Source organism: Procambarus clarkii, chromosome 6 (genome assembly GCF_040958095.1).
Source record: "Procambarus clarkii isolate CNS0578487 chromosome 6, FALCON_Pclarkii_2.0, whole genome shotgun sequence".
NCBI lineage: Eukaryota > Metazoa > Arthropoda > Malacostraca > Decapoda > Cambaridae > Procambarus > Procambarus clarkii.
This window is the reverse complement of record NC_091155.1, coordinates 33042102-33114190: the sequence shown is the minus strand read 5'-3', so window position 1 is coordinate 33114190 and position 72089 is coordinate 33042102. Positions and strand designations below refer to the sequence as shown.

General features: G+C 45.9%; 1 protein-coding gene across 2 annotated transcripts; it reads right to left on the bottom strand.

Annotated features, from left to right (window-relative positions):
- Positions 1–11978: 11978 nt before the first annotated feature.
- On the bottom strand, positions 11979–68982 carry RfC4 (replication factor C subunit RfC4). 2 transcript variants are annotated; one of them, XM_045735944.2, is made up of 8 exons: positions 68848–68982; positions 49269–49380; positions 38019–38227; positions 35560–35716; positions 28191–28358; positions 22743–22823; positions 15570–15683; positions 11979–12743 (listed from the first exon to the last, which is right to left on the bottom strand). In XM_045735944.2, exons 1-8 carry the CDS (start codon positions 68937–68939, stop codon positions 12633–12635), a joined length of 1044 nt encoding a protein of 347 aa, XP_045591900.1. In that variant the 5' UTR covers positions 68940–68982; the 3' UTR covers positions 11979–12632. The 2 variants fall into 2 exon arrangements, with proteins under 2 accessions (XP_045591900.1, XP_045591902.1); XM_045735946.2 differs by lacking the exon at positions 49269–49380 and having other exon boundaries at positions 12533–12743; positions 68848–68976.
- Positions 68983–72089: the final 3107 nt, after the last annotated feature.

Sequence of the window (72089 nt, the reverse complement as noted above, 5' to 3'; positions counted from 1 at the left end):
ACTCCTAAGCACAGTGCACCGGTGCTCACACCACCTGGCGATGCCAACAATTTGAATAAATTAATATCAGCACTAGATTTACAGCACATTCCACAGTTAGAGAGGAAAAGGGTGCGGGAAGTTTTGCGGATGTTCCCCAAATTATTTGCAACGGACGACGATCAGATTGGGTTGTTAGACAGAATTGAGCACACCATTCCAACAGGTGATCACGAGCCCGTGTACACGAGACAGTGGAGGCTCCCGGAACAGACTAAGAAAACTATCAGAGAAGAGTGTCAGATGTTAAGACAGGGAGTTATAGAACCAAGCACTTCACCATGGTTGTCTCCGGTGGTGCTGGTGCGCAAACCGGATGGTAGTTACCGGTTTTGTGTCGACTATCGGAAAGTTAATGAAATTACAAAGGGGGATGTGTACCCCTTACCTCGGATTCAGGAAATTATATATCAGTTTGCGGCAGCCAAGTATTTCTCCACTCTGGATGCTAAGTCAGCATACTGGGCTATTCCGGTTGCAGTTAGGGACCGTGAGAAAACAGCATTCTCTGATGGGGTTCATCAGTTTCAGTTTAAGCACATGCCTTTTGGGCTCAAGACAGCCCCTTCATCATTTCAGAGGGCTAGTAACTACATCCTCAGCCCTGTGCTAGGTAGGCATTCATTAGCATACCTAGATGACGTGGTTATCTACTCCAGGTCGTTTGATGAGCACCTGAGGGACTTGACCGAGACACTTTCATTGTTAGACAAGGCAGGGTTCAAATTAAATATCAACAAGTGCACCCTGGCACCTCAGAAATTCAAATTTCTGGGGTTCCAGGTGAGCACAGATGGCATCCGCCCTGACCCAGACTCATGCCGCGCCATTGCTGAGATGCCCAGGCCTTGGTCAGCAAGGGATGTGCGCCGGTTTCTGGGAGCAGCCGGATACTTCCGCCGCCATATTGAGGGATTTGCTAGTATAACAGCTCCTTTAACTGACCTTGTAAAGAAGAATGCTAAATTTATGTGGACCTTTGAACACGACGAGGCTTATACTAAACTCAAAAGTCAATTAATTACCGCCCCAGTATTAGCTGTGCCTGACATGTTGTACCTTATACCTCCCAGTATAAGGAGTAGGAGGTGCATACAGACGCTAGTGGTATTGCCATAGGAGGGTGCTTAATGCAGCGTGATTCAGAGAACCATCCTCACCCTGTGGCGTATTTCAGTAGAAAAGTGAAGGGACCTGAGGTTAGATACTCAGCAACAGACAAGGAAGCGCTTGCTGTGGTTGAAAGTGTTCGTTATTTTGAGCCTTACCTATTCCAACGTCATTTTGTTATTTTCACAGATCACAGAGCCCTCACATGTACATTTAAAAAGAAAACAGTGTCCCCGGATGTCCCACAGTTGGTCTCATGAGTTGTCAGCTCACTCGTTTCAGATCCTTTATAAGCCTGGTCCATCTCACGTTGTGCCAGACACGTTGAGTAGGAACATCGCATCTGTTAACGTAAATGTCAACATTGAAACTATTGCAAGTGATAAAATGAGAGAATTTCAAATGGGAGAACAGCGATGGAAGGAAATAATTGAATATTTGGAGGGTGGTAAATGCCCTATGAAGAAAGGTAACTTTCCCCTGCAGCATTTTGACCTGCAGAAGGGTGTCCTATATTATGTTAACGACATGAAAGATCGTGCGGTTTACCAGTTAGTCATCCCCGACGTGTTAAGATCATCAGCCGTGAAACTTGCACATGCATCTAAGATCGCTGGTCATCTTTGTGTCTTTAAGACCTATATGAGAGCTAAAACTTTATTCTATTTTCCTAGGATGTTATCTTATATCACTAAGTCCGAATTGTCAAAGAAGAAAAGGCACCCCTAAGGTACAGGCACCACTACAGGAGTTCCCTGACATTTTTGAGCCTTTAGATCGAGTGGGCGCCGACTTGATTGATTTACATAGTAGTCATTCTGGTAATCGCTACGTGTTGGTACTAGTGGACCATCTGTCCCAGTTCACTACCTTGGTTGCTCTTCCCCGTAAGGACGCGCAGACTGTTGCAGACGCTTTCTTAAGTAAATTTGTCACTGTGTTTGGACCGTCTAAAGTATTAGTATCTGACAGAGGTCAAGAGTTCGTTGGTAACACTTTTAAAGAAGTTTGTAAAATTTTAGAAACAACAACAGCCCTCACGACTGCTTACCATCCGCAAGCAAACGGTATGACTGAAAGAACCAATCGTACAATTAAGGATATGCTAGCAATTCTTGCAGAGAAAGATGCTGCCACCCGGGATGAACAACTCCCCTATGTTCAACTAGCCTTGAACACTGCCATTCATCAGTCAATTAACACAACCACTGCTGCTTTTCACAGGGCGCTCATGTAACTTCCCATCAGGTCTGCTTAACAGACACGAGGTTGTGTACAGTGAGGATTATCCTTCAGAAATCCTCTAAAATGAGAAATGCTTGGAGGATTGCTGCTGAGGCTTCTAAGACAGCGAGGAGCCGGTATGCGCACTATTATGATAAGAAGGTTCAACCGTTGACACTTCGAGAGGGAAGCTTGGTTATGAGGTTAAATGAAAAGGCGCCTGCCAATCAAAGTAGGAAGCTAGCACCTAGATGGCTTGGACTATATAGAGTAATTAAGAAGCTTGGACCAGTTAATTTTCTGATCAGGGGAATTTTTGATGACCAGAGTGACACAACTATTCATGTCAACAAATTAAAGTGTTACGTTGCCAGGGAGGAACTGGAACTGCCTTCAGCGATTCCCATTCCTGACCCTTCTGAGTTGACTGACCCAGCTGGGCTTGTCCAGGATGGGGAGGAGGACCTTCTGTCAACTCTCATTGGTACCCAGGGTCAGCCTTGTCACCCTATGTTAACGAGGTCACGGGCGAGGCAGGGAGAGTTTCAGTAAGCTGTCTTGTCCCTTGGTAGTATTTATCAGCGTTTTTAAACTGGCAATTGTTTTGAGATTTTGTCATGGAATGTATTCAGAGAATATGCCTTACCTACCCTTGGGCTGTGCCCTGTCACCAAAGCCCAGGGGAGAGTCCTTGCTTCCGCCAGTCGGAGTGTTATTCTGTCTTCCCCAGGTCTGCTTGTCCACACCGCTCTGTCCCCGGTACCAGCTACTCGTGAACAAACATTGAGGCCAGAGGGGTCACCCCTCTAGCACAGTGGAGAGGGGGTTACGTTACACCCCACCCCCTCCCAACGCTCCCAGTAACCCCACCACTCGGTTACCTGGGACGGTGATAATGACACCATTCACCCAGCTTACACCTCCCACCAAACGAGGTTGTCCGAGCCAGAGTTCCTGCCAGCAGAGCACAGCTGTCCAGATGTCAACGTACCATGGTGGGCCCCAGTCTTGCAGTTCATCATCGGAAGCACCCACCTGCCTGCTGCGACACATCGTGCAGGCACACTGGAAGTGGAGGCGCGAGGTCAACAAGCGGGTAGGCCAGCAGCAGTCACCTACCAGTTCCCCCTCGTCCTTGGGGATGCCATATCACTGAATCCACCAAGATGCACAACGAGGCGGTCACATTCCAACGGCACCTCCCTACTGAGTGTGCCTGACTCGCCAATAGGGTGCACGTTTCGCACCATCGGCCCAAGGTCAGGCACATTAGAGCATGCGCGATAAGGCGTACCGGCTCAGTAGAATGTGACACAAGCAACACCTGTATAGTGATGGGTCCCAGGAGCTGAAGTAGGGATCCACCTGGCCTGCCGCCACGCCACCCACGCCCTAACACCTGCACCTGCTTACTTCTGTTGCAAGACATCGTTGACGTCACACTCTCTGCCCTGCTGTCACAACTCCTGTTATGTAGTTGCTGTCACTCATCATCGACCGTCGGCTTCAAGCAACTGGATGTGAGATGTGCTTGTATACATCTCTCCCGACACCGTTCACCTGTGACCGGCCAAGTCCCCGGCCGATGTCACTCGCCGCTGCTCTTCACACCACCGCCTTCGAGCAGTTTGATAGCTTGATGAGGAGTCTGTCACCAGTAGACTCGCTCTGTCACCAGACGTACCCCAGAGCTGTTGCAAGATGATCTCAGGGTATATGCAGGCATCATCGACGGGCAGACGCTGGACCAACATCAGGTCTCCAACATCGTCACCAACATCAGGTCTTCTACATCACGTCTCCAAAAGGCCACCACACGAGAGTATAACGGATGCACGATAGAAAACGCGTATATCAACACGAACATTGATGTGTCAAGATTTACGAATGATGGTTCAGAGAAATGACTATTATTAACGGTGTCAAATAGTTTTGTCTAATCGGGTTAAAAGTGTACCATTTATGAGGATGTAAAGTAACTAGACCTAGAAAAAGTGGTCCTAGACAGTGTTCTTAGCTGGATGACTTGGGGTCTCTAGCACAAACTTTATCCTGAAATTTCTTATTATTTTATTTCATATGTGTGTCTATGTGATAAGTCTGCCCTGGTGGTGAGTGTCCAGGTTCCCTGTTTGGTACCAGAGTATGGGTACATACTTTTTTTAATATTTGCATGCCTTTATGTTTCAATAAAATGTTGTAATGTTAATTTAAGTAATGTTTCTGTTATGGTAAGAGGTAGTCTTACTATCAGTGTGTGTGTGCAGGGTGCATGGAGATTGACCCGGGCACTATTGTCTTGTGCGGTATGTGGATTGGCCCACAAGTGTTCTGTAAACGTACGGTTCTGTTGCAGAGTTTTCATGTCTATTATTGTATTTTTACCATGTTTTATAACTTGTATAACTCATAGGTTAGGCTGTGGGTTATGAGGTACCCAGCAGATGTTTGGGGTATGCCCCACCTAGGTATAATGTTACTTGTTGTATTTAATTAGTTAGATTTAAATGTTTGAGTAGGAATATTCTATATATTTTTTCTTGTTGTTGATCATTTTATTTTGTATGTTTTGTTCTTCAGACCTTCTGAGGAAGACTTGCTAGCCTGCCTAGTGTGCAGGCAGGTTGTCATTGTTTCATAGTAGTCTTTATTGCCATATATTGTACCTCAGGGTTGTATTATGTAGCCTTGTGTCATTACTTGTATTTTGACATTATATTATTTTTAGTTACTTGTAATTTTCCTGTTCCATTAGGATTTTTTTTTTTTGTCATGCTAGTTTTAAGGCGATTTTTGTTTGGCCTTCCAGCCTTCTGAGGGAGCCTTGCTGGACTGCCCACTTCCAGCCTTCTGAGGGAGCCTTGCTGGACTGCCCACTTCCAGCCTTCTGAGGGAGCCTTGCTGGACTGCCCACTTCCAGCCTTCTGAGGGAGCCTTGCTGGACTGCCCACTTCCAGCCTTCTGAGGGAGCCTTGCTGGACTGCCTTGGTGCAGTCGGGATTAGTTTTTTTTAATTGATATACTTTATTGTCATATTATGATATCGGAATTGTATCATGTGTGAGGGTATCATTGCTGGTATTTTTGCCAGGATTTTTTTTTGTACTTTTGTTTCTTTCATTGTACATTTGTGTTGTTCTTACTGATGTGTACCTGTACAATGTACTTTGCATCGTGTTAATTTAGTTTGCTTACTTTTATCAATATTTCACTGGCAATTTTTTCTTTTTTTTTTTAGGGTTTAGTTATGGTATTTTGGATGAGTTAGGATAAGACAAAATTGGGCTTAATTATCATACACCCGATTTTGTCTTAACTTCGGGGAAAGGGAGCTGTAACACCCATGACCCCCCCCCCCTTTAGAGTTCACACTCAGGGAAGCCTTCTCCAAGAGGTCAGCCCAGATGACCTCTGGATTATCTTTTATGTTGATTAAAAAATTCCTGGGTTAGTCTTAGTCAGCATAGTTTCAAGTATGTAATATTTCATGATACTCTTGTCAAACATTGCAATGGAATTAGACTCCAGATTCTTATGTGTAAACATCCATGGATCTCCCCCTTTTGGCCAGGTCAGAGGTCAGTCACACACGTAATTAATAACTCCTCTCTTGAGCAGTGTATGGTGAATGTCAAACAAGTTTAATGAAATATTTTTAAGTGTTTGTGCACGTGTGGCCGACTTCTTACATTCTTGGTGTAGGTAGCAACAGCAGATCTCCCCCCTGTGGGGGTTGTATATAGAGGTCCTGTAGAGACTTAGTGGGAACAGAGTGCGGGACACCGGGATCGAGAGCGGGTCTGTGAAGAACATCTCAGCCAGGGAGAGACAGAGGTCTTAAGGTAATGTGTGTTATCTCTGAGGTTTTGTTCCATGTCGAAATTTCTTAACTTTTTGCCAGTGTTAGAGTAGGATTTATAAGTGGTGATTAGCATAATTTTGTTCTCAATAAACTCGTGTTAAATTTCCCGTCTGTGTCAATTGTTGAATCCTCTTAGCAATTTGGATATAGTGGCTGACAACCGTCCCATAATTAATGACAGTCATACAAAGTACTCTCCAAGTCAAGAAATGTTTCTTGCCTCGTTGCTTGATATAGTCTCAATGGTCAAGGCAGATGGTGGCAGCGTATTTAATCCTGTGTAGCATTTCCTTGTTTTGCAGTGTATCTTTTGGTTCCGGTGTAACCATCATATGTCAGCTCACATTACCGTGTTCAATAACAGTGTTACCAAGTGCACCGATAGGAAGTACTACTCAGGATAAGTAGTGTTTACATTATTAGTTTAGTATCCATTATAGTGGTGTTACATATTAGAGCGGTGTTACAACAACTCTTTAAGAGTACGCAGTTTGTTACCAGTAACAGAAGACCAACAAGCCTGCCAACGGGTAAGGATGGAGGAATGAATAACTGGGTAAAAGTCGAAATAGGGAATACCTTTACCAGAGATGGGACAAGAGCGGGCAGCTTCCCTAGCGGCAGCATCCTCACACTCATTTAAAGAGACACCAATATGGCTGGGAACCCAGCAAAACTCAACTGATTTAAATTTATAGTGAATCAGAAACAGTCAATGCTGTATCTCAACAACCACTGGATGAACCGGATTAAAGGACCCGAGAGCCATGAGGGCACTACGAGACTCAACAACAACTACAAAGGAAGATTGATAACGAGAAAGCAGGAGACGAAGAGCATAGAGAACAGCATAAAGTTCCGCTGTGAAGATGCTAGTCTCCGGAGGTAAGTGACACATATAAGTGCTGTCAGGAAAACCAACAGAGTAGCCTACACTGTCCGCAGACTTGGACCCATCGGTGAAGATGGAAACGAAGCGGAAGTGTGAAGAAAAGTGCTTACAAAAAAGGCGTTTTAGAACCGTAGGAGAGGTAAAAGCTTTAGTGATGCGGGTTAAGGACATACAAAACTGCAGAAGGGGGACTCTAAATGGGAGCAAAGAAGAAACAACACGAGGAGAAATATTAGAAATACAAACTGAAAGAGAATCCTGTAAGCGGGATAACCAGACAGAAAGAGGGAGGTTGTGAAGAGGAACAGGAACCACAGGAGGGGTTAAAGCACGACAGAGGCAAGAGGAAGGATGTTGCAGTGACCGCGCAACATAGTGAAGACAGTAGCGATCACGGTAGTCCTGGAGAGATAGGAAGCCAGTGTCAACATACAAGCCGAGGACAGGAGTCGAACGAAAGGCACCAGAACTGAGGCGCAACCCAGTATGGTGCAAAGCATCAAGACGGTGAAGAGTAGAAGGAGAAGCAGACGAGTAAGCAGGGCAACCATGATTGAGCTTAGACAAGACGAGAGAGGAATGTAAAGCGAGGAGTGCGCGCCTATCCGCTCCTCAAGAAGTATGGGAGAACACCTGAAGGAGGGTTAGGGCCTTAGAGCATTCAACAGAGATAAGAGATATGGGGCGACCAAGACAAACAAGTGTCAAAAATTAACCCCAAAAGCTTAGCGGAATCCTTGTACACAATGGGGTGACTATAAAACGACAAAGAAGGACGAAGAACGACACACTTCCGAGTAAAAGTCATAGCACAAGTCTTAGACGTAGAGAACCTGAAGCCATGATCGGTGGCCCAAGACAACATGGCATCAATCGCAAGTTGAAGCCACCATTGAAGGAGAGACGAATCACCACCCCGACAGCAAAAGGTAAGATCGTCGACATAGAGGAGAAGACGCCAGAAGGAAGAGAGGAAAGAAGACCAATGAGGGCAACCAGAAAAAAAGAGTAGTGCTCAGAACACTACCTTAGGGGACACCCTCGCATTGCTGAAAAGAGGCAGAGAGAGTGGTACCAAGCCTCACTCGAAAGGAACGACAAGAGAGGAAGCTTTGGAGAAAGAGAAGGAGCTTACCACGAAGGCCAAAAGAATGAAGTTGGGACAGAATATGCCAAGTGGTGTTGTAAGGCTTTTCCAGGTCAAAAAGGACGGCAACAACGGAGGTCTTCGCAGTAAAAGCAGTACGAATATAGACCTCCAAGTTCACCAGGACATCTGTTGTGCTGCAGCACTTGCGGAAACCAAATTGAGAAGGGGAGAGGTGGTGACAGTGTTCCAAGAACCACATCAGACGAACGTTAACCATACATTCAAAAGAGTTTGCAGACACAACTCCCGAGGGCAATAGTCCCCCACACCAAGCCTCCTTCCGGCAGCAATGGGCCAGATAGGGAGGGGGGGATTACAAACAAGAACCTAGTTCTCAACCCCATTTGTCTCCTACATACACATTAGCCACAATTAGTGTATTCTCGGTAAAACATCATTACAGGTATCTTTTGCAAATGTATCTTAGTTCAATGTAATATTGTGATTTGAAAAAAAAATTCTTTCTGGAGAAAGGCTTATCCAGAAAACCAGAGATATTGATTAGTATGGGTATTTAGGGTCATACACTCTATCAATGTTTATACAAACTCAAGGTCACTGAGAAATGTTTATTAAAGGTTTTTAACAAAACTACTATCTACACACTTATGATACAGACAAAATATTTCTTTGTAAATAATAATGTCAGTTCTAGTAGGGAACCTTGGCAGACCACTGAATATTCTTAATATGAAGTTCTACTTTTTCCATAGTTTAACTATCTAAACTATATTAAATTTTTCCCATAAGCAAATCTTTAAATTATTTATACATCTTGAAAATGTATTATAAATTACTGTACATCATTTGCCTATTTTATTTCATAACCACATGCAAATGCAAATGTATTTCATAACCACATGCAAATGTAATAAAAAAAACAGCGTTGAATGTAATTAAACGCCATTTTCTGGGTGAGACCCGGAGGCAACCCCCAAAAAATTCAGGCTGATATAGATATATCAGACTTTGGCATCGATCAATGTGAATGGAGTTCCAGGCCTACCAAGGACCACAAACCAGAACCTGGCCCCCTCAAAGGAGTGGGGGGGGGGGGGGGGTGGGGGGGAAGACAATAGACTATAGAAATGCACATGTGGTTATGGAGCATTCTATGTATGCCATCGACTGGATCAGGCACCCAGAAAGATAAAGTGTCCCAAAACAAACCCCTATTCTGGTTGAAACTACTACTGAAATTCAAATGAGTGGACAGAACTCCACAAATGAAAACGAGCATGACATCACCATGTGCCACACTGGCGTCTGTGCAGCTCCTCCCTCCCCGGGAGGGAGAAGGGAAAGCCCCTGACCCCTCATGTCAGCCACCCACGCCTCAGTTCTGAGGCTGGATGTAAAAATATGCGAAAAACTGCCGACCGGAGGGAGGGATGTAGGGGAGCCTCCGGGTCTCACCCAGAAAATGACGTTTTATTACATTCAATGCTGGTTATCCGAGGGAAGCCCCTTTGGCTCCCCGGAGCTAACTACCCAAAGACAAGGACAAAAAGGGACTTACCCAGGAAACAGTTGGCACTCGCTCCTTAACTCGAAGTTGAGACAACTGGCTGCAACCACCAACCCAAAACAACACAGGCCCGACGAGGCCAGGAGCCTGTTCGACCCATAAAAACCCCGCACCCGAATGTCAACACAAGACATGTTACCGAAGACGGCAGCAAGCGCAGCCAACTTATGAACGTCGTGGGCACGGGGATGGACTGCAGGCTGGCTGGACCGAATAACCCTGCGGACGACCTGAGACACCCGAACCCTGGAACAGGGAAGAAGGGAAACCGGGTCAACCCAAAGCGCATCCCCGATCACGGAAGCTGTGGCGCGCAAAAACCAGCAGAGAGCTGCAACTGGACACAATACATGATGCACCCCCGCCCTAACCAACCAAATATAAACAACCCAAGAGACCCCACAGGAAAGCACCCATCTCATTCTTCACCAGAAAAGAAGGAGATGGCTGCAAATGAACAAACCTTTCACCAGAACCAAAAGAGCAGAAACCCCTGCACCATAGGAAAGCATAAAGCTCCCCGACCCCCAGAGGCCAAAGCCAACAGGATAAGAACCTGGGAGAAATAATCCTGAACCAAGGGAGCCACTACAAACCAAGGGGAAGAGAGAAAAGAGAGCACCCTGTTCAATGACCAAGATGGCTCAGGCAGCACATGAGTAGGCCAGAGGTGAAACAACGCCCGAGACAGCTTGTGAAATGGCACAGAAGTAACATCAATGCCGAAAGCAAGCTGCAGCAGCTGCAGCAGCTCCACCAGCGCCACACGACACAAGGCGACAGTATTCTCCATAAGATGATGGTCCTGAAGCAACCACGAGAGAAAGGACAAGACAACCTTAACAGAAAGCGAAGTACACCGCTTCGCTTTCGAAAGCCGAAAGCAGGGGGAAACGGGCCAGAATGAACCTCAGCAGGGAAAGGATGAGGGGGCACGAACTGAACCAGAGTCGAGGCGACTACCACCCCCAAGTCCAGGTCCCTATAACCAAAATGGGGCAGCCTCGAGGCTTCCGGAGAAGCAACTAACCTAGCACGTTGCAGCAACCTAAACCTAGCATGCAATGCCTGAGCTGCCTGCACCCAAAGAGAATCATCAGTGAACTGGGTGAACTGAGTCACTAACAAGCAACAAAACTTGCAGGACTCTGGGTCAAAGGTGTCACCGACCCAACAGCCAGCATGACGGAGGCAAAAACGGAGAGCCACCCTGAGACAAGGGGTACAGAGCAATCCTCAAACTCACATAAAGCGAGAGGGAACCCAGGGGTCACATCCATCAGACCCACGCGCCAACGTGGGGATTCCCCGGGCCCCTTACACTGGTATCGCTAAGGGAAGCCCAGGCAGGGTACTGCTAACCGGCGCCAAAGTCTACCAAGAGATCCACTAAAAGCTGCACCCCGGGACGTGTCCACTCACAGGGACTTAGTGGAAGTACCATCAATAGACAATGGTAATAACCTAACACAAGGGGCAGACCCCAACCAGGCAGGATATAAAAACAAAAGAAAAAAAATGCAAGAGGACAACGTGCCCAGGTGGAACAGAGCTGGCCAATATGAGAGGTGATAACTAGCTTTGCAGTACTCCACACTGCCTACCAGTGCAAACTATCTCTTCTCATAGGCAAACAAGGGTGCAGAAAACACCCCAGCACACTAAGAGCAGTCGATCACCTAGCAGCAAAAAACCAAGCAGAGGTAGATCCCACTGTGACTTGTGGAAGGTGGCCCCAAGCCCCAAGGGCAGTACTTACAGGGCACCTAAGGAAGGTGACACTAGGCACACACTGCCCGAGTACCTGTGAGATTACTCCTGGCTCGTGCACCACCAGAAAAACTGCTCAACACCACAAGGCACAGAGCTGGAGGACAGAAATCGGGAGCCAGAGTTACACGACCGTTGCCAATCACATCAGCCACAGAATTGAAGTATGGGTAGCGTGCAAGAGGTCTGAAGCCTCCCCCCTCCCCCGGGAAGGGGGTAGCTGTGCAGATGGCACTTGGTGACATCATGCTTGTTTGCTTGTTTTCATTTGGAGAGTTCTGTCCACTCATTTGACTTTCAGTAGTAGTTTCAACCAGAAAAGGGGTTTGTTTTGGGATGCTTACCTTTCTGGGTGCCTGACCCGGACGATGGCAGACATAGAATGCTCCATAACCACATGTGCATTTCCATAGGCCATTGCTCCTCGTGCCTCTCTGAGGGGGCCAGGTTCTAGCTCGTGGTCCCTAGTAGGCCTCAAACTCCACTCGCACTGACTGATGCCAAAGTCTAATATATCCCTTTCAGCCTGGATAGTAGAAAGGGCTCCCCCCCCCCCCCCCAGAAAAACACATTAAATACTGAATTAAGAAATTTTAACACATTCTAAAAAGATATCCTAAAAGGTATTTTTAAATATAAGTTACCTGTACAATAACCTAACACAAGGGGCAGACCCCGACCAGGCAGGATATAAAAACACATAGTACAGTAAAACAAGTACAGTAGCCAGTTTCTCATATCCATGAGGTGAAAGGGCCAAGGCCAGGAGGGATGATCAATTATTTTATAGAGACAGGGAACATACGGTGCCTCTTGGCATCCCAGACTGCCTTCTACATGCACTAACATATTACCAGTACCAACACACCTCTCAAATTCCACAGTACTGGGAAGGCAAAGAAGGGCAGCATATAAGATTGCACTCTGAAATGCAGGCTATGAATCTTAAGACCTTAATCCTATTTTTACCAAAGTATAATACTTTATTCAAACTGCTACACACGAATGTAATCAACAGAATATCAACGAGGCAGATTTTATATTTTAGTAAAGTTCCTTATATTTTCAGAGGCTCGAGAGACTTTGAGCACAGTCTGGCCAAGAGCCCCGACAACTGAAGAAGTGAGGAGGTTCCCTGAACAATACGTAGATGGGTGTAACCTATTTCCTGTAACAAACAAATTATTGTATTAGGACAAAATTAATTCCTGTTTCAGCATTCCCATATAAGTGTTAATATAAAAATATATATACAGTACTGTATATATAAAAATTTACAGTACAGAACCTTATCTCACCTACCCGTCATCTATCTGAAATTCTGTATACAGTTTCCATCACGGCCATGGCACAGAGCATGTACCAGATAATTAAGAAAAAGCTGGTAAATTGACAAAACTTGCAAATTATCTGTCACTTTGAGCAGCTATTTCATCTGACACACACTATGCCCACATACGCCCAATGGCGACTGACATACTGTCTCCACTCGCTAATCCGGATTATATGGGAAGGACCCCCAGCTGGATTATCACGTTTTCCGGATTAACGTACTTTTCTCCTCTCTGATTCCAAAAGTAACAATTTCCAACTATTTTTACACCACAAACAGCATAATTTTAATTGCCTTGCCACATATAATTATAATATATTCAACTAGAAACCTCAACCTTATTGTTGTTCATCTTCTTAATTGATGCCACACATCTTGAAGTTAAGAACTCTTGACAATTTACGTAACCTAACACAACACTAAAATTAACACTTAAAATTACTGTACAATTCATTAGGCAAAGTTAGTTTTGACTGCCAGCTGCTGAGGTCTCACTGGTTGAAGGCCCTTGGGTTGCCGGTTACGCCTCACTGGTTGAAGGGCTTGGCTTGCCTGTGACGCCACACTAGTTGAAGGAGCTTGGCTTGCCTGTGACGCCTCACTGGTTGAAGGAGCTTGGCTTGCCTGTGACGCCTCGCTGGTTGAAGGAGCTTGGTTTGCCTGTGACACCTTACGACTTTGTGATCACGACGACAAGTAGCGAAACGGACTTAGTGAAGTTGTCTTACAACCAAGACAAATATTGTTTCGTAGAAAATTTGACTAATGCTATTATTAATTTCTATATATGTTTCCATATATGATGATCAAGAAGAATATACAGCAATAATTTACTGCTCAGTACCCAATAAGTTTGCATTTATTATTTCTTAGGATTTAATAATCTTTCAATATACTGATCATTTAATATTTCATGATCCTTTAGAATCTACATTCTAGTTAAGATTCTATTATTTTACTAACCCCATCAATGAACTGGTGACGAACCACACTGGTTCCTAGATATATATGAACTTCTAGAAATACCCCCCAATGTTGATATTTGAGGCTTTTAACTTTAATCAATTAATAATACAGTCCATTCATTCTCTTAAGTGATTGTTAAATAATTAAACATACATAGACACTGGTTCTATAGTGTCAATCTTATAATAACTTTTATTTGTTTTCCCTCTTTTCTCAAAAGTGGGTGGTCCTTCGACTTATATTAATTCTCATAATTAAATAATTCCATATTTGAGTGAAAGCCCCAGAAACCCAACATACCTAGTGGGTGGATGTAGCAGGTGGTGGCGGTGTCTCAAAGTTTGCAGTGTGACCTCGAAAGGTATAGTATCCTTGTGCCGTAATATCTAAACGATCAAACGTTTTAGATCTCGAGGAGTTGAACTGAAAGTTACACAGCAGAACTCTGGTCTGAAGGATTACTTAATAATGACCAGCTTTTAACCAGGGAGGTTAAAGGCAGGCCCCCGTTATATCATTCCCAAGGGTGCTTCCAACTTAACTTTCCTTATATCCGACTCATTTAGGTAAACATCAGATCAAACATGGCTGGTTTATCTTCTCCTCTCATTCTTGTCGGTCCCATGATGTGTTGGTTTAGAAAGTTTCTTGTTGTCACGTCCAGCAGCTTAGCTCTCCATGTATCTGGTCCTCCATATGAGTCTCCGTTCTCCCAATCTATTTTCCCTTAGTTTAAGTCTGCCATGATTGGTAGTCCGGATCTGTTACTCCTAGGGACAGAAGCTGCTCTCAGAAGCAGTGATATAATAGAGAGCTATTATATCACTGGTGGCCACGTTGTTTTTATCATATTCCTGTCTGGGGTCTTCTGTCATTTGATGGAGGGTTATATATGACTACTACTGTAAGCTTTTGTCCTCCAACTGCTATGGTACCTGTTATGTAGTCACTGAAACCTTCACAGCCCTGAATAACCATCTCCTCAAAACTCCAATCTTTTTTTATCAGCAGAGCTACACCACCACCACCTTCATTCTCTTTCCTCACTACATAGTAGTCCTGCGGAAGTATTGCATTTGTTATGGTTTTTGTCAGCTTTGTTTCTGTGAGTACTATTATTATGTCTGGGTTTTCTTCTAGTGGCCATTCTACAAGTTCACTTGTTTTATTTGTAATCCCATCTATGTTAGTGTACATTGCCTTGAAGCTCACCTTCTTCTATTCATTCTCATGTCCCCTTCTTGGTGAGCGCTCTGCTGAAGGAGGAAGTGTGCTACAGTGTGCAGCATGCTGTTGCCTTGTTGACAGCGAGAACAATCCTTGCACTACAGTGTGCAGTGTGTTGTTGCCAAGTTTACAGTGAGAACATTCTTTGCACTAGTGTGCAACATGCTGTTGCCAAGCTTACAGTGAGAGAACAATCATTGTGCTACAGTGTACAGCATGATGTTGCCATGTCAGCCATGTCTACAGTGAGAGAACAATCCTTATGCTACAGTGTGCAATGTGGTGCTGGCAAGTTTACAGTGAGAACAGTCCTTGTGCTACAGTGTGCAGCACGCTGTTGACACGTTTACAGTGAGAGAACAATCTTTGTGCTAATTTACACCAGTGGTGTGTATGTAACTTACAATTTGTTAATATATAGTCATATATTATTATGTATAACCAAGCTTTTTATTTTCTGATTCTTACCTTGATAAATTCTAACTTGAGAAATTCTGCCATGTTGGTGTTCTTGCAAACTCTGAAGATGTTGCTAATTATGTCCTCAGAAGCATAGCCCAATTTCCACAGATGAGCTAAAATCTAATAATAAGCACAGAATTATAACAATTGTATTAACCAAATTGAAGCTAATTAAATATTTCATCAATAAATTCCACAGAACACTGTATTCTTAATTCAACAGAAATGAAACAAGCATGTTTATTGAGAAGAATCTCTGTCAATCACAAGTTAAAAAAAAAAAAAAAAAAACATTGAATGTAACGAAATGCCATTTTCTGGGCGAGTCTCGGAGGCTACCCGGAGCTATCCAGGCTGATGTGGATATTCCTACCTTTGGCATCAGTCGATGTGGGTAGAGTTCTAGGCCTACCGGGGACCATGAGCCAGAACCTGGCCCCCCTCAGAGAATCACAAGGAGCAATGGTTCATAGAATGCACATGTGATTTTGGAGGATTCTATATCTGTCATCGGCTGGGACAGGCACTCAGAAAGAAAGGTAAGCACTGCAAAACAAACCTCCTAATCTGGTTTAAAACAATGAAAAAACACAAATGAGAGGACAGAACTCTCTAATTGAAAACGAGCAAACAAGCATGACGTCACATGAGCCACGCCGCATGTCTGCGCAGCTTCCCCCCCCCCATCTCCCAGGGAAAGGGGTGCCCCAGACCCCCCACACCAGCAATCCACCCTGCAGTTCTGAGGCTGGATATCAAAATATGCAAAAACTGGATATCAAAATACGGAGAGAGGGAGGGTCGAAGGGGAGCCTCCGGGACTCTCACAGAAAATAGCGTTTCATTACATTCAGTGCTGGTTTTCTCGAGGGAGCCCCTATGCCTCCCCGGAGCTAAATCACCAAAGACTATATAAAGAAGGGGACTTACCCGGGAGGTGGGCGGTGCTCCACACCTCAACTCAAAGTCAAGACCCAAAGCAACAGCCTGACTAGGCCCAGGAACGTTAACGAGGTAGCGTGCAGCCAGGACCTTGTTCGACCGCCAAAAACTCTGCGCCCGAATGTCAGCTCAGGACATGTTACCAAAGAAAGCAGCAAGACTAGCAAACTTACGAACGTCATGGGCACGGGGATAGACCGCAGGCTGGCTAGACTTAATAACCCTGCAACGACCTCAGAGACCCGTACCCACAAACAGGGAAGAAGGGAAACCAGATCAACCCAAAGCGCGTCCCCGGCCACAGAGGCTGTGGCGCGCAAATAATGGTGGAGAGCCGCAACCGGACACATGATGCACCCCCAACCTGACCCACTATGTAACAAATAACACAGATGAACAAGGAAGGCCCCAGGAAGAAGCACACAAGGGCCAAACAAAAAGCCACAACCAATCCCAACACGCATCCCTAGTTTTAAAACTGCAGCAAAATGTCACCTCAGAACATTCTGACACAGTGAAACATTTACCTCATAACATTCCCCTCCACCATTGTACCTCGTAACATGGTGGAGGTGATTGACTCAAGCATGAGTTGGACATGTACATATGAGTGGGACTGGATGGGTATAAACAGGAGCTGCCACATATGGGCCAACAGGCCCTCTGCAATCACCTTTGTTCTTATGTTCTGATATTCATATCCAAAAACGACGAACTAGCGCCTGACCAAAAGAGATGCCAGACCACATAAACTCACCTGCAGAGTGTAGGCACGAACATGTCATCACAACATAGCCGAGAAGATTCCAGGAGCACCGCCAGGGGAAGAAGGCCAGAGCCACACATGCAGGAGAAGAGTAGGGTAGAGGTGAATGAGGTGCCCCACACCCACATGCAGGGGAAAACAGTTGTCCTCCCCATAGTGGCAATTCAGAACACCCCCAGCATCTATGGGGCACGGACTGGAGAGATGAGAGGAGCGAGAGGTGAAGCACTTGAGAGAAAAAGGACGCGGAACATCAGCACTTATGTACACTGCCCATAACAAAAACTCCCACGGCGCATGCGCATGGCATATGAGGTCCGAACCGCACAATCCGCACGGCAGGAAGGTGCCAACCAGGAGTACAGTACAGTATTGAAAGAAAACTAGAGTGCGAAGCATGGAATAGGACCAACGAGCCCTAGAAAGGACTGGAGGTAAGCCACACCGGAAGACAACAGACGTTCCAATAATACGGGAAGAAGCGAAAACCTTCCCGAACCATCAAGAACTCATAGAAGCAAGCATAAATCACGAAGGATCATAAAGGAACAGTCACACCCCGAGACCAAAAGTCATGTAGAACCCCGAGAAGAGGGGAACATAACCCCGACATGACGTAGAAGTCCCATCCCAGTGAAGAAGGGTGAATAAACGGAGAAGAGTACCCACCGACAGGACGGAACCGACGGACTCAAGGGACAAGGAACCGAACCCGGTTCCTACCCAAAGGACAGCGTACCCAGGCGGAACAGAGCCGGCCGCTATGATTGGTGAAAACTGGCTGCGCAGTATCCCGCGCCCCTACCAGGCAGGGACCAATGCTCAACTACTCGTACGTAGAGGGGAAAAAGGAAAACCCCACTCCCTGTAACTGCAAGCCCCGCTCAGAGGGTAGAAAACCCCGGCGGGGTTCAACGGGGCCCGAGGCCCCACAAGTCAGCCTCTCTCCAGCCACGGGAACCCACACGGCATGCTCTGGGGCCGAGCCGTCCCCCCAAAGCCCCAGCCTCACAAGAAAAAGCCATGGCAGCCGGAAAAATACTAAGGAAGGGAGCCCACTGGCAGACTCGTACAACACGGCTGGAGGAACAGGCTCAAATGCCTCCGTCACTACCCCGGAAGGGGAATTCCCGAGACCGCCCCAGTCTCAAGATCATCGAGGTCCGCCCCGACCCCGAACCCATAAACAGGGAGGATCCAGATGCAGGGAGGAAGGGGGGGGACCAGACTAGATCACAACATGGGGGAAAGACAAGGGGGCGCAGAAGGAAACAAAACCAAAGCAACAATCACACCACCCAAAACGGGGCAGCCTCGGGGCTTCTGGGGAGCAAACAACCTAGTGCGTTGCCACCACCTGAACTCAACGTGCAACGCTCGTGCTGCCTGCACCCGCATAGTCAACAAAAGACTGGATAACAGAGTCACAAACAAGCAACAAAACTCGCAGGACTCCAGGCCGAAGGTGCCACCGACCCCACAGGCAGCAGAAAATAGTGAGAGTCGCCCTGAGACAAGGGGACAGAGCAACCCATGAACTCGCACAAAGCGAGAGGGAGACTCCAGGGTCACATCCATCGGACCCCACGCACCCCTGTGGGGATTCCCAGCATCCTGAGACGGAACTCATGCTCAGGGAAGCCCAGGCAGGGTACTGCTAACCGGTGCCCAAGTCTACCAAACAACTAAGAACTGAACCCCCGGGACGTGTACACTCACGGAGACCTAGCAGGGGAAACCACCGGAAGAAGAAAGAGTACTCAGTACACAGGGGGCATGAACCAAGGCAGATTCCCCCACCCCCACACCAGGCAAGCAAACAAAATGAAAAAGAAAACCCTGCAAGAGGACAGCGTACCCAGGCGGAACAGAGCCGGCCGCTATGGTTGGTGAAAACTGGCTGCACAGTATCCCGCACCCCTAACAGTGCAAACTGCCCCCTACCCGAAGGTGAACAAGGGAGACAGAACACCGTAGCACACAAAGGGCAGTCGAAAACCAAGCAGTAAATGGCCTAGCAGAGGCAGAACCCAAGGAACTTGTGGAAGGTGGCCCCCAAGCCCCAAGGGCAGTACTTACTGGGCACATAAGGAAGGAAACCCTAGGAGCATGCAGCCCGAGTACTGGAAAATCACTCCTGGCTTACACACCACCTAGAAGACAGTCACCAGACACAAGGCACAGTGCTGAAACAACTACTGGAGCCAGAGCACACGACAATTGCCTATAGATTCAGCCTCAGAAGTGAGAGGTGGATAACCGGCATGGGGGTCTAGGGCTTCCCCTTCCCCATACTGGGGAGGGGGGAGCTGCGCAGACGGCGGCGCGGCGACGTGTGACGTCATACTCAATTGCTCATTTCTGTTTGGGGAGTTCTATCTATTTGTTCGGCTTTTTTGTAGCAATTTTCACCAGAATAGGGGTTTGTTTTGAGATGCCTACATTTCTGGGTGCATAACACGGTCGATTTTAGACATAGAATGCTTCCAACCACACAGGAGTTTCTATAGGCCATTGGTCCTCGTGCTTCTGTGAGGGGGCCAGGTTCTGGCTCGTGGTCCCCGGTAGGCCCACAGAACTCCATACATATGCCTGATGCCAAAGTCTGACATTAGCATATCAGCCTGGATAGCTCCGGGGCTTCTCCCCCCCCCCCCCCCCCCAGAAAACACATGTAATTACCTAAGTGTAGTTACAGGATGAGAGCTACGCTCGTGGTGTCCCGTCTTCCCAGCACTCTTTGTCATATAACGCTTTGAAACTACTGACGGTCTTGGCCTCCACAACCTTCTCCCCTAACTTGTTCCAACCGTCTACCACTCTGTTTGCGAAAGTGAATTTTCTTATATTTCTTCGGCATCTGTGTTTAGCTAGTTTATATCAATGACCTCTTGTTCTTAAAGTTCCAGGTTTCAGGAAATCTTCCCTATCGATTTTATCAATTCCTGTTACTATTTTGTATGTAGTGATCATATCACCTCTTTTTCTTCTGTCTTCTAGTTTTGGCATATTTAATGCCTCTAACCTCTCCTCGTAGCTCTTGCCCTTCAGTTCTGGGAGCCACTTAGTAGCATGTCTTTGCACCTTTTCCAGTTTGTTGATGTTACCTTGAGGTTACCTTGAGGTGCTTCCAGGGCTTAGCGTCCCCGTGGCCCGGTCGTCGACCAGGCCTCCTGGTTGCCGGACTGATCAACCAGGCTGTTGGACGCGGCTGCTCGCAGCCTGACGTATGAGTCACAGCCTGGTTGATCAGGTATCCTTTGGTAGATGTGCTTCTTAAGATATGGGCACCACACAACTGCTGCATATTCTAGCTTTGGCCTAACAAAAGTCGTGAACAATTTCTTTAGTATATCGCCATCCATGTATTTAAAAGCAATTCTGAAGTTAGAAAGCGTGGCATAGGCTCCTCGCACAATATTCTTTATGTGGTCCTCAAGTGATAGTTTTCTATCTAGAACCACCCCTAGATCTCTTTCTTTATCAGAATTCTTTAAAGATTTCTCACATAATATATAGGTTGTGTGGGGTCTATGTTCTCCTATTCCAAATTCCATAACATGGCATTTATTAACATTAAATTCCATTTGCCAAGTGGCGCTCCATGTACTTATTTTGTCCAGGTCTTCTTGATGGGCATGACAATCATCTAAGTTTCTTATCCTTCCTATTATCTTAGCATCAGCAAACATGTTCATATAATTCTGTATACCAACTGGTAGATCATTTATGTAGACAATAAACATCACTGGTGCAAGAACTGAACCCTGTGGTACTCCACTTGTGACATTTCTCCAGTCCGATACATTGCCTCTGATCACAGCCCTCATTTTTCTATCAGTCAGAAAATTTTTCATCCATGTTAGAAGCGTACCTGTCACTCCTCCAATATTTTCTAGTTTCCAGAACAACCTCTTATGTGGAACTCTGTCGAAAGCCTTTTTTAGGTCCAGATAGATGCAGTCAACCCAACCATCTCTTTCCTGTAATATCTCTGTTGCTCGATCATAGAAACTGAGTAAATTCGATACACAGGATCTTCCAGATCGAAAACCATGCTGTCTGTCTGATATTATATCATTTCTCTCCAGGTGTTCTACCCATTTAGATTTAATTATTTTTTCCAACATTTTGACTATTACACTTGTAATGGTGGGAGGGGTGCGTCGGAAGGGACCACCTGGGTACAGGAATTACCATTAATTTTAGAACACTTAATATCAGCTTGAATTTTTTCAGTGTCTTCAGCCGAGATAATTTTCATACTGATATTTGTGTCATCTGCAAAGGATGATACGAAGCTGTGACTTGTATTTTTGTCTATATCTGATATGAGAATAAGGAAAAGCAGCAGTGCAAGGACTGTACCCTGAGGTACAGAGCTTTTAACTGCACTTGGACTAGATTTTATATGGTTGACCGTTACTCGCTGAGTCCTGTTTGACAGAAAACTGAGTATCCAGCGTCCTACTTTACCGGTTATTCCCATTGACTTCATTTTGTGTGCTATCACGCCATGGTTACATTTATCAAAAGCCTTTGCGAAGTTCGTGTATATCACATCTGCATTCTGTTTTTCTTCTAATGCCTCAGTGACTTTGTCGTAGTGCTCAAGTAGCTGTGAGAGGCATGATCTTCCTGCTCGAAATCCATGTTGGCCTGGGTTGTGAAGGTCATTGGTCTCCATGAAATTGGTGACCTGACTCCCATGGGAAGCCCAAGACTCCCAGGGAACCAAAGGGGCAAGAACAACGTCAAGCGATGAAGACCTCAAACTGGAGTGAAGTCTGAACAACCCAGGGAAGGTCATCCTGAATCGCAAGGATCGTACTTCCCAAGCACCTAGGGAAGGGAACCCTAGGCACATACAGCCCAGTATACTTGTAGGAACACCTGACTGCCACACACACAGCCGACAGTCACAAACGCAAAGCCAGACAGCCAGAAGCCAGAAGCGTGAGGACTTCCGACACCTGGCACTTCAGTCAACAAACTGAGGGTGATGTGGCCTGCCAGCCTGAGCAGGATCCCCCCCTGTTGGGGGGGGGGGGGTGAGGCGCTAATAAGCGGGCACGCTAGTTGGATGATGTATTGCTTGTTTCGTTGTTTTTTATGGGGGGAGGATGTTATAGGCCTGTGTTTGGACATAGAATGCAATTTTAACCAGTTTGTAATGGTTCACCTACCTTTTTGGGTGTTTTCCCCCAGTCGATGGCAAACATGACAAACTCTAAATGTAGAGAGCTCATATGGCCATTGCTCCCTGCGTCTCTCTGAGGGGGCCCAGTTCTGGCTCGTGGACCCTGGTAGGCACTCAAACTCCAAGGACTGATGGCACCAAACTAATATGGCAAATGTCAGTTTTATAGCTTCAGGGAGCCAACAGGGCTTCCCTCAGAAAACAATTTTTTAGGTTGCAATTTTGACAATTGGCGTCAATTATAAAACAGCTTTCCAGGATTTAGACTCACCTTATAAGCCTCATCAAAGTTTGTTTTCACACAGTGTAGAATCATTTCTTTGATTAAAATTGGATGGGGCTCATCACACACCTGAAAGTATGAAAAATCATATTAGAACCATACAAGAACTTTGTGTAGTTATGGTCTTCTTCCTGGAGACCTGCCCTAAGGAATGCCTTACTTATGTCAGCCATGTATGCATAAATTCATATGCATCAAGGATTCTAGTGATCCAAACAGTGAAACAATCACATACAGGTTTACATCATATTAGTCTGGTGCTACTTCTTCGCCGTTTCTGCTTCAAGCAACCATAGATATGCACTAAAAGTCTAATAACCCAAATAAAACTGAAATTAGCAACAACCTGTATGTGGACAATTTCCAAGAACAACAGTGAAAGTAAACTGCTAAACATATACAGTATCCACTCGATTTAACGGCCTCTTATTTACCAATCTGCCGGTTTCATCGACCGGTTTGGGAGATCGGTCTCCCAAGCCTCATATACTAGTCTGGCGATCGATATAACTATAGGTTGGTATTGGGTTTGTTTTGGTATCGGCGGGCCCCTCACATAGCAACAGGCCACCGACTTTGAAGCATCGGGGGAGGGATGAGACGCAGTGATTGATGGAGGGAGGCTTTGAGGGGGAGAGGCAGGGAGGGATAGAAGCAGTGAGGGAGATTATCTTGAGATGATTTCGGAGCATTTTAGTGTCCCCGCGGCCCGGTCCTCGACCAGGCCTCCACCCCCAGGAAGCAGCCCGTGACAACTGACTAACACCCAGGTACCTATTTTACTTCTAGGTAACAGGGGCATAGGGTGAAAGAAACTCTGCCCATTGTTTCTCGCCGGCGCCTGGGATCGAACCCAGGACCACAGGATCACAAGTCCAGCGTGCTGTCCACTCGGCCAACCGGCTCCTAGTGAGAGTGAGGATGGTGGTGGCGAGGGAGAGTGATAGTGGTGGTGGTGGTGGTGAGGGAGAGTGATAGTGGTGGTGGTGAGGGAGAGTGATAGTGGTGGTGGTGGTGAGGGAGAGTGGTGGTGGTAGTGAGGGAGAGTGGTGGTGGTAGTGAGGGAGAGTGGTGGTGGTAGTGAGGGAGAGTGGTGGTGGTGATAGTGAGGGAGAGTGATGGTGGTGATAGTGAGGAAGAGTGATGGTGGTGGTGGTTAGGGAGAGTGATGGTGGTGGTGAGGAAGGGAGGGTGATGGTGGGGTGGTGATGAGGGTGCGTGTTAAAACAACGAAAATCGCAAACGAGAGGACAGAACGCCCCAAAAGAAAAACGAGCAAACGAGCATGACATCACATAAGCCGTGCAGCATGTCTGCGCAGCTCCCCCCTCCCTGGGAGGGGGGGAAGGGGTAAGCCACAGACCCTCGCACTGGTGATCCACCCTTCAGTTCTGAGGCTGGATATAAAAAACACAAAAAGCACTGACTGGAGGGAGGCTGGGTTGTCGGGGAGCCTCCGGGACTCACCCAGGAAATGGCGTTTCATTACATTCAACGCTGGTTTCCTGGGGGGAGCCCCTGCAGCTCACCGAAGCTACTTCACCAAAGACAAAAACAGAGGGACGCAACCGGGAGGCAGTCGGTGCTCACACCACAACACGAAGTCGAGACAACTGGCGGCAATAGCCGACCCAAGGCAACACAAGGCCGACTAGGCCCAGGAACATACATGAGGAAGTGAGGAGCCAGGACCCACCGCGACTGCCAAAACAACCCAGTGCCCAAAAGTCAGCCCAAGACATGCCACCAAAGACTGCAGCAAGTGCAGCTAACCTACGAATGTCAGGGGCACAGGGAGAGACCGCAGGCTGGCTAGGCAGAAAAACCCAGCGGACGACAGGGAGAGACCCGAACCAGAGAACAGGGAAGAAGGGAAACCGGATCTACCCAAAACGCAGCCCCGGCCACAAAGGCTGTGGCGCGCAAAGAACGGTGGAGAATCGTAACCGGAAACAAGAAGGAAAAATCCTGGCCAACCAACCCAGTAACAGCCCCAGGAGCCCCCTCCGGAACTGAAGGGGCCACATCAAACCAAAGAGAATAGAGAAAAAAAACAAAAAAAAAAAGAGTACCCTACCCCGGAGCAGGACGGCTCAGGTGGAGCATGAGTAGGCCGGTATGCAGCCAGAAGACAGCCCGGAACTACCAAGAGAGAAGGACAAGACCACGATAACAAAGAATGCAGTACACCTATGAAGAGACAAAGAAAAAGAAGGACCGCCAGATAACCCCATATCACCGCCAAGAAGAAGCACGCAGGTGGGACACATTCAAGAAGCCACCTAACCACCAAGCAGATGGTGAGAGACTCGAGTTAAAAAGTACCAGACGAGAAGACTCGAGAAGACCAAACCAGCCCCGCCACGGACCGGACCGACCATGTAAAACAGGCGGAGCCACGGGAAAACCTTTGGGTGAGGACACTGAGCAAGCCTCGCCGTTACCACGGCAGTCAAAGAACAAAAAGGAACGTCTGCCAGGGAACAGGAACGCAAACCCGGCGAGCCGGGAAAGAACCAACCCGGCCAAGTAGAGACGCCCCATCCAGGAGGCACCCCCACCAGGACCCGTGAAAGAACAATAGGCCAGATAACTGACGACAAGAAGTCACTGCTTGCAGAAACTGCCAACCGCAAACTCCGCAAATAGCAGGGGCAAAAATGGCAGCGAAAAACTTAGGAACCAAGGCCCAGGCAAAGGCCAACGAGGAACCGCTATTATTAATGTCGAGACAAGAACGGAAATAGGCGACAATTAAAAATCGGAAAAAGCATCGAAAGATGAGAAAAAGGACAGAAGAGTACCAACGAGACCTAGAAAGAACTGGAGGTAAGCCCTAACTGAAGGGGACAGACGTTCCAATAATGCAGAAGCTCAAAATCACGGAGGCACAGATGCACCCAATAGCATCCATGACCAATGGTCTGACAGGACCTGTAAAGACACGGAACCGAACTCGGGAAGGGGCCGACGCCCAAAGACAACTCGTACGCAGAGAGGGGGAAAGGAAAACCCCACTCCTTGTAACAGTAAGCCTTGCTCGGAAGGTCGAAAAACCTAGGTGGGATCCAACAGGGCGCAAAGCTCCCAAGTCAACTCCTCTCCAACCCCGAGAATCACTACATCAGGCCCACGGGGGCGAGTCATTCTCCAAAGTCCAGGCCTCACAAGAAAAAACCGGGGCGGCCGACATAGCAGGAAGAAAGCGGGCCCACTGATCAGACCCCGGGGCTACAACTGGAGAAACCGACTTGAACGCCTCCGATGCAACCCCGGAAGGGGCAACCCCTAAAATTGCCCGAGTCTCAAACCTCGAAACCCTGCCCCAACCCCGAAGTCCACAGACGCCTAGGAGCCGGAAGCAGGGAAGGGGGGGCGAGTGAACCACAGCAGGGTAAGAACGAGGGGGCACGGACTGAACCAAGGCCGACGCGACCAATACTCCCCCAAGTCCGGGTCCTGAAAAGCAAAATGGGGCTGCCTCGGGGCATCCAGGGAAGCAACCAAACTAGCGCATTGCAACAACCTATCCAGCAACGCACGAGCAGCCTGCACCCAAAGAATGTCATCAACAGATTGGGTGATTGGAGCCACAAACAAGCACCAAAGCTCGCAGGACTCATATGGTCATTGATTCTATGGCAGATTCCAAAGAATGAGCGAGCACAGCCTGCCGGTACGCGAGGAGGGAAGCAAACAACAGAGACAACGCCTCCTTCAGAATCGGCACATATAACTTCAACAAGGCAGCCGACGCCAAAACCGCAGAGGCAAGCATGCCAGGCACGGGCTTGGTTCCCAGCGCCTCCACATCCTCCTCAAGCCAGTCCGAAAACAGCTCAAGCAGGGAAAAAAAAACACAAAACCGAAGCCAAGTGTCCCCAGGTACGTAAATCCTCATCTACCAGGGACACCAAAGGACGGGAACCTGCACATGGAGCTGCTTAGGAAGAATGGGAAGAACTGCTAACCAATATCCATAGGAAGAACAGGGGCGAACAAGCACGCACTGAGGTGCTCCAACTCGCCCCCAGATAAACCTGTACCACAGTAGAATGTTTCCCACCACTCAAGCGTGCGGGTCCGACAGAACGAATGCCACGCCCCCAACAAAAAGGGCACGGCAGTCTGCTAACCAGGATGACTCCGGTACCTTGTAATGCACCCAATAAGGAAAAGCAAAACCAAGCTCAAACCAGGTATGATCCATTATCGAGGCAAAATCCTAGTCACGCAGGAGGTACGCTGCAATGGCCTCTCGAACCTTCTTAGGCAGGATACGGTAAGCCGAAACCCTCCATAAGGGACTGACGAACCCAAGGGAAGCCGGAACCGAACCCGGGTTGGAACCGAACCCGGGTTGGAACCGAACCCGGGTTGGAACCAAACCCGTGTCAAATTTGTACAGGGAAGGGGGGATAAGAGAACCCCTCTCCCTGCAATAAGTCCCGTGCACAGGTTACCAACACCCAAGTGGGGTCAAATGGAGCCCAAGCACCCCAAGTCAACTTCTCCCCAACCCCGGGATCCTCCACGCCTGAACCCGGGGCAGAGTCGTCCTCCAAATCCTCTGCCCCTGAAGAAAAGGCATAGTCAACCAGAAAACCAGAGAAAAGGGAGGCAGCCCAGCACCAGCACAGCGGTATCCAGCACCAGCACAGCCGTACCCAGCACCAGCACAGCCGAACCCAGCACCAGCACAGCCGTACCCAGCACCAGCACAGCCGTATCCAGCACCAGCACAGCCGTACCCAGCACCAGCACAGCCGAACCCAGCACCAGCACAGTTGTACCTAGCACCAGCACAGCCGTACCCAGCACCAGTATAACAGCCAGCATCAGCTCAGAAGCAACTGAAGCCACAGCAGCAGCGAGCACCAGCAAAGCTGATGCAAACATCTAAACACATTGTGTGTAGTATGAACAGTTAGAACAAGTGTTAAATTTAAGTGTGTACATAGTGTTAAAATTAAAGTTGCAGTAATTTTAGTGTACAATAGTTTTCATAAACTGCTTTGCAGTACTCAACATACAGCAAAACTACTTAATCAACACAGTATTTACAGTACAGCATTCACAACTCCATGAGACTTCAAGATGGACATAACTAAAACATTAAGGTAAATAACAAATGTGACATTATTTTTAGTAGAGTAGTAATATATAGGTACAGTATATAATATGATAATGCATTTTTATTGTGTACAAGAAAAAAAAAAGACACTGACACAAACGTCTCCTGAAGGTCACCTCTTGCAACGAATCCAACGCTCCAACGCACCGGGGTTGGTCACATATAGTGCGTTGAATTGCGGTTGTACTGTATCTGAACGACCCTACCACCAACATGTTCGGATACAACAATGTTTACTATATGCCACTTGTATTACTGTAGTGAATATCCACCATAATCAACTTATGTACTGAAACACTTACCTTGAACACATTCTCTGATGATACGTGTCCAAAGCCCTGTGCTGTGGACTGTAGGTTGTTGAGACCTTGCCGCATATCTCCTTGTGAAGTGAACACAATTGCTTCAAGACCATCTTCAGTGTAACTCAAATCCTCCTTTCTACATACTTCCAAAATTTTTGTAAGAATCTGGGGAAAAATTACCAAGCTATCAACTTAATTAATAATTTAAATGAATTACACATTTACATTTGCACATAAAAGACTAATGGTAATTACAAATGTAACTAGATATGTTTCAAGCTGATAGATGCTGTAATGAATGCAGATCGCAAACATTACAGGTCATTGTTATAAATACATGATGCAATGTACACACAGGCTGGAGTAATGACCATAGGTTGGAGGAGTTTAAACTCCGGGCAGCACAGCTAATAAGAGCTAACAATACCACTGTGCACAAGAAAAAAAAATGAATATAATGAAATGCCATTTTCTGGGAGAGACCCGGAGGCTCCCTGGAGTTGATGTGCATATATTAGACCGTGGCATCAGTCAATTGATGGTGTTCTAGGCATACCAGGGACCAGCACGAGAACCTGGCCCCCTCAAATGAGGTACGAGGAGCAATTACTTATAGACTCCCCCGTGTAATTGGAAGCAGTCTATGTCTGCTATCTACCAGGTCGGGCACCCAGCAAGGTAGGAATTCCAAAACAAACTGCAACTGGTCAAAAATTGCAAACTGAAAGCTAAACTAGCAAGCAGAACTCCCCAATAAAAAATAAGCAAACAAGCATGACGCCGCCATAACTGCCACTCAGCCGTCTGTGCAATCCCACCTCCTCCCTGGTGAGGGGGGGGGGGGGGTCCCAGACCTTCATGCCGGCTACTCTCCTCAGTTCAGAGGCTGAATATCAAAAACGCAAAAAAACAATGACCGGAGGGAGGGAGGAAGGGATGGCGGGAAGCCTCCAAGTCTCACCAAGAAAATGGCGTTTCATTACACTCAATGTTGGTTTTCTGTGGAGAGCCCCTATGGCTCCCCAGAGCTACATGACCAAAGATAAAGGAAAAAAGGGACTTACCCGAGAGGCGGCCATCACTCGCTCCTCAACTCGAAGTCGAGACAACTGGCTGCAACCTGCGACCAAAGGCTACACTCGCCCGAGAAGGGCCAGGAACAAAGAGCCAGGAACGAAGGGCCAGGAACGGTAACGAGGTATGGTGCAGCCAGGACCCTGTTCAACCTCCAAAAGCCCCATGCCCAAATGTAAGAGTAGGACATATTACCAAAAACAGCAGCCAAAGCCACAAACTTACAGCAACTTAAATGTTATGGGCACAGGGATATACCACAGGCTGGCTGGACCGAATAATCCTGCGGACGACCTGGGAGACCAGCGCCCTGGAACAGGGAAGAAGGGAAACCAGGGCAACCCAAAGTGTGTCTCCTGCCATGGAGCCCATGGCACGCAAATAACAGCGAAGAGCCACAACTGGGTACAAAACATGATGCACACCCAGCCAAACCAACCAAGCATCAACAACCCAAGGACCCCTTCAGAAAGCAGCAGACTCATTCTTAGCCAGAAAAGTAGGAGACGGCTGCAAACAAACAAAAACAACCACCAGGACTGAAAGAGTAGAAACCCCTACGCCGTATCATCATTAAGTGCATCTGGTATCTCCCCCGTGTCCAAGCTCTTCCTCCACACTATACCGAGTGCCTGTGCTACCGGCACTTTGCATTTGATTATAAATATTGAATTCCATGAGTCTGGACCTGGGGCCGAGTGCATGGGCATGTTTTCAATTTCCTATTCCACATTCCATAACATGGCATTTATTAACATTAAATTCCATTTGCCAAGTGGCGCTCCATGTACTTATTTTGTCCAGGTCTTCTTGAAGGGCATGACAATCATCTAAGTTTCTTATCCTTCCTATTATCTTAGCATCATCAGCAAACATGTTCATATAATTCTGTATACCAACTGGTAGATCATTTATGCAGATTTGTGAACCTCATTCTGGAGACATTCTTGTATCAACACATAAAGCAGGCCACAAGAATGAGGGAAGGAGATGTACCGTCAGTACTGGATCTAGTATTCACCAGGAAAGAAGAAGAGATATTTGACATCCTTATTTGCATATTATTGCATATATTTGCATAAATATCTCATATTGCATATGAGATATTTGCACCTTAACCTTTTAATGGCACTAATTGTATATATACAATTTTGGTTTAACTGCCAGGCAGGAAACAAACAATAAAAGAAAAACTTTGCAAGAGGACAACGGCCCAGGCAGAACAGAGCTGACCGCTATGTTATGGTGAAAATTACCTGAACAATACCTTGCACCCCTACCAGTGACAAAACTACTTCCTACCCAGAGACAAACAGTGGTGCATGAAACACCCTAGCTGACTCCAAGGGCGGGCAATAAAAGAGCAGTAAAAGACCCCACGGAGGTAGACCCCTAGCGACTTGAGGAAGATAACCCCAAGCCACAAGGGCAGTACCTGCAGCACACCTAGGGAAAGGAACCCTAGGCGCATGCAGCCCGGGTACTTGTGAAATTACTCCTGGCTCGCTCATCACCACAGGACAAGACCACACCACAAGGTACAGCGCTGTAAAATGTCTGGAGCCAGAGTCGCATGACCGCCAGGTCTCCCAACAGTCACAGAACTGGGTGGATAGCAGGCGCGGAGGGTCTGGAGCTCCCCTTCCCCCTCCTGGGAAGGAGCTGCGCAGACAGACGCGGTGACAGTTGTGACATCATGCTGGTTTTTAGTTTGGGGGGGTTCTGTCCAATTTTCAAATTTTGGCTTTCAGTAGCATTTTTTTTTTAACCAGATAGGGTTTGTTTTGGGATGCCTACCTTTCTTGGTGCCTGACCTACTAAATGGCAGACATACCTTGACCTTGAGGTTACCTTGAGGTGCTTCCGGGCTTAGCGTCCCCGCGGCCCGGTCGTCGACCAGGCCTCCTGGTTGCCGGACTGATCAACCAGGCTGTTGGACGCGGCTGCTCGCAGCCTGACGTATGAGTCACAGCCTGGTTGATCAGGTATCCTTTGGAGGTGCTTATCCAGTTCTCTCTTGAACACTGTGAGGGGTCGGCCAGTTATGCCCCTTATGTGTAGTGGAAGCGTGTTGAACAGTCTCGGGCCTCTGATGTTAATAGAGTTCTCTCTCAGAGTACCTGTTGTACCTCTGTTTTTCAAGGGGGGTATTCTGCACATCCTGCCATGTCTTCTGGTCTCATGTGATGTTATTTCTGTATGCAGGTTTGGGACCAGCCCCTCTAATATTTTCCACGTGTAAATTATTATGTACCTCTCCCGCCTGCGCTCAAGGGAGTACAGTTTTAGGCTCTTTAGTCGGTCCCAATAGTTTAGATGTTTTACTGAGTGGATTCTAGCAGTAAAGGATCTCTGCACGCTCTCCAGGTCAGCAATTTCTCCAGCTTTGAAAGGTGCTGTCATTGTGCAGCAGTACTCCACTCTAGAGAGCACAAGCGTTTTGAAAAGTATCATCATCGGTATAGCATCTCTAGTGTAAAAAGTTCTTGTTATCCAACCTGTCATTTTTCTTGCAGTTGTGACGGCTACTTTATTGTGTTCTTTAAAGGTAAGGTCTTCCGACATGAGTACACCCAGATCCTTTACATTGCCTTTTCATTCTATGTTATGATTTGCCTGAGTTTTGTACGTGGTTTCTATTTTTATATTTTCATTTTTTCCATAGCGCATGAGCTGGAACTTATCTTCGTTAAACACCATATTATTTTCTGTAGCCCATAGAAAGACCTGATCTACATCTGACTGGAGGTTCGTCGTGTCCTCTATGTTGCCTACTCGCATGAAGATCCTAGTGTCATCTGCAAAGGATGATACAGTGCTATAGGTTGTGTTCTTGTCTATGTCCGATATGAGGATGAGAAAAAGTACTGGAGCAAGCACAGTACCCTGGGGGACTGAGCTCTTCACGGTTGATGGGCTGGATTTTATTTTGTTGACTATTACACATTGGGTTCTGTTGGTCAGGAAATTGTAGATCCATCTGCCTATTTTTCCGGTAATTCCTTTTGAACGCATTTTATGTGCAATAACACCATGGTCACATTTATCAAAAGCTTTTGCGAAATCTGTGTAAATTACATCAGCATTTTGTTTGTCTTCCATAGCATCTAATGCCATATCATAGTGGTCCAGCAACTGCGATAGGCAAGAGCGCCCTGTTCTGAAACCATGTTGTCCTGGATTATGGAGATGCTGTGATTCCATGTATTTTGTGATCTTACTTCTTAGCACTCTCTCAAAAATTTTTATGATGTGCGATGTTAGTGCTATCGGTCTGTAATTTTTTCCCTCTGCCTTATTTCCTCCTTTATGAAGTGGTGCTATCACTGCTGTTTTTAGTATATCAGGAATAACGCCAGTATTGTCTCCACAGAATGTGGAGGGCCTGCGATAGTGGTTTTTTAGTTCTTTATGAATATGGAGTTCCAAGAATCCGGGCCTGGTGCAGAGTGCATAGGCATACTGTTTATGGCTTCTTCAAAATCCAGTGGGGCAACCCGTTCTCGCAAATTCGTAAAGTCAATATTGACTTATTAACTACGTGCATAGGTGATATACTAAACATAATAGATACCCCTAAAAAGATTCATAGAAAACACCGACCTTACCTAACCTTGTTAGTATCTTAAGATAAGCATCTTATTGCTTCGTAATTACAATTATTACTTAACCTATACCTATTATAGGTTAGGTAATAATTGTAATTACGAAGCAATAAGATGCTTATCTTAAGATACTAACAAGGTTAGGTAAGGTCGGTGTTTTCTATGAATCTTTTTAAGGGTATCTATTATGTTAAGTATGTCACCTATGCACTTATTTAATAAGTCAATATTGACTTATTAAATTTGCGAGAACGGGTTGAGTGGGGATAGGGTGACGTCTGATATATGATTTGATGTTGGTATCATATCCATGAAAAATTCATTTGGGTTATCAATCTTTAGTGTGTTTAATGGCTCACTGAAAACAGTCGTACTGCTTCCTCAGTAGCTCGCTCATTTCTTTGTTGTCATCGGTGAAAGTTCCATCTCCCTTTCGCAGGGGCCCGATACTAGATGTGGTTTTTGATCTTGATTTTGCATAGGAGAAAAAATATTTCGGATTTCTCTCTATTTCACTGATGGCCTTTTGCTCTCTTTGCCTCTCCTGGGTTTTGTATGATTCTTGTAGCTTCCGTTCAATTGTTTCTATTTCTCTACCTAACCTTCTTCGCCGTTCTTGAGATAGGGTGCGACTCTCAAGTTGTTCCGCGATTCGTTTTTTCGTCTATATAGGGAACGACGTTCCCGTTCCAATCTGCATCTCTTCCTCTTTTTTCTTAGAGGTATGCGGTTTGAACATATTTCTAGTGCTACTGAGCTTATTTTTTCCAGGCACTGGTTCAGGTTTGCATTTTCTAGCTGTTCTTCCCAGTTTATTTCTGTGAAGTCTTGGTTTATTTGCTCCCAGTTTATCTGTTTATTATTGAAGTTGAATTTGCTGAAATCTCCTCCACCGGGAATCTGGACTGGTTTTGAAGGTCTACTCCCCATGGTTGTCATAACTTCAATTAACACTTTAGTGCGCGCGGCACTCGTGGAAGAAAAAGCGCATTGTGCGCGCGGCGTTCTGGGCGCTCAAGTGTAAACACAAAAAAGTGTATAATCTTTTCACGCTCCTAACATCAATTCTCGAGCTACGTTTTTCATTTTGGTATCAATGCGTTGGCAATAAAATTCTCTACAAGATCATATGCATAAAATGTCACCAAAGCATTTGCTATCCCACCACGAAGTATATAAACACGAAGATGACTTGCCGTGACACCTAAACAGGAAGTAAATGTTCATACTCTTTCGTTTGTTGCCAGCCTCACAGTCATCCTACAGCGCTTATTTTGATATCACTGAACTCGCAATAAAATTCCCCACCCAGACATATGCCTATCGATGTCTAATTATGGTAGGGGGTGACCCGCACAAGTGTGGGAACTGGGCGAAGCGTTAGCCGTGATTTCAGCAGCGACGACACTGTTGTGATGCAGCGCTTTGAAAGTTTATACTTATTTCACTGTCCTGACATTATTTCTCGAGCTACGTATTTCATTTTTATAGCAATGTGTTCACAATAGAAAGTTCTATAAGAACATGGGTAGAATTGGTCAACAGAGCGTCAAATAAATTTGCGGCGAATAAAATCTTACGCGTGTTTGTACCCGTGAGCGTAAAAAGTTTTTACTTTGCTCATGTTTTTCAAGTTTATACTCGTTTCACACCGTTTTTTTTGTTTGTATAGTGTTCGGAATAAAATTCTCTACACAGACATATGCATATAAATGTAGAATCATGATCGCAGCCAACACAAGAGTGTGTGGAGTGGGCGATTACCCTCGTTGTGTCACCAACTCAATAGTCTCTCCTCTAAGTTACAATACATTGCCGTTTTCTCAAATAGGCACTGTGCCTATTAGAGAAAACAAAAATTTAATGGCAAACATATTCATACAAACCCCAAGTCGATCGAGTAGTATATACCCACTATAACACGGACCGTAAATGTACGTCATGATCCGACAAGCGCTTAAATAAACCGCCCGTAAATCCAAGTGAAGATCTCAGAAAAGTGTTAAGTTGTGATCTGAGTAACAGGTATTTGTAATCATTATGTTCCTGATCAATTCATCATTATTAGTGAAAATGAGGTCTAGCGTGTTCTCCTTCCTAGTTGGTTCTACTATTTGCTGGTTTAAGGCAAACCTGTCGCACATCCGTAGCAGGTCATTTGCATGTGCCTGTTCATTTAGGCTACTTCCTGGTATTCTTTCTGATATTACTGTATTAGCCAGGTGCTTCCATTTCAGGTGCCGTAGGTTGAAGACATAGAATGCTTCCAACCACACGAAGATAGAATAGAATAGAATTGCCTATTCTATAGGCAATTGCTCCTCATGCTTCTCTGAGGGGGCCAGATTCTGACTCATGGTCCCTGGTAGGCCTAAGAACTCCATTCACTTTGACTGATGCTGAAAATACACACATTCATATCAGCCCAGGGAGCCAAAGGGGCTCCCCCCCCCCAGAAAATTAATCTATACAGTCCACTCACATATAAATAATTTGTTAGTAAAACACAATTTAATATATAAATAATAAATAAATTGGAACTGGTAATTACCCACAACAGTTTTCACTAGTCTCTTTTCATTTAAAATTTTGAGTGTAATTATGAAAAAAATTAACATTTCCAAAATACAGTATTAGAAGTTTCCATATACTGTACCAACTTTTAATAAAATTGCAAGTTACCCTACCTGAGAGTCGGTGAGCTTCGAGTATCTCAGCATTGCACATCGTGACTGGATTGGTTCAATAATTTTTTCTGAAGAATTACATGCTAACGCAAATCTAGTGGTATTGGAATACAGCTCCATAGTTCTTCTTAGTGCTTGTTGAGCACCATCAGTCATACTGAAAAGAGAGTAAAGCAGAGTCAACTTAACCTGCCTTGGTTATTGCCCCCTGTATACTGAGTACTCTTCTCTATTTCGGTGGTACCCCCTGATTGCTCCCCATGAGTGTACACGTTCCGGGGGTTCAGTTCTTAGAAAGTCACCTAGCAAGCAGTGCCTAAAACCAAGGCTGGTCCGGCCACCATGGGGCCACAAGGACTACCCGTCACTCGTAAGTCTCCAAGCGAGCCAGGACCTGGAGCAACAGCTGAACCGGGCAAGAGATACAGGAACCCCCACCTTGACTAGTCCCGCCGAAAGGCATCGACCCTGACGACCTCACAGTCGGGGAAGGGTGCCACATATACAGGAAGACGCCTCGACCACGCCGACGCGAAGAGGTCCACCTATAGGGCACCTGAACGTCTAGCAGATCCAACTGAATGAGCCGGTGACGACCGTCCATTAAGTAGACAGGGGAATGAACTGGGACAGGCCGTCCGCCAGAATGCTGGAGGGGGGGATGTGGCCTTTCACGTCTCCGTTGGACGTGAACGGCCAGGAGAGCCAAACCCCTCTCCTCGGCAGACAAGAAACTCGTCACCCGAAGTAACCAGCCCCAAAGAGCCAAGAACCGCATTCAACCCCCCTTGGTTCAGGCAATGAACAACCGAGGAGCAGTCCGAATGGAGCCAGATCGTCGATCCACGGGCGACCCGAATTCTCCGAAGCAAATACCACACCGCCGCGAACTCCCACACTGTGCTGTAGGCCCGACGGTAGGACGGACCCCACCACCCCTAGCCGGCCTGGTGAGCACTGGTCATAAAGCCTCAGCCGAGAGATGACGCGTTTGTGAACACATCGAGCAAGGGGCGAGGGTAGGCACCAGGGCACTGAACCCTGAAAAATCCGAAGAGGAAGCCGGCGACGCAGCAGCCAACACAAGGCCCCCAGGAGTCGAGGTCAACGATTGCGAGAGAGGTGGAAGGGACATCCCCGAAGGAACTAGAACAGCCGAAGAAGCCAAACACAACCCAGCGGGTAGACCATCATCACAAAGTACAGGCGCCGGCACAAACCTTCGAGCAACCTCTGCGTGACACGTGACCCAGGACCACCCCCCCCCCCCTCCACCCTCGAAACAAGCACATGCGGGACCACAGCCAAAGGAGAGACTCCGGAGGGGGAGATAAGGAAGTGGTCCGAGAGTCCCACACAAGACCCAGTCAAGTCCGAACCTGGGAGGGTACTAGATGGGACTTCCGCCAGTTCACCAGGAACCAAGTTCAAGCCGGGTTCAACCTGGCTAGCTGGGAAAGAACCAAATCCCTGGCGAACAGACACATAGCCCAACTGGGAGCCCAGACCAGCCAGTTGTCAAGATAAGCCAACACCCGAACACCTAAAAGACGCAGACGGGCCACCACGACCCGGGTGAGGCATGTGAACACGTAAGGAGCCAGGGAGTGAATGGGAGACGAAAGCAGTATCCAAGACACCCCATAACAAACCCGAGCCAGTCCCTGAACCTTGAAGGAGAAAGAAAAGCAAATCTGCAACATCCCCCGTTTCGGTGAACCATTGTTTGTCGAACCAGTTGAGTAAATCCGGCCTGAAAAGTGTGCGAACTAGCCGGAAATTCATTGAATCAGGGTACATTGAATCGAGGTTGTACTGTATATATGATATGCACCCTTCCAGTCAGTCAGGCCAAAATCATATACAATATTTGTATATACTTTATACAATCGCCACCCTGCAAGGGTTAAACAAATGCACAGTAGATGGGTTAAATAAATTGTTTACAACTTTTGTGAGCAAAATTGGAATATGCAGCAGTTGTATTGTACCAATATCTCAAAAAGCACATCAATAAACTGGGAAAGGTGTATAGACATTCTACTACATGGCTTCTGGAACTGAAAAATAAAGAGCTATGAGATGCTAAAGATGCCAAAACTTGAAGAGAAAAAAAAAAAAAGAGATAAAATCATTATGTACAAAATAGTACCAGGAATCAACAAAACAGACAAATAGGAATTCTTCAAACCTGGAACTTCAAAAACAAGAGATCATAGATTTAAGCTAAGGAAACAAAGGTGCCAAAATATTATAAAGTTCTCTTTAGCAAATATAGTAGATGGTTAGAACAAGTTAAATGAGAAGAAGGTGGTGGAGGCCAAAACCATCAGTAGTTTCAAAGCATCATATGACAAAGAATAGTGGGACGACAGGACACCACAAGCATAACTACAGAAATTCTGTAACTACGCTTACGTAATTACACTTAAGTAATTAAGCGCTCTTTCATTAATTACCTGTCAGCTTCATCCAGAATAATAATTTTATGCTTTCCTTTGGGAAGTGTTACTTTTTGCTGAGCAAACATCTTTATCTTATTTCGCACAACATCAATACCACGGTCATTTGATGCATTCAGTTCCATCACAGCTTCTCGAAAACTAGGACCCAAAAGTGCACGAGCTAAGCACAAAATCGTAGTTGTCTTGCCAACACCGGGAGGTCCCTGAAATAATAAACCAATTAATTAATAAAATATCAAATATTCAAGCAACATTTAAGAATAACATACTATTTACCTTAGGATTTAATACTGGGATTTATATTTTATATTATCAAAACTACTTTATACAAGTAAATAAAAAAATTAGTAAATTTACAGAAAATACAAATAAGGGCACATTATACATTAATACAAAAATTAGGCAACTGATAACAAATCTGCTGTAAATATTGAAAAAAATAAATATAATCGGTCAACACCACATCACCAAAATTATAATGATGCAATATATACAGGTACAGTACAGTGGAGCCTTGGTTGACGACCGTCCCTTTATACAATTTTTTCGGGTTACGATCTCAATTTCTTTGTAAAATTCGACTCAGTTGGTGACCTTTACCTAGCTTGGCGACGAGTAAGTTGATACATGTATGAGTCGACCGAGAACGTGGTTCCTGGCACAAACGAGGCACTCTTCAGTTTACCAGTGCCTCACGCCTAGTGACGATCGCACTTGAATTCTTTGTAAAGAATTTCATAGTTTTTCTGATTTTTTGGGTTTTTGAACATAAAAGTAATAATTATATATCAAGCTAAGGGTCCCAAGAAAGTCAGTGGTAAGGTTCAACCTAAGAAAATAGTTGTGAGTAGAGGCAGTAGAGGATTGTCCCTTCCTCATTAAGAAAATGTGTGAAGTATGGGAAGAACTGCAAAGTTCTCTAATAAACAGACCTATTTTTTGTTTTTTAAATCATGGGCAACAGTCTCGGGTGTGAGAGCTTCAGTACTGAGTGAGCAACCAAGGCTGGCACCAAGCAGCATGAGCTAACAGCACCGCTGTTCAGCTTGTGACCACAGCATTGCCTAAAAATATCAAAATATAAATGTAATTGCTATTATTTAGTGATGATAGTATTACAAAATACCCCTGACTGTAATAAAAATTACCAGGATTCTGATAATAGCAGGACTGTGGCAATAATTAGCACTGTGAGTAGCATGGTGGGAGGAGAAATCTTGACGAGGGAGAGAGGTAGCATCATCTGCTGTGTGGCCACCTATTATTGTCTAGGCTCACCATATCAATTTAGTGGTTCGCTATGGTGAACACAAATGTAGATACCTGTACTTATATATAATGTGTGTATATATAGTGTAATAACAACATGAACAGTGTGCTGGGAGGAGCTATTTTGGTGAGGGAGAGAGTGAGGCTGTCATCTGCTAGCTGCTCTGTCATGTCATGCAGATTTTTTTGTGGCCACTATGTTGTTTGGACACCATACCAGCTTAGTTGTACAGTTATGGTGAATAAAACATGTAGATACTAATATATAATGTGTGTATATAGCATAATAACAACACAAACAGTCTAGTGGGATGAGGAATGTTGGTGAGTGAGAAAGCATGGTCTGCTAGCTGGGGTATTGGTGGTCACTATGTTGTTTGGACAACATACCAACATTTCTGGCCCTCCATTTTATTATATACAGTGGTACCTCGGAATGCGAGTGTCCCTGTATGCGAGTTTTTCGGAAGACGAGCAGGATTTACTCCAAAAAATGTCTCGGAAGGCGAGGGTTACCTCGGGACGCGAGTTTGTTGATACGTGTACAGGCCGACTGGCGCGTGGTGGCATGGCGATCGCGCCTCAGTTTACCAGTGTCTCGTGTCCAGTGACTATCCCACCTGAATTCTTCACAAGGATTTACAGTTTTTTATCGGTTTTTTGGCCATTTGAGTATAAAAGTTGTCATTATATATCTTGCCATGGGTCTCAAGAAAGCCATTGGTAAGGTTCAACCTAAGAAAATAGCTGTGAGTAGAGGCAGTAGAGGATGTCCCTTCTTGATTAAGAAAATGTGTGAAGTATGGGAAGAACTGCAAAGTTTTGTTGAAAAAACTCACCCAGATAAAGCTGTAGCAGGCCGTTGCATTGACCTTTTAAATGATAATGTGATTTCTTACTACAGACAAGTGCTAAAATGTAGGGAAAAACAAGTGTCATTAGACAAATTCTTAGTAAAACAAGCAAGTCCTAGTGGTATGCAGGCAAAATGTGCCAGAGTGTGCATACCAGTGAAGTCCTCACTGCCTGATGTGATAATGGAAGGGGACTCCCCTTCCAAACAGTAACTCCTCTCTTCCTCCCACCTCCTCACCATCTTCCATACGCCTACAGCATTCAACAGCAAGGTAAGTAATAACTTGAACATAGTTTTGTAGGTTTATTTAGATGAATTAGGTATAAAAATTTAGTTTGATGTGGGGTTTTTGGGGTAGTCAGGAACGGATTAATTCATTTCCCTTTATTTCTTATGGGGAAATTAGCTTCGGAATGCGAGTTTTCGGAATACGAGGCGTCTCCAGGAACCAATTAAACTCTTAAACTGAGGTATGCCTGTATCACATTACACACTATTGAATAATATTACTATAAAAAACTGAGAAAAAATCAATCAGAGACATTGAAACAATTAGGAAATAATATCTTTGTGGCAACTCCCACCTGTCAGCGCAGGTGGAGCAAACTGCCACAGGATGCTTACCATGTCAACGTCTCAATTTTGCCAGACTTCTCCACCCTATGGCGGCCAATATATGTCACCTGCGGGTTTTTTTATTTTTTTTTCCCGTAATCAGGAAACACAAATCAACACTTTTATAAGATAAAAAAAAATTATTTCTTCCGCCTGGCGGTGTCGAAACCAAGCGCGTCCTAGGGGTTAATGACAATGTGAAGACTTACTACAAACCAGTTTTAAAATGTAGGCAAAAACAAGTCTCTAAAGAAAGGTTCTTAGTGAGACAAACAAGCAGTGAGCCACAACCAGGTCTTAGTGGTATGTCTGCAAAACGTAAGAGAGTACCCCAGAGAGGTCATCACTGCCTGATGTTATAATGGAAGGGGACTCCTCTTCCAAGCACTAACATCTCTCCTCCCCCCCCCCCCCACCTCCTCGCCATCTTTTATACACCAACAAGAGTCATCAATAAAGGTAAGATATAACTTGTATGCAGATGAAGAGTCACAATGACATGAAAAAAATGGCTGAAAAATGTTAACAAAATCACACACTAAAAATTGAAGAGACGACAACGTTTCGATCGGTAATGAGCCATTATCAAGTAGATTGACATGACCTGAGGTTGGCAAGGGAATTAAGTAGGCAAGAGAGAGGTAAGAAGATGGAAATCTTAGCAGAAGATAAGAGCAAGGCAAAAGGTTCAGAAGATAAGGTATAATAATGGGTGTAATAATAGGAGTAAGAATGGGAATGCAAGAGAAAACAAGAGAAACTAAAAGAAAGAAAAATGAAGGGTAGGTTTATGTCAGGTCACGTTTGTTAGAAAGTTTAGAACATTTGAGTATATACTGTGAAAGGGGAAGAGTCAACAGCAACAAAGCCAAGACTCAGGTTCATCTTGGGTATGTTGTGTATCAGAGCCAAGTCGACAAGATGGTGTCTGATACTACTCCCGTTGTAGAGTAGAGGCAGGAAAGATTATTTTAAAGGAAGATCAATCAATAGGATGATTAGAATCCCTAATATGACAGAAGAGAGCATTATTTGTGTATGCAGACTTAACACTTCTTTGTGTTCCTTGAGACTGTTAAGTGTACGGCCAGTTTCACCAAAGTATTGCAGAGGACAAGACGAACAGGAAATAGAGTAGACACCAGCAGCATTAGAAGCAGGAGGAGCAGTGATAACTAGATTGCTATGAAGAGTGTTAGAGCATTATCGAACTGATAATGGTCCAGGACGGATCAAAACGACATCGTCTTTTCAATTTCTAGTGTGAGGTTTGGTCAACTTATAACTTGTACAAACTGTAGTACAAAATATTTGTAGTATTAAGTATGAAATGTATTTTGAAGTTAATATTTTTGGGAGTGTTGAACGGATGAATTCAATTTACATTATTTCTTGTGGGAAAATTCGTTTCGGTTTGCGATTCTTTGGTTTACGACCCGTCTCGGGAACGGATTAAATTCGAAAACGAAGGTACCAATTTATATATGTATATTTATGGTCATAATTGCATGCAGTCATGGGGCCATCCCAGAGGGTCCAATAAGTGCCCGAAACGCTTTGCGTAGTAGTGGCTTTAAGCATTGTATGTACTAGCTCTATCTATAAATCTGTCAATTTTTGTATCACCTTTTCTATGTATGTACTTTACCTGAATAAACATTTGAATTTGAATTTTGAAAAGTGGCAGCCATCTGGGCCAAAAACACACCATGTTTATCCAATAAGCATTCCTGTTTTATGTAAAAATTAACTTGGTGTGTTCACAAATAATAATCTGGTGTGCACTAACATCCATGCATTTGTAGAGATGGGAGCATTGGGAGGAGTCAGATAGCAAACCTGTTCTGCACTCTCTATCAGCTGTATAACATTCTTTTGAGCCCCCCTCCCCCCTTTTTTTTGCGGGGAGTGCGAGTGAGTGAGTGTGTAATTACCTAAGTGTAGTTACAGGACGAGAGCTACGCTCGTGGTGTCCCGTCTTCCCAGCACTCTTTGTCATATAATGCTTTGAAACTACTGACGGTCTTGGCCTCCACCACCTTCTCACTTAACTTGTTCCAACCGTCTACCACTCTGTTTGTGAAAGTGAATTTTCTTATATTTCTTCGGCATCTGTGTTTAGCTAGTTTAAATCTATGACCTCTTGTTCTTGAAGTTCCAGGTCTCAGGAAATCTTCCCTATCGATTTCATCAATTCCTGTTACTATTTTGTACGTAGTGATCATGTCACCTCTTTTTCTTCTGTCTTCTAGTTTTGGCATATTTAATGCCTCTAACCTCTCCTCGTAGCTCTTGCCCTTCAGTTCTAGGAGCCACTTAGTAGCATGTCTGCACCTTTTCCAGTTTGTTGATGTGCTTCTTAAGATATGGGCACCACACAACCGCTGCATATTCTAGCTTTGGCCTAACAAAAGTCGTGAACAATTTCTTTAATATATCGCCATCCATGTATTTAAAAGCAATTCTTAAGTTAGAAAGCGTGGCATAGGCTCCTCATACAATGTTCTTTATGTGGTCCTCAGGTGATAGTTTTCTATCTAGAACCACCCCTAGATCTCTTTCTTTATCAGAATTCTTTAAAGATTTCTCACATAATATATAGGTTGTATGGGGTCTATGTTCTCCTATTCCACATTCCATAACATGGCATTTATTAACATTAAATTCCATTTGCCAAGTGGTGCTCCATATACTTATTTTGTCCAGGTCATCTTGAAGGGCACGACAATCATCTAAGTTTCTTATCCTTCCTATTATCTTAGCATCATCAGCAAACATGTTCATATAATTATATGATCTACCAACTGGTAGATCATTTATGTAGACAATAAACATCACTGGTGCAAGAACTGAACCCTGTGGTTCTCCACTTGTGACATTTCTCCAGTTCGATACATTGCCTCTGATCACTGCCCTCATTTTTCTATGTCATAAAATTTTTCATCCATGTTAGAAGCTTACCTGTCACCCCTCCAATATTTTCCAGTTTCCAGAACAACCTCTTATGTGGTACTCAGTCGAAAGCGATAGAGGGATCATAGCGAAAGCGGATAACGATAGTTCACGTCTGTTGATAGTCGGAGACTTCAACTTGAAAGCCATAGACTGGGAAGCATATAAAGCTAAAACAGAAGATTTCTGGACCTGTAAATTTGTAGACCTCATCCTGGAAACATTCTTGTATCAACATGTTAAACAAGCTACGAGGATGAGGGAAGGGGTCGTTGCCTCCATGCTAGATTTGATATTTACCAGGAAGGAGGAAGAAATATTTGACATTCAGTACCTTCCTCCCTTGGGTAAAAGTGACCATGTCTTTTTGGGAATAAAGTATGCAATGCGTTATAATCTGGAAGAAAATATGAAGGTTGATGCAATTGAAAAATCTGACTTTAGGAGAGGACATTATGGCAACCTTAGAAATTTTTTTAGTGGGTATAATTGGACAGACTTGTTGCTAGGCAAGGAAGTGAATGAGATGTATGTCAAGTTTTGTGAAATATATGATGAAGGCACAAAAAAATTTATACCAAAACAGAGAAGCAGAACTAGGAAACAGGATTGATTCAACAGAAAGTGCGAGAGGTCCAGAGACCAAAAGACACAAAAATGGAATCAATACAGGAAGAGCCCAAACCCCCAAACATACCAGCGATACAAAGATGCGAGAAACAACTACACGGCAGTGAGGAGAGAGGCAGAAAGAAATTTTGAAAAAGGGATTGCAGACAAATGTAAAACAGAACCAGGTCTATTCTATAAATTCATAAACAACAAATTGCAGGTAAAGGATGATATACAGAGGTTGAAAATGGGAAATAAATTCACGGAAAATGAAAAGGAAATGTGTGAAACATTAAACGAAAAGTTCCAAAGTGTGTTTGTACAAAATGAAATCTTCAGGGAACCAGATACAATAAGAATTCCACAGAACAACATAGAGCACATAGAGGTGTCTAGAGACGAAGTGGAAAAAATGCTCAAGGAGCTAAATAAAAACAAGGCAGTTGGTCCAGATGGAGTTTCACCATGGGTTCTGAGAGAATGTGCACCTGAGCTCAGCATTCCTCTTCAACTGATTTTTCAGGCATCCCTGTTTACAGGAGTTGTAGCTGATGTGTGGAAAAAGGCTAACATAGTTCCAATCTACAAAAGTGGAAGCAGGGAAGACCCCCTTAATTATAGACCGGTATCATTGACAAGTGTAATAGTCAAAATATTGGAAAAAATAATTAAAACTAAATGGGTAGAACACCTGGAGAGAAATGATATAATATCAGACAGACAGTATGGTTTTCGATCTGGAAGATCCTGTGTATCAAATTTACTCAGTTTCTATGATCGAGCAACAGAGATATTACAGGAAAGAGATGGTTGGGTTGACTGCATCTATCTGGACCTAAAAAAGGCTTTTGACAGAGTTCCACATAAGAGGTTGTTCTGGAAACTGGAAAATATTGGAGGGGTGACAGGTACGCTTCTAACATGGATGAAAAATTTTCTGACTGATAGAAAAATGAGGGCAGTGATCAGAGGCAATGTATCGGACTGGAGAAATGTCACAAGTGGAGTACCACAGGGTTCAGTTCTTGCACCAGTGATGTTTATTGTCTACATAAATGATCTACCAGTTGGTATACAGAATTATATGAACATGTTTGCTGATGATGCTAAGATAATAGGAAGGATAAGAAACTTAGATGATTGTCATGCCCTTCAAGATGACCTGGACAAAATAAGTACTGTATATGGAGCACCACTTGGCAAATGGAATTTAATGTTAATAAATGCCATGTTATGGAATGTGGAATAGGAGAACATAGACTCCACACAACCTATATATTATGTGAGAAATCTTTAAAGAATTCTGATAAAGAAAGAGATCTAGGGGTGGTTCTAGATAGAAAACTATCACCTGAGGACCACATAAAGAACATTGTATGAGGAGCCTATGCCACGCTTTCTAACTTAAGAATTGCTTTTAAATACATGGATGGCGATATATTAAAGAAATTGTTCACGACTTTTGTTAGGTCTAAGCTAGAATATGCAGCGGTTGTGTGGTGCCCATATCTTAAGAAGCACATCAACAAACTGGAAAAGGTGCAAAGACATGCTACTAAGTGGCTCCAGAACTGAAGGGCAAGAGCTACGAAGAGAGGTAAGAGGCATTAAATGTGCCAAAACTGGAAGACAAGAAAAAGAGGTGATATGATCACTACATACAAAATAGTAACAGGAATTGATAAAATCAATAGAGAAGATTTCCTGAGACCTGGAACTTTAAGAACAAGAGGTCATAGATATAAACTAACTAAACACAGATGCCGAAAAAATATAAGAAAATTCACTTTCGCAAACAGTGGTAGACGATTGGAACAAGTTAGGTGAGAAAGTGGTGGAGGCCAAGACCGTCAGTAGTTTCAAAGCGTTATATGACAAAGAGTGCTGGGAAGACGGGACACCACGAGCGTAGCTCTCATCCTGTAACTACACTTAGGTAATTACTTGCGTCAGAAGGGGCCAACCCCTATATTAACTCGCTACGAGAAACAATTATGCTGGACAGAGCCTCCAACAAGTAGGCCTATGTGCCACACTCTACCCCTCAGTCAGATGCTTTATATCAACTCCCTCTTATTTCACAAAGTTAGCAGTATTTTCTGCCCCTTTAGATGATGATAATCTTCATATTTCACGTTAAACTTCAGTGGTTGCTCTACGCTCCACCAGCACCACTCCACTGTATCATTATAGCTGCATTGAAAGATTATGGCAACCTTTCGCTGCATTGTTCTTTCATGCACTTGTCGTAGGTTATTGACACAAAGTTCAATCACAATCGTGTCCACTCGATTATCCGGACTATATGGGAAGGACCCCCAGCTGGATAATCACGACCCCCAGCCGGATAATCACATGTTCCGGATAATGGTACTTTTTCACCTACGAGTCCAAAACTAACAGTTTCCAACTATTTTTATACTACAAACAACATAATTTGAATTGCCTTGCCACATATAATTATTAAATATTCAACTAGAAACCTCAACTTACCTTTTTGTTGTTCATCTTCTTGATTGATGCCACACATCTTGAAGTCAAGAACTCTTGACAATTTACGTAACCTATACTAACACAACACTAAAATTAACACTTAAAATTACTGTACAGTTCATTAGGCAAAGTTAGTTTTGACTGCCAGCTGTGGAAGCATCACTGGTTGAAGGCATTTGGCTTTTCTGTGTCGCCTCACTTGTTGAAGGCGCTTGGCTTGATTTTCGTACTATATAAGAATCAAGTGTAGCTTGCCTTCTGTGTTCACTGGCCAGTAGTATGATCAGCTCTTTCGTTCGCCTCAGGTACTGGTACATGTTTCCAACTTCTGGATGCGCACAATTGGATGAAAAATTAATTAACAAGTCAACAGAAGACATGAGTTCACTGTATTTTGTGGTCATTGGTGTTGGTTCTTCACTGCCTTCTTCATCCTCCATCTCTACGTCGACCTCACCAGTGTTGAGGTCACCATTTGAGGTCGACCGGTCATTTTCACAAAGTTGTATAACACGTAGCTTGTCCTTAATTGTTAGGACAACCTTCTTCCTCTTAACACCTCCAGAACGATTCATGCTGCTACCAGACATAGTCTTGGCCAAAAATGTTCAAAGTTACTATGAAACTAAAAAAGTTATTTAAAAAAATATTTCACTAATGGCGCGGCACTGTGGTGTAACACGAGGGAAGAGAGCACATGGGTTGACCAGGCATGGTCGGGTCCAGTCGGGGCAGAGAGGCACCTTACGTAGGCCGCCAGCAGGATAAAAAATAAAAAATTTGAAGGAAACTTCAGCCTGTGCAAATTGTTTTTAGGAAACTTGTATGGTATTTTTTATTACATAATTACTAGTATTTCTTTTGATTCTGGCTATGATGAATTGTTCTAAAATTAATGGCAATTCCTGTACTGTAGTGTACAGGCTGCTCCCCCATCCTCCCCCTTATCCCCCCAGGTGGTCCTTCCTAATGCTTCCCTCTCTCCTGACACGACCCACCTACCCCACCCACTCCTCCACCATGCATCTCGAGCCACAGGCAGACGGGATTAATACGTACGGCCCACCCACATGGCTTTCATATCCGGAAATTCAATGATTATCCGGCTGACTGTCCGGATAGTGTAACATCGGCAGCAAATTAACCGGCTCCGATTTTTATCCAGCTAAACCAGCTTTTATCCGGCTCCCATGGCCATTTTGGCCGGATATTAAGATAACTTTATCCGGTCACGATTTTGGATGTATAAGGGTGTTTTCCGGATGTTCGAATCCCAGATAATCGCGTAGTTCGCTATTTTCTAACTGGTCTGTTACATCTCACAATATCACTAGTCACTGTTTCGTCTTTATAGTACTGAAATGTCATGATACGAGTTATTTTTTGAGGAAAGCGGGCACATGTGTGTCTCCCTACACTTTCCCTACGTAACGTTTCGCTTATCTTCCTGGTGGCTTTCCCATGGTCTGAGTGATCTAGTATCCCCAAGTTCCTTGCTCCTCTTTAGAGAAGGGGGGACCAGGTAATGGCCTTTAGTACCCCCATAGGCTTATAGGGGAGCCAGGTTATGGCCTCTGGTACCCCCGAAGGATTATAGGGGAGCCAGGTTATGGCCTCTGGTACCCCCCATAGGTTTAGAGAGGAACCAGGTTATGGCATCTGGTACTCTGTCAGCTGAGTGGACAGCGCTTCGGATTTGTAATCCTGAGGTTCCGGGTTCGATCCTCGATGGAGGCGGAAACAAATGGGCAGAGTTTCTTTCATCCTAATGCCCCGTTATCTAGCAGTAAACAGGTACAGCACCTGGGAGTTAGACAGCTGCTACAGGCTGCTTCCTAGGGGTGTGTAACAAAAAGGAGGCCTGGTCGAGGATGGGCCGTGGGGATGCTAAGCCCCGAAATTATCTCAAGATAACCTCAAGATAACCCCCGTAGGCTTAGAGAGGAGCCAGGATATGGCCTCTGGTACCCCCGTAGGCTTATAATGTCTTACAAGAACCTGGCAAGGACTAAACTGGGTGGAGCACCAGAGTGCCTCCAGAGTAGCCCCTCTCAGAAAAGGTAGCATAATGTACCTTTTTTACAAGCTTTTCCAATTCTTGCAGAAACCAGGTTGGGAATCACCACTCATTATGAGAACTTTGTACTCTTTACAACTATACACTGATAACAGAACTGAAAATGCAGCTACCATGATTTTTAAGCCATGTAACTCTGATGGGTACAACAAAAATACAGTGGATATTAGTATAAAACAAATATGTATTTACACAAACATTGGTTGAACAATAACTAACTGCTAGTTTGCATTCCATTAACAAGGGATGCAAACTGGCAATTAGTACCACTAGAGCAAATACTTTTGAAAGATTCAAAAATAGGATTAATACAATGAGTTAAGACAATTGGCTGTAATTTGGACCTGCCTATTTGCCAGGGTTTACTTACTGCAATAATAATGTTGGGAACATTGCCTTGCTTGGCAAACACCTCCAGTCTTGCAACAGTCTCTTCATTTCCTACAATCTCAGGAAAAGTTGTTGGACGATATTTTTCAATCCTGAAAGCAGAAGTTTATGCAATAAACCAGTGTTGAATATAATAAAACCAGCGTTGAATGTAATGAAACGCCATTTTCTGGGTGAGACCCGGAGGCTCCCCGGAGCTTTACCGGCTGATATGCTAATGTCAGACTTTGGCATCAGTCATGTGTATGGAGTTCTAGGGCCTACCGGGGACCACGAGCCAGAACCTGGCCCCCTCAGAGAGGAAAGGGGAGCAATGGCCTATAGAAACCCCCGTGTGGTTGGAAGCATTCTATGTCTGCCATCGACCGGGTCAAGCATCCAGAAAGGTAAGCATTCCAAAACAAACCCCTATTCTGGTGAAAATTGCTACCTAAGCCGAACTAGTGAATAGAACTCTTCAACAGAAAACACGGAAACTAGTATGACGTCATACGTCACCGCGCCGCTGTCTGCGCAGCTCCCCCCTCCCCGGGAGGGGGAAGGGGGAGCCCCAGACCTCCCACGCCGGCTATCCACCCATCAGTTCTGAGGCTGGATGTCAAAACACGCGAAAAACGCCGACCGGAGGGAGGGAAGGGTTGCCGGGGAGCCTCCGGGTCTCACCCAGAAAATGGCGTTTCATTACATTCAACGCTGGTTTTCTGGGGGGAGCCCCGTCGGCTCCCCGGAGCTAACTACCCACAGAGGAAGGTCAAAGGGACAAAACCGGGAGGCGGACACCACGCACCCCCCAAAGGAGGCGAGACAACCGGCAGCAAACGCCAACCCAAGGCGCCACAGCCCCGAAAATCCCGTTAACAACACAAGAACCACGAGCAGCAAGGCCCCTGCACGAACACCAAAAATCCATGCCCGAAAGACTGCAAGGCCACGTCGCCCAGACGGCAGCGAGAGCAGCGAAGCCACGAACGCCACAGGCATGAGGGAAGAACCCAGGCAGCTTAGCCGCAAGAACACGGCTGACCACCCGGGACACCATCACCCGCGAACCGGGAAGAACAGAACCGGATCAACGCAAAACGCGCTCCGGACCCAAACGCCGTGGCACGCAAACAACAGCAGAGGGCCGCCACTGAACACAAAAACGACACACCCCCGGCCCGACCAACAAAGCACCAACAAACCCTGGACCCCTCCAGAATGCAGCAGCCCCACCCCGCGCCAGAAAAGATGGAGACTGCTGCCAGCAAACAACCAAAACGCTAAAACCGAAGGAGCAAGAAAACACAGCGAACCGACCCCCAGAGGCAAAGGCCCAAAGGAAAGAGCCGACGAAAAAACACACCGGAACCGAAGGGGCACTACCAACCGAGGAGAAGACAGAGCACGCTGACCAGAGACCAGGATGGTGCAAGCGGCGCACGAACAGGCCGGAGGTGAAATGACGCACAAGACAGCTGACTAACGGTGCAGAAGCAACACCAAGACCGAAAGCAAGCTGAAGCGGCTCCGCCTGCGCCGCACGAAAAGAGGCGACAGTATGTGGCAAGACGACGGCCCCCAACCCCCACTAGAAAACCAAGCCGAGAGTAAACCAAGCCAACAAGAAGGACCCACCGAAGAAGGGACAGGAAAAGGAAGGACCGCCAAAATACCCCATACTGCCGCCAAGAAAGCACGCAGGTGGGACACCTACCACGAAGCCACCCGACCACCAACCGGAGGCGAGACCACGAGGCAGAACATAAGCAGCCCCGACAAGGCCCCCCCGAGCCCAGGAAAAAGGCGGAGCCGCGAGAAGATCTCGGGCGCGACCACCGAAACCCAGGCGGCACAAGGAGATGGAACGCCTGCCGAACAGAAAAACTCCGAAGCATGCAAGCCCGCCAGGAGTTCAGAAACGACGGGTCCGACGCGAGACATCGCAAGAACCCCCCCAAAAAAAATAAAACAACAACAACCGGCAGGGCAAGCTAGGAAAACCAAAGAAGGCGGAAGGGTCGCCGCCAGAACAGGACCCGAACCAAGGGGCACGAACAACTGCAACAGACCGAGACAAAGAAGCACATCACAGGACACAGGCTGACCAACGCCTAAGAACACACGCAGAACATTCCAGCTGCAGAAGAGGCAGGAAGAAAGAGCAGAAACACAAAAAAAAAAAAAACCAGGAGAACAACCAGGGGTGGACAATCAGGCAGGGACAAAAACCCCACGCAATCCCCAGGCACAAAACGGCAGCAAAGCGCCACTCCACAACCGGACACAGGAACAAGGACACGCCACCGTGAAACACGGTACCAATGCTCACGTGCAGCAGCAGCAGCAACAGGCACCACTGCAACATGCAACATGTAAATAGCAACTCCCATCTGCAAAGGCAGAGAACGGAGCAGGCAGACCCCAGACAGGGCCAACGGAGACACGACAAAACCCTGCAGGCCCAGAAACCTGCACCAGGCGACCGACGGCGGAGAAACCCCGCTCGATACCTGCTGGATGAGGTACTGGGAGCTCTTTTACACCTCAAGCCCGGCCCAAGGTCAGGCCAGACCGGCCAGAGGATGGCCCACCAGGCAGCTGCTAGGAGCAGTCCACCGGCCCACATACCCCCACAACCAGGACAGGCCGGAACTGCCATACGAAAACAGGCCAGTGCGCCCTGGAAGTCCACGGACGAACCAGCAAGAAGGCTTATGCTCGCAAGTAGGTCGTGTAACAAGCACAGACCACTGATGGTAATACAGTGTTCCCCAAAAGTGCCAACAGCACCACTGCACTCCACTGGTACTATCCCGCAAGGTCTACCAGATAGGCGGGACCCAAGAGCCAGAGCTCAAATCCTGCAAGCACAGCCAGGAGCCTCACCAGGTGAGTACAGAACCAACCCTACAACCCCCACACCTCACAACATTAAAAAAGGAGGGTCCCCTGAACGACTCCAGCATGGGTTGGACATGCACATGAGGGGGACAGGAAGGGGTGATAAAGGGACAGTCACTGGTGTGCGAACGGTCTCAGTCGTACAAAATTATACCTAAATAAAGACAGGCATATGAACACCGCCGCATCCAGCGCCCGGCCAAAAGACGCCAGATCGCAGAAACTCACCTGGCGAATGGTGGCTCGAACTTGACACGACTCAACCGTGCCCAGAAGAACTTGGGAGCACCGCCAGGTGAAGACGCCAGAGCCGGACCCGCAGGAGAACAGGGAGAGGCGAAGGAGGCGGTCCACACCCATGACACAGAAAACCGCGGTGTCCTCCCCACAACTGGGAACCAGGACACCCCTGGCGCAAAGGGGCACATACCGCAGCCAGGGAGAAGAACGAGAGGCGAAGCATTGTAGCAAAAAAGGGCGCAAAACCCCAGCACTGAACCATCGCCCAGACCAAAACAAACTCCACGGCGCATGCGCATAACACGCTGGCCGAACCGCACACCCTCCCTGCGGGAAGGCGCCAGCCAGGACTATTGCACGAGAAAAAGAGCCAAAAGAGGAAGCAGGAACAATAAAACCGGCCAAAGAAGCAAAGAGCCTAAAAAAAGGGAACCCAAACGGGCGACAAGTAGCCCAAACGGGCGACAAGTAGCCCAAACGGCCGACAAGTAGCCCAACCGGGCGACAAGTAGCCCAACAGGGCGACAAGTAGCCCAACAGGGCGACAAGTACTAGGAGCCGACAGACGTTCCAATAATGCGGGAAGTAGCGAAAAACCTTCCCGTACCCTCGAGAACACAGAAGCCAACACTAGTCCCGAAGGCACACGAAGGCGCAGGCGCACCCGAGATCAAAAGTCACGCAGAACCCCATCGAACAGGGAAACATGACAAAAACACCGTCCCAAAAAGCGGGGGAGGAAACATCCACCCACAGGACGGAACCAACCGACTCAAAGGCCAAGGAACCGAGCCCGGGGAGGGGCCGACGTCCAACAGCACGTACGGCGAGTGGGGAGGAAAGACCCCACTCCGCGTAACCACAAGCCCCGCCTAGAGGGGGATAAAACCCCCCACGGGGTCTAACGGGGCCAAGGCCCCCCCAAGTCAGCCCCTCCCCAGCCCCGGGAACCTACACGACAGGCCCCGGGGCCGAGCCGTTCCCCCAAAGCCCCGGCCGTACCAGAAAACCGGGGCAGCCGTGAAAACACTAAGGAAGGGAGCCCACTGGCAGACTCATACAACACGGCTGGAGGAACAGGCCCAAATGCCCCCGTCACTACCCCGGAAGGGGAATTCCCCGAGACTGCCCGAGTCTCAACACCACCAAACACCCCGCCCTGAACCTACAGACGGTAAGGAACCGGATGCAGGCAGGAAGGGTGAACCAGGGGAAAGACAAGGGGGCGTGGATGGAACCGAAGCAACCAACACCCCCAAGTCCCAAAACGAAATACAACGGGGCAGCCCCGGGGCTCCCGGGGAGGAAACCACGAGAACGTTGCCACCACCAAGGCTCAAGTGCAACGCCCCTGCTGCCCGCACCCGCTTTGTTAGCACAACTGGGTAACCGAGCCACAACGAGCAACCAAACTCGCAGGACACCGGGTCGAAGGTGTCACCGACCCCACAGGCAGCAGACGGAGGCAAAACAGAGAGTCACCCAGAGACAAAAGGTGAGAGCAACCCTCAAACTCGCTGGAAGCGAGGGGGGGCTCTGGGGTCACATCCATCGGACCCGCGCGCCCCCAGGGGTTTCCCAGGGTCCCGAGCGTTTACTTTAAGAGGACTCGCGCTCAGGTAATCCCAGGCAGGGTACTGCTAACCGGCACCCAAGCTACCAAACAACTTTCTAAGAGCTGAACCCCCGGGACGTGTACACTCACGGGGACCTAGCAGGGGGTACCACCAGAAATACTCAGAACACAAGGGACACAAGGGGCAAGAACGAAGGCAGACCCCCCCACCAGGTATATAAACAAAAGAAAAAGAAAACCCCGCAAGAGGACAGCGTACCCAAGCGGAACAGAGCCGGCCGCTATGATTGGTAAAGACAAGCTGCACAGTACCCCGCGCCCCACCAGTGCAAACACTGCCCCTTACTCTAAGGCGAACAAGGGAGACAGAACACCCGAGCACACAAAGAGCGGCCGAAAACCAAGCGGTAAACGGCCAAGCAGGGGCAGGACCCAAGGAACTTGTGGAAGGTGGCCCCAAGCCCCAAGGGCAGTACTTACAGGGCACCTAGGGAAGGGAACCCTAGGCGCATGCAGCCCGAGTACTGAAGAATCACACCCGGCTCACGCACCACCTAGAAAACAGACACCACACTCTAGGTACAGTGCTGAAACAACCACTGGAGCCGGAGCACATAACCATTGCCTATAGCATCAGCCGAAGAACTGATGGGTGGATAGCCGGCGTGGGAGGTCTGGGGCTCCCCCTTCCCCCTCCCGGGGAGGGGGGAGCTGCGCAGACAGCGGCGCGGTGACGTATGACGTCATACTAGTTTCCGTGTTTTCTGTTGAAGAGTTCTATTCACTAGTTCGGCTTAGGTAGCAATTTTCACCAGAATAGGGGTTTGTTTTGGAATGCTTACCTTTCTGGATGCTTGACCCGGTCGATGGCAGACATAGAATGCTTCCAACCACACGGGGGTTTCTATAGGCCATTGCTCCCCTTGCCTCTCTGAGGGGGCCAGGTTCTGGCTCGTGGTCCCCGGTAGGCCCTAGAACTCCATACACATGACTGATGCCAAAGTCTGACATTAGCATATCAGCCGGTAAAGCTCCGGGGAGCCGACGGGGCTCCCCCCAGAAAATGCCAGTTTCTGGGTGAGACCCAGAGGCTCCCTGGAGCTAACCGGGCTAATATGAATGTATTAGAACCTGGCATCAGTCAATGTGCCTGGAGTTCTAGGCCTACCGGGGATCACGAGCCAGAACCTGGGCCCCCTCAGAGGAGCACAAGGAGCAATGGACTATAGAAACCCCTGTGTAGTTGGAAGCATTCTATGTCTGCCATCGACCAGGTCAAGCACCCAGAAAGGTAAGTGTCCCAAAATAAACCCCTATTCTGGTTAAAATATTGCTACTGAAAGCTGAACTAGTGGACAGAACTCCCCAAATGAAAACGAGCAAACAAGCACTCCCCCTTCTCCCTCTCCGGGAGGGGGAAGAGGTAGCCCAGGCCCCCACACCAGCTATCCACCCTCTAGTTTTAAAGCTGGAAGCCAAAACTGAAAAAAAGGGAGGGGAGGGATGCCGGGGAGATTTCGGGTCTCACTCAGAAACTGGCGTTTCATTACATTCAACACTGGTTTTCTGGGGAGAGCCCCTTCAGCTCCTTGGAGCTACTTACCCAAAGAAAACACAAGAGGGACTTACCCCGGGAGACGGACAGCCCACACTCCTCAACGTGAAGTTGAGACAGGCTGCAACCGCCGACCCAATGCGACACAGGCCCGACTAGGCCCAGGAACATCATCAAGGTAGCAAGGGGCCAGGACCCTGTTCAACCTTTCAAAATCACCGTGCCCAAATGTCAGGTTACCTTACCTTGAAGTGATTTCGGGGCTCAGCGACCCCGCGGCCCGGTTGTCGACCAGGCCTCTTCGTTGCTGGTCTGGTCAACTGGTTAACCAGGCTTGCAGTAACCAGGCTTGCAGCCTGACGTATGAGTCACAGCCTGGTTGATCAGGTATCCTTTGGAGGTGTTTGTCAAGTTCTCTCTTGAACACTGAGAGGGGTTGGCCAGTTATGCCCATTTTGTGATGCGGAAGCGTGTTGAACAGTCTCAGGCCTCTGATGTTGACATCAGCTAAAGACATGTTATGGCAGCCAGCACAGCAAACTTACGAACGTCGTGGGCAAAAGGATAGACCGCAGGCTGGCTGGACCGAATTAGCCTGCAGACAACCTGGGAGACCCGAACCCTGGAACAGGGAAGAAGGGTCAACCCAAAGCGCGTCCGCGGCCACCGAGGCCATGGTGCGCAGGTAACGGTGGAAAGCCATATCCGGACAACACACGATGCACCCCCGGCATAACCAACTAAACATCAACAACCCAAGGACCCCTTCCAGAAAGCAGCAGTCTCATTCTTCGCCAGACGAATGGAGACGGCTGCAAATGAACAAATCTACCACCAGGACCAAAAAGCAGAAAGCCCTGCGCCGAAAGAGAGCATGAAGCTCCCCGACCCAACCTCCAGAGGCCAATGACAACAGGATAAGAGCCTTGGAAAAACAATCCTGAACCGAAGGAGTCATGACAAACCAAGGAGAAGAGAGAAAGGAGAGCACGAGGTCAAACAACCACAATGGTTCAGGCGGCGCATGTGCAGACCAGAGGTGAAGCAACGTACGAGACAGCTTGCGGGACTGTGCAGAAGTAACATTAATGCCAAACGCAAGCAGCAGCTGCTCCGCCAGCACTGCACAATACGAGGAAACAGTATTCGGCATAAGATGACGGTCCTGGAACAACCACGAAAGGAAGGACAAGACAACCCTATCAGAGACAGAAGTAAACCTATGAAGAGAGAAGAAATAATGGAAGGACCGCCAGGAAACTTCATACTGCTGCCAAGACGAAGCACGCAGGTGGGAAACCATCAAGGAAGCCACCTGCTCACCATACAAGTGGTGATAGACTCGAGTTATAAAGACCAAATGCGAAGACTCAAGGAAAAGATCGAACCAGCCACATAACGGACCAGACCAATCTGCTGAAAGAGGCGGAGCCATGGGAAGACCCTCGGGTCCGGACACCGAGCAAGCAGCGCCTGAAACCAAGGTTGGGCCAGCCACCAAAGGGCCAGAAGGACAACTCTTCCTTGGTAAATCTCCAAACAAGCCAGGACTTGGAGGAACAGCGGAACCGGGAGATAGAGGTACAGGTAACCCCACCTCAACCAGTCCTGCCGAAAGGTAATACCTGCTGGATACCGGCTGGATGGGGTTCTGGGAGTTGTTCTACTCCCCAAGCCCAGCCTGAGGCCAGGCTTGACTTGTGAGAGTTTGGTCACTGGCCAGACATTTATCACTTTAAATTAAATATCAAGACACATACATCATTGTGTGGTAATTAGTCCTCTTCACCATTTTGAGGATTTTCCATTAGGCTTAAATATTCCTCATTCTTACTTCTCGTAAGAATAGAATAGAACTTACTTCTTACAACAACCCCGACGGCCTTGCAGTTGGGGAAGGGCGCCACATACAATGGGAGATGCCTCGACCACGCCGACGCAAAGAGGTCCACCTCTAGAGGCCCATAGGTCCGGCAGAGCCAACTGAACAAGTCGGAGTCGACCGTCCATTCCATGGACAGGGGAATGAACTGAGACAGGCCGTACACTAGGATGTTGGATCCCCCTCCTCCCGAATGTGCACGGCCAGAAGACTATGACCAAGACCATGACCTCGAGAACTCAGCAGATGAGTCACCCAAAGCAACAGCCCCAAAAGAGCCAAGGACAGCATCGAACCCCCACGGATCAGGCATGGAATCACAGGGAAGCAGTCCGAATGGAGCCTAATCATCGATTCGCGAGTGACCCGAACCCTCTGAAGCGACATCCACACCACCGCGAACTCCCGCATTGTGCTGTGGGCCTGATGGAAGGATAGACCCCACCGCCCCTGGCTAGCCTGGTGAGCACTGGTCACAAAGCCCCAGCCAAGAGACGACATGTCCATGAACACATCGAGTGAGGGCTCGGGTAGGTGAAAAGGTAGTGAACCCCTAAAAACCCAAAGAGGAAGCCGGCGACGCAGCAATCGACACAAGGCCCCCATAGGCCCTAGCAATCGCGAGAGGCAGAAGGGACGTCCCCTGAAGGAACCAGAGCAGCCGATTAAGCCAAACCCAACCTGGCAGGTAGACCATCACATGGCAAAGTTCAGGCTCTTGCACAAACCTCGAGCAACTGGTACGTTACCTGGGAGCCCCCAGAAACAGGCAAAGGCGGGACTGCAGCTGAAGCAGAGCCTCCAGAGACAAGGAAGCAGTCAGAGAGTCCCACACAAGACCCATGAAGTTTTGTGAAGTTCCACACAAGACAAGTGAAAACGCGAGGTGCCAGATTCAAGCCGAATGGAAGGCAACAAAAGTGATAACCCTGACGCCCCACAACAAAACCAAGAAAACACCTGAACCCCGGATGAATAATAACCTAATAATAGGGTTGGGTGGCCCCTCCTCCTGTAACACTGTAAAAGTGTTTGAGTTAGTTTATTTAAAATATATATAGAGTACATGAGTCACAGACAAGGATCTGAGAGGCGCCAGTTGTCTGCCTGAGATCTCACACCTCAAAGCGTTAATGACCTCAAGTGACCTGAGGTCAGATCATGAGAATTTCACCTTGCTTCCGCTAAGCTCTTAATTGGAGCCGGGTAGCCTTCAAACATGCCGACGTTTAAGGAGTGGCTTGGTAGAGTGCCGGAGGCTATCTACTTATGGGCGGAGTTAGCTACTAGGTTCCCCAATATAAACTCGGAGAGCTATCGAGCATGAAGCAATAGGAGACCGGCCAGCGGAGCAGAGCAGAGGCCAGCCGTCGAGATAGGCCGTCACCAGACGGGGGGTGACGCTGCCTGAAAATTGCAGACCCCCCCCCCCCTCTCTATTCAACTTAGACTCAGTCCTCGGTGAGTGAACATTTAGGTGACTTGGTCGTGTTTACATATGTTGTGTGATGATCAGGGGCAGTCAAGTTGTAGGGTTCTCGAATTCTTGGATGATGACTCACTTTGCATATTAAACTGGAACATTTTAATTGAATTGCTAAATTATGATACTTCATGTGAAATATAATTATGAATTTATTATTTAAATTGTGTTTAACTTTGTTCCCTAGAGATTTTGAGTTGAGGTGAGAAAGCCTCTGTAGTTACTGGTTTCATGGTTTAGAATGAGTACATGATAAAGATGGGACCATACTAATAATGATCTCTTGATAACATCTTTTGAGAATTTTGTGATACAGACAAGTTCCATTCCTTGTCTTGTACGTAATGATCATGAATGGATGGTGGCAGCATTTCGTCTTCTACTATCTACTCTTCTACTTCTACTATCTACTCTTCTACTTCTACCTATCTACACCTCTCCCTCCACCCCCTCTCTAAACTCTCACTTTCAACTAATGACCCTCCTCGCTCCTCCCACCTCTCTCCCTCTCACCCCCAAGCCCTCACTAATTACTTCACTATTCATTTCTTTCCTTTCGTTTTCTCTTATACGTTTGTGGCAGTGATTATGTATTCTAGAGTTCTCTCTAGAGTTTCGGGTAACTGATCAAGTGACGGCGCCTTGTAGTCGTAGCACCTAGGTAGTCAAATACCTAGGTTACAAGGTGTTGAACGAGAGAGGTTGTCTTAGGAACTCTGGGAGTGCTCTGGAATAGTTAGCTAATTGGGGACGGGATAACGGACTAGAGAGAGCTGTTTCCCCCGGCCTCGTTAGTTAACTGGGGGGTGGAATAATGGACAAGATAGAGCTATTTCCCCCACCCCCCCGTTACACTCCAAAGGAGGAGGGGCCACCCAACGCCACCTCAGGCCGCACGAAACGACCCAAAAGGCCTACAAATCGTGGGACCGGGCAAGAGCAAACAACGCAAGTCTCCCTCCATCGCCCCATCAATGGGACGAACCGTAAAAGGGCTGACGCCCCTTACGTGAATCCGACCTCCGCACAGAGCGATCATTGCGCCGACCAGACGAAGACAGTTCAGAAGGCTGCTCTGGCTCTGAAACTGGCACCACTGGCCTACCACGACGGGAGGAACCCCGAGCCCTGGCACGACCCTTCCGGTAAGACCCCCCACTGCCCCCCCCCCCAGGAGAACGAACCAACAAGTCTAACATAGGACGACAACTAGAAGAAGCTGCCTGGAGATACTGCACCACCACACACTGCAAACAGCAAAGGACAAAAAGGTGAAGAAAACCCAAGCGCCAGAGCCCAAATGGATTCCACAGAGGTAGCAAACACCGCCTGCTGACACATGAAACAGGAAGCAAAAAAAAAGCGACGCCACGTCCTGCAGGATGGGTGCCTGACAGCTGGGTGGACAGCGCTTCGGATTTGTAGTCCTGAGGTTCCGTGTTTGATCTCCGGTGGAGGCGGAGACAAATGAGTAAAATGTTTCTTTCACCCTGATGCCCCTGTTACCTAGCAGTAAATAGGTATCTGGGAGTTAAGACAGCTGCTACGGGCTGCTTCCTGGGGGGGGGGGGTGTAACAAAAAGGAGGCATGGTCGAGGACCGAGCCGGAGACACTAAGCTCCGAAATCATCTCAAGATAACCTCAAGAGCATCGGCACTAGCAGCTTCATATGAGCAGACGCACGCACTGCCTACACCAACGCACCAGATCCAGGATAGGCCCAAACGCCCTCCCGTCTTCCTCAAGCCAGTCTGAGGACAGCTCAAGAAAGGAAAGGAACTGCAAAACCGACGCCAATAAGCCACGGGCGTGCAAGTCCTCAGCGACCAGGACAGCTGAGAGGGTGAGAACCTGCACGTGAAGCTGCACAATGCCAACATCCCGAGGAAGGGCAGTGGCGAACAAGCACGCATTGAGGTGCTCAAAATCACCCCATGAAAACCAGGACCACCATATGAGCCTCTCGCCACTCAAGCACGTAGGACTGACAGAACGTACGCCACACCTCCAACGAGAAAAAAAGGGTAGTCCACAAGCCAAGACAACTTCGGAACCTCATAACAAACCCAGTAAGGAAAAGAAGATCCAAACACGAAGGAAGAAGGATCCATTATGGAGGCATAATCCAGCAACACATGAGGCCGAATAAGAAAGACCGAAAACCTCAGGAAGGATGGGACTGAAGAGCCCATGGAAGCACTGAACCAAACCCGGGGAGAAATTGACACCAAATCCAATTTATACGAGGGAGGAAAAGAAAACCCCACTCCCTGTAACATCAAGCCCTGCTTGGAGGGTACAAAAACCCAAGCAGGGTCCAACGGGGCCCAAGGCCCCCAAGTCAACCCTTCCCCCCCCCCCTCCTCGGGAGCCACCCCATGAGGACCCGGGGTCGAGCCGTCCACCAAATCCCTTGCCTCAAAAGAAAAGTCAGGAGCAGCCAAAAAGAAAAAAAAAAAAAGGGGGCCCCACTGGTCAGACCCAGAAGCTCCGGCTGGAGGAACATGCTCGAATGCCTCTGTCTCCACACCGGTAAAGGCATCCCCCGAAACTGCCCGAGTCTCAACACCAACTAAACCCTGCCCCGACTCTGAAACCCTCAGACGCTTCAGAGTCAGAAGCAGGGGGAGGGGATGGGGACCAGGATGAACAACAGAAGGGAAAGGACAAGGGGGTGAAGGCTGAACCAAAATCGAAACGACTAACACCCCCAAGTCAGGGTCCCTATAACCAAAACATGACAGTCTCGGATTGTTGTTGTTGTTGTTAAAGATTCGCTACCCGAAACAAAAAGTTCCAAGTAATGGTGGGGGTGGTGGTAATGGTGGGGTGGTGGTAATGGTGGGGGTGGTGGTAATGGTGGGGTGGTGATGGTGGTGGGGGTGCTGATGGTGGGGTGGTGGTAATGGTGGGGGTGGTGGTAATGGTGGGGGTGGTGGTGCTGATGGTGGGGTGGTGGTGCTGATGGTGGGGTGGTGGTAATGGTGGGGGTGGTGGTAATGGTGGGGGTGGTGGTAATGGTGGGGGTGGTGGTAGTGGTGGGGATGGTGGTAGTGGTGGAGGTGGTGGTAATGGTGGAGGTGGTGGTAATGGTGGGGGTGGTGGTAATGGTGGGGTGGTGGTAATGGTGGGGTGGTGATAATGGTGGGGTGGTGGTAATGGTCGGATGGTACTCGCCTAATTGTACTCCCTTAATTGTGCTTGCGGGGGTTGAGCTCTGGCTCTTTGGTCCCACCTCTCAACCATCAATCAACAGGTGTACAGGTTCCTGATAGTGATGGTGGGGTGATGGTGGGGTGATGGTGGGGTGATGGTGGGGTGATGGTGGGATGGTGATGATGGTGGGGTGGTGGTGATGGTGGGGTGGTGCTGATGGTGGGGTGGTGGTGATGGGTATAGGGGTAGAATTGGAGATCAGAGGATAGAGTTGGGGATGGGGGGATAGTGCTGGGGATGGAGGTAGCAGTTCTAGGCAGAGGATAGAGCAGGGAAGGGGTGTAGAGCTGGGGATGGAGGGGGGGGGGGGCAGTGCTGGAAATGGGAGATGGTGGTAGGGCTGGGGAAGGAGGGGGGGGTTGATGTGGGTATGGAGGATGGTGGTAGTGATGGGGGTGGTACTAATGATGATAGAGACAGAGGTTGGGATGCATTCAGTGGTGAGGATACCTGGTTGATACCTGGTTGATGGGGTTCTGGGAGTTCTTCTACTCCCCAAGCTCGGCCTGAGGCCAGGCTCGACTTGTGAGAGTTTGGTCCACCAGGCTGTTGCTTGGAGCGGCCCACAGGCCCACATATCCACCACAGCCCGGCTGATCCGGAACTTCTCTTAGAAAACAGTCCAGTTTTCTCTTGAAGATGTCCACGGTTGTTCCGACAATATTTCTTATAGTCGCTGGGAGGACGTTGAACAACCGCGGACCTCTGATGTTTATACAGTGTTCTCTGATTGTGCCTATGGCACCTCTGCTTTTCACTGGTTCAATCTTGCATTTTCTTCCATATCGTTCACTCCAGTACGTTCTTATTTTACTGTGTAGATTTGGGACCTGGCCCTCAAGTATTTTCCATGTGTATATTACTGTATTTGGTATTTCTCTCGTCTCCTTTCTAGAGTACATTTGGAGAGCTTTGAGACGATCCCAATAAAAAACTCCAACACAAAATTGTTGAATTGGAACAAAATTGGAACAAAATTGCTATTGAAAATTGTATACACCAATGTAGATGGAGTGAGATCGAAGATTCTGGCGTTAAGTGATGTAATACAGCTGCAGATACCAGACATTGTTGCACTCACGCAGACAAAACTTGATGTTATTTTAAACGAGGTCATATTCCAAAGTGGCTACTCAATTTGGAGAAGGGACAGAAAAATTAGGAAAGGTGGTGGCATTGCTGTGCTGGTGAAAGAACACTTACGGATAAAGATAGATCACAACTGTTGGTAATCGGCGACTTCAACTTGAAATCCATAGACTGGGAAGCAGTGAAGCTAGAACAGAGGACTTTTGGACCTGTAGATTTGTAGACCTCATCCTGGAAACATTCTTGTATCAACATGTTAAACAAGCTACGAGGATGAGGGATGGGGGACGTTCCCAACATGTTATCTTTGATATTTACCAGGAAAGAGGAAGAGATATTTGACATTCAGTACCTTCCTCCCCTGGGTAAAGGTGACTTTTTGTCTTTTGGGGAATAAAGTATGCAATGCATTATAATCTGGAAGAAAATAAGAAGGTTGAAGCAGTTGAAAAACCTGACTTGAGGAGAGGACATTATGGTGACCTTAGAAATATTGTTAGCAAATATAATTGGACAGACTTGTTGCTAGGCAAGGAAGTAAATGAGGTGAATGTCAAGTTTTGGGAAATATTTGATAAAGGCACAAAAAAATTTATACCAAAGCAGAGATGCAGAACCAGGAAACAGGACTGGTTCAACAGAAATTGCGAGAGGGCCAGAGACGAAAGACACAAAAATGGAATCAATATAGGAAGAGGCCAAACCCCCAAACATACCAGCGATACAAAGATGCGAGAAACAACTACACAGCAGTGAGGAGAGAGGAAGAAAGAAATTTTGAAAAAGGGATTGCGAACAAATGTAAAACAGGACCAGGCCTATTCTATAAATTCATAAACAACAAATTGCAGGTAAAGGATAATATTCAGAGGTTGAAAATGGGAAACAGATTCACAGAAAATGAAAAGGAAATGTGTGAAACATTAAACGAAAAGTTCTAAAGTGTGTTTGTGCAAAATGAAATCTTCAGGGAACCAGACACAATAAGAATTCCATAGAACATAGAGCACAGAGGTGTCTAGAGATGAAGTGGAAAATATGCTCAAGGAACTAAGTAAGAACAAAGCAGTTGGTCCCAATGGAGTTTCAAAATGGGTTCTGAGAGAATGTGCACCTGAGCTCAACATCCCACTTCGACTGATTTTTCAGGCATCCCTGTGTACAGGAGTCATAGCAGATGTCTAGAAAAAGGCTAACATTGTTCCAATCTACAAAAGTGGCAGCAGGGAAGACCCCCCTCAATTATAGACTTGTATCATTGATAAGTGCGATAGTCAAAATATTGGAAAAATAATTAAAGGTAAATGGATAGAACACCTGGAGAAAAACTATATAATGCCAGACAGACTGTATGGTTTTCGCTCTGGAAGATCCTGTGTAACAAATTTACTCAGTTTCTATGATCGAGCTACAGAGATTTTACAGGAAAGAGATGGTTGGGTTGACTGCATCTATCTAGACCTAAAAAAGGTTTTCGATAGAGTTCCACATAAGAGGTTGTTCTAGAAACTAGAACATATAGGAGGGGTGACAGGTAAGCTTCTAACATGGATGAAAAATTTTCTAACTGATAGAAAAATAAGGGCAGTAATCAGAGGCAATGTATCGGACTGGAGGAATGTTACAAGTGGAGTACCACAGGGTTCAGTTCTTGCACCGGTAATGTTCATTGTCTACATAAACGATTTACCAGATGGAATTCAGAATTATATGAACATGTTTGCTGATGATGCTAAAATAATAGGGAAGATAGGAAACTTAGATGATTGCCATGCCCTCTAAGACGACCTGGACAAAATAAGTACCTGGACAAAATAAGTACCTGGACAAAAATGGAGCCCCACTTGACTAATGGAATTTAATGTGAATAAATGCCATGTTATGGAATGTGGAATAGAAACACAAAGACCTCACACAACCTATAAATTATGTGAGAAATCTTTAAAGAATTCTGATAAAGATCTAGGGATGATTCTAAATAAAAAAAAACTGTCACCTGAGGACCACATTAAGAACATTGTGCGAAGAGCCTATGCTACACTTTCTAACTTCAGAATTGCTTTTAATTACATGGATGAAGAAATACTAAAGAAATTGTTCACGATTTTTGCTAGACCAAAGCTGGAATATGCAGCGGTTGTATGGTGTCCATATCTTGAGAAGCACATCAACAAACTGGAAAAGGAGCAACAACATGCCTCTAAGTGGCTCCCAGAACTGAAGGATAAGAGCTATGAGGCGAGGTTAGAGGCATTAAATATGCCAAAACTAGAAGATAGAAGAAAAAGAGGCGATATGATCACAATCATACCTTACTAGAAGATAGAAGAAAAAGAGGTGATATGATCACTACATACAAAATAGTAACAGGAATCAATAAAATCGATAGGGAAGAATTCCTGAGACCTGGAACTTCAAGAACAAGAGATCATAGATTTAAACTAATGAAACAAAGCTGCCAGAGAAATATAAGAAATTTCACTTTTGTAAACAGAGTGGTAGACGGTTGGAACAAGTTAGGTGAGAGGGTGGTGGAGGCCAAAACTGTCAGCAATTTCAAAGCGTTATATGACAAAGTGTGCTAGGAAGACAGAACAGCAAGAGCGTAGCTCTCATCCTGTAACTACACTTAGGTAATTACACTTGGGTAATTACAAGGAATAGCCTAACTGACAGCTTAAGCATACTAGACCTGTCTAATTACATTAATTCTGATTTCATTTTTACTTGTTCCTATTTAATTTGCATTTCATTCTATGGTTATTTTTATATCTAGATTTTTTGTTTGCTCCAAATTTTATTATTCTACTGAAATTACTTTTTTCTCTTTACCCATCATTCATTTCTCATTTTCTCTTTTCCCCATCATTAATTGTACCTTTGCTATTTTATCATCAAACAGCCTACTTATGCAACCTAGTATAGACCAAGAACTAAACCTATTATCAAGTATCTATGAGAATCATCACTTTAATAATAAAAAATGTAGGTATTATACAGCATATGATGTAAACAATGTACTGTACAGTACATATGTTCGATGCTAAAGGGTATTTTAAGTGCAATAACACTTGTTTGAAGTTTACTCTTGCACTGTGATATTGGAAATGGTGAAGGAGGTTGTGTTCGATTGTTTCTGGCGCATGTCTGTACTGCATTTAGTGCTGTGTGCTGCCAGTTTGATGTGTCCCTGTCTTAATCTGGTCATTGCTACATCAATTTCTCTGCTTTTATATCTGACATGTTTCGAAGTTTCCCATTTCTTTTTTTATGGACCTATCTCGAGATTTATCTTGAGATGATTTCGGGGCTTTTAGTGTCCCCGCGGCCCGGTCCTCAACCAGGCCTCCACCCCCAGGAAGCAGCCCGTGACAGCTGACTAACACCCAGGTACCTATTTTACTGCTAGGTAACAGGGGCATAGGGTGAAAGAAACTCTGCCCATTGTTTCTCGCCAGCGCCCGGGATCGAACCCGGGACCACAGGATCACAAGCCCAGCGTGCTGTCCGCTCGGCCGACCGGCTCCTATAGTACAAAGGTGAGCATGACATTTTCCATTTCATTACAAAATCTTGGGTGATGGTATCTTTGAATGCTCCTTTACGTGCAACATGAGAAATTGGATGACGGGTAATATAAGGTGTGGTGTGCATCACTTTGGCCAGCTGATCATTATGGAGTATACCACAATGCGCTGGGTCCCACTGGATAGAGGTGTCATAATTGTTCAATCAATGTTCATGCAGAAGTTGAAGGCATGGGTAAACAAACTCTTTGCACGTTGTGGAAGAATACGTAACTGCTTAATCGCACTCTTGGCATCATTACAGATTGTATATACAATGGGGCCTCGACTTACGATGCTAATCCGTTCCCAGAGACGGATCGTAAGTCGAAATATCGTAAGTCAAAGCGATTTTTCCAATAAGAAATAAAGGGATTTGAATTAATCCGTTCCCTACCATCCAAAATATTAACATACAAATACATTTTATATTGAATACAATGTTTTTTTTCCAACTACAATACAGTACCTAAGTTTATCTTACCTTTATGGAGGGCTCTTGATGGCATATGGAAGATGGTGATGAGGGGGGAAGAGGAGAATTGTTACTGTTTGGAAGGTGAGTCCGCTTCCATTATCACATCAGGCAGTGATGTTTTCTCTGGGATACTCTCTCTCCTACGTTTTGCCTTAATACCACTAGGACCTGGTTGTGGTTCAGTGCTTGTTTCTCGCTACAAATTTGTCAAGACACATTTGTTTTTCCCTTTGTTTTAACATTTGTCTGTAATGATGCATCATTTTAGCACCCATAATGTCCTTTTTCCTAGCCAGTATGGTGGGTATCGTTGACTGAGATTTGTTGTACTGCCTAGCCAGTCCAACAACCGGCACACCATCTTCATATTTACGAATGATCTCTTGTTTCTGCTCTATGGTCAGCCTTACTCATATGTTGAGCCTTACCACTGACTTTCCTGGGACTCATGGCGTTATATATATAATAATTAATGTTCAAAATGCAAAAAATCAACACAAAAGCGAAATTTCTTATAGGCACAATCATCACTAAGCAGGCAGCTGTAGTAAACTGAGGCAGGTCGGCCGCGTGACCGGGAACCACACGCTCGGTCGACCCAAACGTGTACCAACAAATATCGCAAGTCGACGACACCATCAGATGTCGAGTCGCATTTTTCGATCAAATTTACATCGTAACTCGAAATTATCGTAAGTAGAGGCAATCGTAAGTCGAGATGCCACTGTATATCAGAACTGGTAATGTGATTATTTGGAGAGCTTGGTATAAGGCATATAATTTAGCCGTCAAAATAGATAGTTGGCTTGGTAACCGCCATCCCTGTTCGAGATGGTATTCTGGTATCCATACAGCGCTAGTGACCGAGGGTGCGATGTTCATGAGGATGCGAGATCCATCTGTATAAATTACTGTGGTATGTGGGTAACAATTTTTCATTGTTGAGACAAAGACTGAGGCTATGGCTGAGTTTGGTGCAGACTTTGGAATGTTGTCTTCCAGTTTATTGATGTTTTAAGAATTGTATAAAGCCATGGTGGAATAGGCGGGACAGTAAGTTGGGTATCAGAGTTTGGGAGTTAAATGATGTCTATATTGCGGTTATTGGTAGCCCGTCTGAGGAAAGGTTGTGAGTAATTGGTGGGGAAGCAGGGGTTATGTGGGTTAACTGTTGGGTTAACTTTTTATCTGTATGGGTGTGTCGGGTGAGCAGAGGTGCAGTGATAGATAGTTAGCATACATTATGTCTCGTCTGGTGGCTAAGCTTGTGAGGCCCGTTTCCAAACTTCTTGTTAGTCTTTGGTAAACATTTCTAACAATTATCATTAATTGATGTAACGTTTAAGAACAAACTTCACTTGGTACATCTCAATTCATACTATTAGCTAGACTACCAGGGTAGGTAGTCAACTTTGAATGAAGTAAATAATTGTAAAAAAAAAAGGTATAAAGCCAGAGGAAAACTTTGAAATCATGCTGCATAGAACCAGCAACCAGAACCCGGGAGTCTCTAGACTTCCTTCGTCGTGTGGTGTATTGTCACGCACTGCTGATGGAGGGACAGATGCGCCCTTATCACAGAACACTTACCATGGTGCATGGGCAGCTTTGTCAGCTGCAGCAGCTGCCTTATTCAAGTTCTCACGAGCATCCACCTCCATCCTGCTGCCTTCTGCTGCCATGTTTGTTTACAAACTATATTGGCGGGAAAGTTCAACAAATGACTATCGGTGAAATCTGTGTACTAACCTAATTGTACCACCAGGGCAGCAGAAATATGTAATTCATCCCAAAAAGAATAATGGACAAGTTAAAGTAGTTATACATAGTGATATTACATAAACTCACTATAGTTACGGGCAATATATTTATTTATTTATTTTATTTATTTATTTATTTATTTATTTATTTATTTATTTATTTATTTATTTATTTATTTATTTATTTATTTATTTATTTATTTATTTATTTATTTATTTATTTATTTATTTATTTATTTATTTATTTATTTATTATACAAGTAGGTACACTGGGTTTATGAGAGTACATAGCATTGATGTTGTAACGTACGATTATGTTACGCTGTTCAGTAGATTCAGGTCAGTCTCCGTGGTGTAGTGGTAAGACTCGCCTGGCGTTCCGCGAGCGCTTTGTCCTTGAAATTGAAATTGAAATAAGTTTTTTGAGGTAAATTACACACAAAGGGATGAGGTAGCTCAAGCTATTCTCACCCCAATCAGTACATCGTGTTAATACATACATACACACATCACAAACAATAAACATATTAAAAAACATTCTGAGAGATAAACATCTACATTTCCTCCTTTACACAAGTAGTATGTATGGTACCAGACGTACACACAAATACTTTTATGACCGAGGTATACTGTATAGACAATTTGCAAGAGACATGCAGATAATTCCACAAAAAATTACAGTCTTGGTGCAAAATTCTTATATCTCTCAAGAATTATATACCTTACCCTCAAGGTAAGGTATATAATCAACCTTTCCGTTGTGACACATCCAGGCTATTTGTTCAGGAACAGTCCTTATCTCAGTGTTTCTATATACACTAATCAACGGACAATCAAGAACATAATGGGCAAGGGTGTGAGACCTTAACATACCACATAGTTTACATTTCGTGTCATTATCATGAACACCTATCCCATATTCCCAGTAATCAAATAAATAAATAAATAAATGTTTATTTAGTTGCAGGAACACCAGCAGCAGTCTCAGCAGCAAACGGAGCGGCTGCAAGAGCAACTCCAACATGAGAAAAAATCCACCAGCGATATTTCGATGATGGTCACGTGTATGAGGGGACTTGTAAGCAATGACTGCCAAACTCCCCCTTCCACCCCTGAACCCTCCAAACATGTGTTCGCTTGCCCATCAGGGGAAACTTCTAGTGATCTTGAAACCTTGTGTAGTGGAGCCCTTCCACGCAGGTTAACTGCCAAAGTTGTGCTAAAGTATGTTTACAACGACTCTATAGCTGGAAATGACAGACAAATTGTACTAGACAATTGGAGGCAAATGTGTGACATTGGTAATAAACTAAGAAATGTTCCTGGACTTATATCGTCCAGGAACTTATTATATATATGTTCCTAAGCTGGAACATTGCATCCCTCAAAAAAAGGTTCTCAGATTTACATCACAAAGTAACAACTGAACACATCGATATTGTATGTCTCCAGGAGTGCAGAGTTCCCGCAAGATCCTCACCCCCGAAATTGCCCTCATTTGTTTCTTACAACCTCAGATCCAGTAACTTTTGTATTCTATACATCAAACAATCCCTACCCCCATCAACTTCTGCCAGAAAAACAAACTGCTGGTCAACAGTATCATGGAGTGAGGATCTATGTGGGCAACTCTGTTTTCAATGTATTTAATCTATATGCTCCAGCAGGAAAGTTAACTTATATTGATCTTCCGGCCTGCGCTCAAGCAGAGCCAACCATCATTTTTGGTGACTACAATGCTAGACACAAGGACATTGGTGGCTCTCGCTTCAGTAACGGTAACGGGAATCAACTGCTGTCGCTACTAAATAGTCACCAAGATGTGCAGATTGTGGGTGACCTTGAACCCACGCATATTTGTGGAGGCATTCTAGACCTCTGTGTTGGTTTCACCCGTCTCTCACGTCTGGTGCACATCATCTATTGTAACAGATTTGTTGTCAGATCATCACCCTAGATTGACTACTCTATGTATAGGAAATACCATCCTGCCCGGTGGGACTTTTAAACGCAAACGGCTCAGTGTTCCTCCTGCTCGACGTGAAGACTTTGTTGCTCATGTGTCAGAGTGGTACAACACTTATGATCCCTCAACAGTCCAGACATTTCTGATCGGGGAGAAAAAACAAGCCAGGATTGGGGGGACCTTAATTTATTAAATAATGTATACAGAGCAACTGCTGTATCACAATATAAATGATGTCGTATAACATGACTGAGTAGAATGCCAGTACTGCAAAGATGCAACTAAGGAAATAAGTCGTAGCACATTAACCGTGCCTAGTGCCAGTTAGTTGAGGGTTTTTTAGCTTGCAATTCGTTGAGTCCTGAGGGTCCTGAGAACACAGCAAAAACAGACTTTATCAGACCCCAGACATCACTCGGTACCCCTACTCAAATCTCTGAATATGTTAGATATTAAGTCACTGCACATTCTCTCTTGTGTATTATACATATATAAAACGCTGAACTGTAATGCCAATCCTGACCTCAAAAGCTTCATCGAAGGTTGAAACAGAACCCATGAGCACCACACCAGAAATAAATACAGTTTTGATATTCCAAGAGTACGACTTAATCAAACTAGAAATGCTCTACAAATCAAGGGACCCAGAATGTGGAATGACCTTCCCAACCATATTAAAGACTGTACCTCTCTCAACCAGTTTAAGATAAAAACTAAACACTACCTAATAAATTCCCCGTAACCTACCTCACTCCTCTATTGTCAACCCATGTCTGTAATTTTTTTGTTTAATCAACAGTTTGTCAACCTATTGTATTTGTGCTGCTTTTTCAGTCATGTTCCCCCTTTTTTTTATCTTTATTTGTATTTGTTCTCATAACTTTTTATTCTTTATGCTCAATTAGTATTAAGTTCTAGATATTAATGTTTTTCTTGCCCGAAACGCATTGCGTAATAGTGGCTTTAGGCATTGTATGTACTAGCTCTATCTATATATCAATCCATTAATGTAACATCACTTGTATGTATGTATGTACCTTACCTGAATAAACATATTTATTTATTTATTTATTTATCTACAGTACAGACGAATGTTCCACGTGTCG

What these genes read in the sequence shown, in the direction of transcription:
- RfC4 (XM_045735944.2), bottom strand. Translation starts at nt 68,939, where the DNA reads ATGGCAGCAGAAGGCAGCAGGATGGAGGTGGATGCTCGTGAGAACTTG. An exon ending in CATCAGAGAATGTGTTCAAG is followed by an intron (nt 22,824 to 28,190) that starts GTAAGTGTTTCA and finishes TCATACTTTCAG; the next exon opens with GTGTGTGATGAGCCCCATCC. An exon ending in ACTTTGATGAGGCTTATAAG is followed by an intron (nt 15,684 to 22,742) that starts GTGAGTCTAAAT and finishes GCTTATTATTAG; the next exon opens with ATTTTAGCTCATCTGTGGAA.